A 72,089-nucleotide genomic window follows, 5' to 3' on the forward strand; every position below is an offset into this window, starting at 1 on the left:
ACCGACTCCACACTCAGGGCAGCAGGGGGGACAGATGCAGGTGCAGTGGTGCCTGGCATGAAGGAGACACAAGTGTGTCTACGGACCTTTGCCCTGTGACTAGCTGGTAGGGTGGAGGTGGTGGTGGAGACAGACGCAAATGTAGTGGGACTAACATATCCGCAGCAAAAACCACAAGGGAGTCGTCGTCGGTGCTTGACAGTTCATTGGCAGATGTGGTGTCTGACATTCTTTCGGCGTGGCTCCCCTCACCCTACGTACCACTGGGTCCCTCCTCTTCCTCCACAGTGGATCCAGTCTGGCTACCCACTGCCTCAAGGTCTGTGGATTTGTCTCCTCCACTTGACATAGGTGATGCTGTGAACAAGGAAGATGAACAGAATCATATCAGTCATCTGCATAGACTTGTCACATGAGTACAAGCACAACACATTGCAGAGCAAACCCTTGCCTAATGTAATTGGCACCTTTATAATTCCTTCCCCATATGTGAACATGGCACTTGTTGCCAGTAAACCTTTGTTTACAAACACATACTGGCAATGGAACTATTTGTCTGATGTGTAACATGGCCCACAAAATACATTACACATAATGCACTTTTTTTGCAGTTTGCATGATCTGTAATGCACGAGTGTCATTACACATATCTCCCTTCTCATTTAGGGGATAGTGGAAGTGACACAGCAAATTGGATGGACTGATATTAAAGCTGTAATGTTAAATATATTACCATCACCAGACATCAAGGTGGACACATGTCCCGAACGTTAATGCTATGATGGTCTGAATGCAGGAATACCGAAAACTTTGGTTTGGGCATCTTTACATTCTTTCAATGTAGCATTCTGTATCACTTGCATGTCTGCATAAACAGTCTGTAGTGACAATTGTTCCCAGGCCAGTCAATCCCAAGGTATGTCTGCACTGTGGCACAAACATGAAATCCCCTTCCATGCAACATCTGCATTGCTCAAGTCTCTCTGTGCCAGACCCGAGTTAAAGACTCTGGCAAGGCCACGTTGGGCTACTTTGGCATTGGACCATATGAATTAACACATCAGTCAACAGGACCTATTACGTAGTAATCAGGAATGAATTCAATCTGCATGAGCATGAATGTCTTAGACAACTTCATGCAGAGTCAAGGAATGACATATGCATGTCCTGTCCTGTGTATTTTAGCCAGTTCACATTAATTGGCTGTCTGTCCAGATTAAATGTATAAACTACCTATCTTAGGGCCAGATGTATCAAAGGGTTTTGCCCATTCTGTGTCTATGGTGAAATATGTTGATACATATGGCCCTAAGTGTACAAAGTCCAGCTTGTTCACACTGTCACAGAGTCAGACACATGAGAATCAAATTTGCAATGCAGGACGTGTTGCCTGACACAGTAAAAAGCGATGTGACCTTGTCTCTTTTGGGCTGATTTGGCATACCCGTCCTTTGGCCGTGTGAAATGTGGGATGACACAGAGCAACACGCAGGTGACTACACTGTTTTGTAAACGTATCCATTGCAATTGTCTGAGGCTTCAACATTGGTCTCCCATGCTGCACATGTGTTTAGCATTATTTCCAAACAGCAGTATTTAACCAGATCTGCCTCTTCAAAGATATATGTATGTTACACACAGAGCACATATTACAATTAATGTGCGGACATATGTCAGACAATTACAGCACTCATGATGCTAAACAAAATACACCTGTTGGAAAATGGTGAGGATCACATTAACATTGGACTACTGCACATACACATATCCCAAGTGAAACATGTCACATACCGGGAGTGACACACCTGTCCGTCATCCGTAATGGTGTTTACTCAGAAATTGCCCATGATGTGTTGTCTAACAAGACATACAAGCCGTGAGAGGCTGAGCAGGCTGAGGGAGGGAAACAATCATTACATACCTACTACAAAGGCCTAGTATATACTCACCCCCTTCTTGCTGCTGTCTGTCCTTCAACTGAGCATCAATGTCAGGGAAGATCACCAGCAGTATCCTCAGCATGTGGGGGGTCAGTGTCCGTTGGTCACCCCTCTGGGGAGGAGGTGACAGTTTTAGCTGGACCCCTGCGATCTTCCTGGTCGAGCCACGGAGGTCCTGAAACCTCTTCTGGCAGTGGCGGCGAGGGTGATGGTAGGCCCCCACTGATCACAAGGCACGGGTGATGGTCAGCCAAATCTCTGCCTTCTGATGGAAGTTGACCTGAAAGTATGACATAGTGATAACTCATTACTCCATCTGCAACATCTTATGCTTCACACTCATGGGCATATGACTCATGGTCAGAGTGGCATTTCCTGTCTAAAGGGAAGACACGTATCTTAATGGACAGTTGTCCTGTGTGAAAACGTCCCTGAGGAACATGAGAACAGGGCAGGGAAGACTGACCCACAAAACACAATACCACACGGGTGTCACGATCGTGCTGCGCTAAGAACTACAGTTCCCGGCATGATGCGGTGGGGAAACTACCACTCCCATGCTCCTTTGCTGTTCTCGCGAGACTTGATCGCGGAAGCATAAGGAGGAAGATTTGCAACGCTCAGCATCGGGAATTCCTCCGGTCCGAGCTGTCCTTGAAGAAGCGGTTTGTCATTGGGTGCGGTAAGGGTGCTTGCACCTGGATATTTTCACAGTCGCCTTTCTGGAAACATTCATGGTTCGTTGTTGGTGGCTGCGCTAGTTCCGCTTGTGTCTGGTTGTTTTCGGGGTCTGAGCCCCTTCCATGTCATGCGGATTTGTCCCGGTCGGTATTGTCGGCCGACGGAGGTAGTGGATGCTGATTAATCCACGGAACCCTTTAAAATACTTTTACATTGTATCTGTTTTGTTCTTCCAATAACATTGAGGGGATCAGAGAGTTCTTGGCTCTCGTACTTGATTCCTGAACAGTGAGCATTACCGTAACGGAGAACATCCTTGTGTGAGGTTAACATAGGGACTACGTCAATTTGTTTCTTTCCACTGTAGATGGATGGGGTATGATATGTATGGTGTTTAATCCCTCTGTCTTTTGACTCCTTTATTAACAGGGATTGATCAGTAGTGGTATGCTAAACTCTCGATCCCTGTGAAGTGTTCAAGGAGTGAGCTAGGGGTATGTTATGACTTCATTAGACAATTGGTGTTAACTATTGTGTATGCTTGCATAACAGGAGGTTACAAGTCACTGTTGATTTTGTATTATTACAGCAAGACCTCTATCCCATCATCTACCATCACTTACCTCTCCCCTGAAGGATTCTTTTTCTTTACAGGTATATAGTAAAGGTTAGGTGGCACTTGGTATTACTGTATGTAGAAATGTCAGAGAAGGAAAGTTATTCATGAGTTTTTGTTCTCTTTTTGTCTTTTCCAGATCTCCCTCCCTGCTGTCCCCTTCCTTTCCTTCCTGGTTCCTAAACATCCCCCCAAAATATCCCTCGCTTAATCAGTTCAATGTGCTGTGCCATAACGGCAATTCCGGTCATTGGATAGATTGAGAGGTGGAACAAAATCTTCAAACCGATCCCGAGGACGTCCAGCATAACAGAATTCCCGATCCACGAATATTGTCCTCCCGGTCGGGTTGAACCTTATGGCTACCATGAAGGAAGTGATAGTTGCTTTAGCTAATCTACAGTTAGAAGTAGCAGCATCAAGACAAGAGACAGCAGACCTGCGGGCCAGGTTTGACGGTCTACCACGAAACCCTTTTGATGCGGGCGCCCCTGCACTTTCCACTGCTGTGGTGGTGGAGATGCCAGTCTCCATCCCTCTGGCCTCTCCTGAACGCTTTCAGGGGGATTCAGAGAAGGTGCAGGTGTTTCTCACACAGGTAGCGCTTCATTTTTCATGTAAGCCTAAATCATTCCCAACCAACCAGGCTAAGGTGGCCTTCGCAATCTCTTACTTGGTAGGGAATGCCGCGCAGTGGGCTGTGCCACTAGTCAATCGAAATGATCCGCTGTTACATGATTGGGAATCCTTCAGACAGGAATTTATGAGAGTATTCGATAGAAGGGCAGACTCATACACGGCGGATCGTGAGTTGCTAGAGCTGAAACAGGGTAACAAAGATTTGGTGGGTTATCTTAACGCTTACCGATGGTTAGTGGCGGAGACCAGTTGGCCCGATAACAAACAGGCCTCTTTGTTCCATCATGGATTAAGCGAAGAGTTAAAAGATGTCATAGCTCAGATTGACCCTCAACCTGCTACTGTTGAGGATCTGATCAATCTCACGTTGAGGCTTGACCACAGGCTAAGCGAACGGAGAGGGGATACTCGTAAAAAACCTCTTGGAGAGAGGAGCAAACCGGCTGAAACACCTTCGGCCTCTGCCCCTGAACCGATGGATATAGGAGCTGTCAGATCGGCTTTAACTCCAGCTGAAAGAGAGTCCCGTTGCAAGCAGGGTCTTTATCTCTATTGTGGGAAACGTGGGCATTTCGTACGGGAGTGTCCCGTAAAGCCCAAGGGTAATCGTTTTCGTTCTACCAGAGCAGCCTCAACCACAGTTGAAACGGGGGTGGAAAACTGATGGACTCTAGGTCACAAGAAGGGGTGTCTTGGAGTCCTTTATATGTCCCTTCATTATATGATGTAAATGTGGGTTCAAAAGGTCATCTTTTTATTCCTATAAGGATGGTGGTTGAGGGTAAATAAGTGGTCATGTCTGCTATGGTTGACTCTGGGGCTACGGGTATGTTTATGGACATTCAGGAAGCTCAGAGCAAGGGTATCGAATTGATACAGAACGAGTCCCCTGAGGTAATCTATGCGGTGGATGGGAGGAGGCTGAGTACGGGCCCAGTGGAGTATAGAACTGAAGAATTGGAGGTATTGTATGGGGAAGCACATGTGGAAAGGATTTCATTTAGCGTGATCAGGGCCCCTCAGTATGGAGTGATATTTGGTATACCATGGTTGGAGAAACATAATCCGAGCATAGACTGGGGCAGTAGAACTTTGATCATGGAGTCTGACTACTGTTTGGAGCACTGTCATGCTGCATCTTTGATACCTGCTAGAGTGTTGTCTAGAGGCTCAAGTATTGCTACTGCTGCAGAAAAATGTGTGTTACTCCCTGCAGCATACTCTAAGTTTGCAAAGGTATTCAGTGAAACCCATGCAGAAGAACTTCCCCACACAGGCAGTACGATTGCCAGATCGATCTATTACCTGGGGCAGTGGTGCCTAGTGGGCGTATTTATGCGTTGACAGAACCGGAGACAATGCATTTGAGGGCCTATCTTGACAAGTTGTTAGGATTAGGTTTCATCCGCCCGTCCAAATCACCAGCAGCCTCGCCCCTTTTTTTATTCCTAAGGCCAATGGAGAATTGAGGGTGTGTGTGGATTTTCACGCATTAAACGCCATTACAATTAAAAACAAATACCCTCTACCACTCATCAGTGTTTTACTGGAACAAGTCAAGGGGGCTACTGTGTTCACCAAGTTGGACTTAAAAGGGGCTTACCACTTGGTCCGCATGAGACAGGGGGACGAGTGGAAGACTGCCTTTAAAACCAGGTATGGTCTTTTCGAGTACCTAGTGATGCCATTCGGGCTCTGCAATGCCCCTGCGGCATTTCAATTCTTTCTTAATGATGTTCTTCGTGAGATTTTGGATCATTATGTCATCGTGTATATCGATGATATACTGGTGTACTCTGAGTCCGAGGAACTCCATCATCGCCATGTAGAAACAGTGTTGAGTATACTTCAAGCGCACAACTTGTATTGTAAATTGAGTAAGTGCGATTTTCATGTCCGTTCTGTGGAGTTTTTGGGGGTGATCCTGAGTCCGGATGGCCAGGAGATGGCGGAACGCAAGGTTTCGGTGGTGATGAACTGGCCTGTTCCATGCAATGTCCGTGATGTTCAGTGCTTCATTGGCTTTGCTAATTTTTACAGGCGCTTCATAAGTCACTTTTCAAAGTTGGTGGCCCCTATAACTCATCTGTTAAAGAAAGCTACAATGTTCAAATGGGCCAAGGAGGCACAGACTGCATTCTCTGCTCTCAAAAATGCTTTTGTGTCGGCTCCGGTCTTGGCCCATCCTGATCCTGACAAGGCCTATGTGGTGGAGGCTGATGCGTCGGAGGTGGCAATAGGAGCAGTATTGTCACAGAGAAACACTGATACGGGTCAAATCCATCCGGTGGCATTTATGTCTCGGAAATAAACACTGCCGAAAAGAACTATCATATTTCCATAAAAGAACTATTGGCGGTCCGTGACTCCTTCCTGGAGTGGCGGCATTTTCTAATGGGTGCCAGACATGTAGTCGCTGTTTACACGGACCACCGCAATCTGCAATTTATGACGGTGGCACGTCATCTCTCCCATAGACAACTCAGATGGATGATGTTCTTTTCTGGGTTTCATTTCGTCATCACATATCGGCCGGGAGCAGAGAACCGCAAGGCGGATGCTCTTACCCATCAGTCATCTGTGGTTCTTCCTGAGGGGGCTCCTGTGGCCAGCATCATCGACCCTGGTAAGGTCCTGTGTGCTTTGCAGCCAGATTCCTTTCTGAAAGATGTCGCGAGTGGCATTGCTTTGTTTTCCTGGAAAACTTGGCTGCAGAGACACCCTGAATGGACAATGCATGGGGGCCTTCCGTTGTATAACAAACAGTTACTGGTACCTACCGTGCAGTTACGGAAGCAAGTTTTTGTATGGTGCCATGACTCCCCGTGTGCTGGTCATTTAGGAGAAGCCAAGACTATTGAACACGTTCTCCGTCATTTCTGGTGGCCCTCCTTGAGACTTGATGTCAGGAAGTGGGTTTCTGCTTGCGAACAATGTGCTAGGATGAAGTCTGTTCATGGTCGTCCACAAGGCCTGTTGCAACCTCTTCCTACTCCTTCTGTTCCGTGGGATAGGATATCTTTGGATTTTGTGGTGGGCCTGCCCAAAGATCAAGGATGTACGGCGATTCTGGTAGTGGTCGATTTTTTGACCAAGATGGGGCACTTTATTGCTTGTGCGCAGGTGCCCTCTGCGGGGCAACTAGCGGGGATGCGTATGTCACAAGTGGTACGTCTCCATGGCTTGCCCAGCGTTATCGTGTCCGATAGGGGTGCGCAGTTTACGGCCCAATTTTGTAAGAAATGGTGTTCGATGCTCCACATTCAGACCGCCCTCTCTACCAGTTTTCACTCGCAGACTGACGGGCAGACTGAACGTCTGAATCAGACACTCAAACAATATCTGAGGTGTTATGTGGATCAGGGTAAGGAGAACTGGGTGAACCATTTATGGTTGGTAGAGGTGGCATACAACAACACCACACATGGTTCCACCAAGGAGACGCCTTTCTACTGTAACTATGGCATGCATCCCAGATTCCTTCCTTACGTTCATCCGCGAGCTGATCCTGCGTTGCCTGAGGTGGCAAAAAGGGTGGTGCACATTCGTGACACTTTGTCTAAAGCTCAGTCACATCTGAAAAAAGTCAAGGTTAAGTACAAGGCTGCTGCTGATAAACACCGGAGACAGGGTCCGTTGTATAGCAGAGGGGATGTGGTGTGGTTGTCCACTCGGAATCTACGGTCAAGAAACACAGCATGTTCAATCCTAAGTACATAGGGCCCTACACCATTGTCAAAAGGGTGAATCCGGTTGCTGTGAAACTGAGGCTACCTTCTCATCTGCGGATCCACCCGGTCTTTCATGTGTCCCTGTTGAAACCAGCTCGAGGACGGGGTTGCTCTCGGCCTCCTCCGGTGGTGGTGGATGGTGAACTTGAGTACGAGTCCGGAGTCTGTTGGATTCTAAGTACCGGAGTCGTAAACTATGGTATTTGGTTTCCTGGAAAGATTACGGCCCTGAGGAGAATTCGTGGGAGCCGGCTGCGGGGATCCATTCTCCTGCGCGGGTGGCGGCTTTTCATAGGAGACATCCTGCTAAACCGGGGCCTTGACGTCGCCTTCCATGTGAGGGGGATGTACTGTCACGATCGCGCTGCGCTAAGAACTACAGTTCCCGGCATGATGCAGTGGGGAAACTACCACTCCCATGCTCCTTTGCTGTTCTCGCGAGACTTGATCGCGGAAGCATAAAGAGGAAGATTTGCAACGCTCAGCATCGGGAATTCCTCCGGTCCGAGCTGTCCTTGAAGAAGCGGTTCGTATATTGGGTGCTGTAAGGACGCTTGCACCTGGATATTTTCACAGTCGCCTTTCTGGAAACGTTCATGGTTCGTTTTTGGTGGCTTCGCTAGTTCCGCTTGTGCCTGGTTGTTTTCGGGGTCTGAGCCCCTTCCATGTCATGCGGATTTGTCCCAGTCGGTATTGTCGGCCGACGGAGGTAGTGGATGCTGATTAATCCACGGAACCCTTTAAAATACTTTTACATTGTATCTGTTTTGTTCTTCCAATAACATTGAGGGGATCAGAGAGTTCTTGGCTCCCGTACTTGATTCCTGAACAGTGAGCAATACCGTAACAGAGAACGTCCTTGTGTGAGGTTAACATAGGGACTACGTCAATTTGTTTCTTTCCACTGTAGATGGATGGGGTATGATATGTATGGTGTTTAATCCCTCTGTCTTTTGACTCCTTTATTAACAGGGATTGATCAGGAGTGGTATGCTAAACTCTCGATCCCTGTGAAGTGTTCAAGGAGTGAGCTAGGGGTATGTTATGACTTCATTAGACAATTGGTGTTAACTATTGTGTATGCTTGCATAACAGGAGGTTACAAGTCACTGTTGATTTTGTATTATTACAACAACACCTCTATCCCATCATCTACCATCGCTTACCTCTCCCCTGAAGGATTCTTTTTCTTTACAGGTATATAGTAAAGGTTAGGTGGCACTTGGTATTACTGTATGTAGAAATGTCAGAGAAGGAAAGTTATTCATGAGTTTTTGTTCACTTTTTGTCTTTTCCAGATCTCCCTCCCTGCTGTCCCCTTCCTTTCCTTCCTGGTTCCTAAACATCCCCCCATAATATCCCTCGCTTAATCAGTTCAATTTGCTGTGCCATAACGGCAATTCCGGTCATTGGATAGATTGAGAGGTGGAACATAATCTTCAAACCGATCCCGAGGACGTCCAGCATAACAACGGGTACTCATAGTACGGCCCATGGGCCACTAGCGGCCCGGCAAGCCTTCCTTGGTGGCCCGCGGACCTTGCAGACCTTGTACCTGTGTTTTAAGCAAAAAAAAATGAAGAGTGTCAGCAAACACTGCCGCAGCAGCGCGGACTCTGAGACACTCTGCTCAATGGTGGTCGGGTGATTCACAACAAAGCCTCATTAACAAGTAAATGGTTTTTTAAAGACCTGTGAAGTACTCGGGTGGGGCTGTGTGTGTGTCCGGGAAGCTGGAGTGAGGTGACAGATGGCAACAGACAGAGGGAGATGGAGATAGGAAGACAGAGGGAGGGAGACAGAGAGAGGGAGAGTGTGACAGAAAGAGGAGACAGGGACAGACAGAGACAGCGACAGTCAGATAGATAGAGACAGGGAAAGGGACAGACAGATAGAGGCAGAGACTGAGACAGACAGAGACAGAGAAGCAGAGAGGGAGGCGGAGAGAGACAGAGAGAGGAAGATAGAGGGAGAGAGAGAGAGAGAGAGAGAGAGAAAGATGTGTGTATGCAGAATCTGGTGACTCAGTGGACGAAGGCATCTGCTACATGGGCCTGTCGAATCACTGACAGATTATCGATTTCTAAAAAATCGACCTACTATAACATCGAGTCTCTAATATCGATAGCACTAATATCGACACCCTATACTTAACATGAAAACTACAATAATATCGAGCAATCTATATCGATGCACAAAAATATCGTCTACAGAAATATCGTTAGCATTATTTTCGAATACCATAATATCGACACTCAATACTACATATACCACACTACAATAATATCGAATACAAAAATTTTGATAGCACTATTTTCGTCAATATCAAAAAATCGATAGCTAAATTATACTCTTTTTTTTATATATAACACCAATAAATCTATTGTCTAAGTAATACACACATTTCTAATTACTTCACTAATGTTTTTAGAAATTATTAAGTCACATTTAGTGTACAATATTGTGTTTTCGCAAACTAACGAAATTTGTATATAAACTCTTTGTAAACATACTTATTTAATACTTAGTACTCATTTTACATAATCTTTATTTATTACAAGACTTTTATTTTACATAAATATATCATTTCAATTCCTCAACATAAACTATTTAAGAAGATATATCTTCAATGTTTTACTTAAAAAAAATTCAAACTAACCAATTGTAACTCGTCTTTACATATCTGACCAATCAGATGGCAAACTTAATTACACATAGACTATATAAACCAATCACAAACAGCCATACAAGTTGCAGGAAATATTCTTCGTGACCACATACTGCCAATTTTGGGAGCACCATCTATATTCTTCTCTTCAAGAAAATTCGTCCTAAAACTACAAGTAAGTAATCATATAGCCCTGTTAATAAACTCTAATTTTTTTGTCTATTAATTATAGACGAAGATTTGTAGCCTAATTTGTTGTTTCTTTATGTACTTTACCTTTAAACAGACTCTACAAACAAATCAAGTTATACTTCAACTTCAAGATACAGGACACTTTAAATTTAAAAAAGGTATCTACATATGTTTAACATTTACTTAACGTTCTTTGCCAATTATTGGCCTAATTTAAAACTCTATACTTTCTTTCTTAGCCTGTAAATCTTAATACATAGTGTGAAGCCTAAATTTTTTTAAGGAATAAACGTTACAATGCTGTGTAAAAAATATATTCTTCCTGTTCTTAAATATGTTTTAATGTGCTTTTACTCATAATACATGTGTCATCCTCGGTTCTTTTTAGCAATTAAGTAACAATGCTTTATAAGAAATGTATTTTTTTATATAACATATAAACGCATTAGTAATTTTCATCAACTTTCTCTCTAAACAGAACTCAAAGGTACAGAAAAGACATAATTCACATCAAAGAACAAACATTCTGCTACTACTATAATTCTCTTGGTAAGATCATAAATAAAACATAACTAGCCTTTATAACCTCTATGAAAAGTAATAAAAATAAAATGCCTCTTGTTATGCATCTGTTACTATAATCTTCCTGTTCTTAAATATGTTTTTTAGTGCTTTTACTCATAATACATGTATCATCCCCGGTTCTTTTTAGCAATTAAGTAACAATGCTTTATAACAAATGTGTATTATTGACATTACATATAAACGCATTAGTAATTTTCATCAACTTTCTCTCTACACAGAACTCAAAGGTACAGAAAGCAGATAATTCACATCAAAGAACACACATTATGCTACTACTATAATACTCTTGGTAAGATCATAAATAAAACATAACTAGTCTTTATAAACTCTATAGAATGTACTAGAAATGAAAATGACTCTTTTTATGCATCTGTTAGTATAATATTGGAAATGTCTCTTTTTAAATTCAAATAAACAAAACAATTTTTAGAGACGTTATAACGTAAAACAAAAGTTACCAAGAAAAAAATTGTAACTTTTCCTATAACATACTTAATTATTTCTCAACAGACCGTGGCAATAGAAGAACAACATCTAACTGAACAAGCATCTACTTTCGATAAATAGAACATTAGTGGTGGTAAGTAAATTACTAGAAGAATACTAGCTTTATTTAAAATCTTTTATACATGTCAGATTATATTAATATTTGTATATTAACTTTTCTAGATACCAGAAATCAAGAATGACTGATAATGCAAGATGTATTACATCTCAGAAAGGCAAATTTTTGTTATGCTATATGGGCTACATTTATACTCAGGAGAAACAAAAAGACCTTAAAGTGAATTGGAAGTGTACAAAATATTACTCCAATAAATGCTATGGCCGTGCTACAACAAGGGAAACTAGTGTTATAAATACCACTGAACATAATCACCCACCAAACATCTCGGAAATAGAAGTGAGATCCACTCTTGAAAATATCAAGGAATTAAGTACCAGATCAGAACTACCTACCAACGTAATTCTGAAAGAATTACTACCTAAAGTTCCCAAAGAAGCAAGAGGTCAGCTACCATCTATTGCTACCATTAAAAGAACAATAGCAAGAACAAAAAAAGCAAGTAGACCCAATATACCAACGCCTAAAACTTTTGAAGAAGTCATAATACCGCCAGAGCTTGTAATTACTCATAATGACGAGCCATTTATATTTTATGATAATCATAGCAAGGACAAAAGAATAATAATGTTTGCAACTAATAACAATATTAAAAAATTAACAGAAAGTACTACTTGGATGATGGATGGTACTTTTTCTATATGCCCAAAACCTTTCTACCAGTTATACACAATTCATGGGCAATATCATAATACCTGTATCCCCTTCATATATTGTTTATTACCAAACAAACAAGCCACTACTTACTCAGAAATCTTACAAAAAATAAAGGAACAAAGTTCTGACTACTTCCCAATGAAAATCATCATAGACTTCGAGCAAGCTATGATTAATTCTATTTTGAAAACTTACCCACACACATCCATTCAAGGATGTTATTTTCATTTCGATCAATGTCTCTGGAGACATTTACAAAAATCTGCCCTTAGTGTTGAGTATGCAACAAATATAACTTTTGCATACCAAATTAAACATCTCATTGCTCTGGCATATGTACCAGTAACTGATGTGGCCGAACATTACAATTTGTTAATTGAAAGTCCTTTCTACACCCAAAATGAGCAAAGACTCGCCCCACTTTTAGATTACTTTGAGGACAACTGGGTAGGAAGACTACATAGGTCAGGCCACAGACGCCAGCCAAAATTTGCAATTCCCTGGTGGAATGTCTATCTACCAACACTCAACCAAGAAGCAAAAACGAACAATGCTGTTGAAGGTTGGCACAATGCCTTCCTCTCTTCTACTGGACGTACAACACCCACATTACACAAGCTAGTCTCAGCTATACAAAAAGAGCAAAGCTTTCAGGAACTACGTATGCAGCAATCAGTCATACAACTGAAACCAAAACTCTCTAGACAAACTGCTCAAATGTATATATATCTTCAACAGCAAGTCCAACTATATCCTACAACAAGAGGACTGGAATATTTAAAAATGATAGCCAAAACATTGAACTAATTGCTATAACTAAATTAATTGATAGAGATCAAACAATATCCTTAATGTAAAAAAACACATATTTTAATATAATAAAAAAATATTTATTTAGTCTAATTTATTTTTTAACACTATTCTAAAAAGACTAAATAAATATATTATTATATCACAATATTTGTTTTTAAAAACTGCTTCCATCCAAATTAAATAAAAAAAATTCTAACTTACCTTTAAATAGAACATCATAAAAATAATCCTTTACCGACAATACAATGTGTAAATATCAAAGACTTAATCCAACAAATCATTAATTATGTTTTCTTTAACTCTGCAAACACTATCCATCATCCAAAGTAAACGACTATGTAAATGCCATTTAAAATAACGACTGTTATCTTAAAGTGTGATAAATATTTCACAGAACTCAAAATATAAAGGAAGAATGTAAATCATCTCCGTTCTAACAACTGAAACACACTTCGTTTCCCTTAAAAAAAAAATATCGGAAACGGAAATAGCTGTTTCAAAATACGAGAAAAAAAAACAGCTAAACAATCCCACCGACATAACACTAACGAGTATTCCAGAATATATAAACATAACATTCCTATTTATTTATAATTTAATTACATTATATCACATACTCATTAACTCCAATGATTTTAAATGGCTCAAAAATTCGTGACCGAAAATACGTATTAATTCTACTCCATTATATGTAAATAGTCATACTTTAATTTCCAACCCCAAAATAACAAAATATAACCTTTAATTACAATTTACAATACTTTAACAATATAAAAGTAGATTGCTACCTACTCAAAAGTGAATCTGCTTCCAACCGCGACTTTCCCTTTACCAAAATAACGGAAAAAGACAAAGAGTGGTTACAAAATTAACGATCCAAATTATATGTAACTGTGAAAAGTACTACTATAAATGTCGATTATTGTTATATATATGGCTCGAAATTATGTGTAATGTTACAAAAATTGTATATTATATTGTGAATAGAAATTGTTTTTGCCTGTATATTAATTATATATTACATACTTTTATTATTTATTACATTAAGTATGAAAATATAAAAATATTTAATGTAATATTTATTAAAATTATTATATAACAAAATGTGTAATATTGTATTTGTTTATCAGATTTAATTGTTTACAATATGACTAATATGTGTAAATTGTTATTATTAAAACATATTTATTAATAATAATCATCATACATAACAATATTGTAATGTTAAAAGAATCATTGATGATGATGTACATGTTCTAATTAGGATATTTATATTATATTATAATTTTAAAAGTGTTCATATGTTAATATCATCATCAGTATATCACTATATGTATTAAAAATTTGTGAATTATGTTTTTCATTACACATTTTGATGTTTTATTAAGAAACAATAATAGTATAATGTATGTATAATATCATACATTGCATTATGTGAACTAACCATTTTTTCTCTACAAATTAAAAGTACTTGTCACGAAATTTCTTGTAAAATGTGATTATAAAAAGGACATTATCCTCCATTTGTGTTTATATGTATACCAAAGATTGCGTAATAAAAAGTATATCTGTTCGTATATTTCAAGTGTTGAATAAAAAAATTAACATGAAATAAAACTGGTGTGATTATTTTGTATTACCTATAACAAAATCATGTTTATGTATTTTTGCAAATGTATTATAACTGTAATGTTCTATCTATTTCTATATACCACATGTAAATAAATCACAAACTATACACTGAAGTTATAAAAATTATTATTCATACACCCATATACATATAATATCAATATTTGAAAAAGACATAATGAATTTTTTAAATATTCCCACTCCAACAACCATTTACTTTAGGTAATTGCTTCTCAAAAACCGTGATTAATTTACAATTCGAAATGCAATCACCATTTAATTAGAGTAAGTACAGTACACAGAACATATTAAATTTACTCTTCCAACTCCAATTAACAATTAATTTAAATAACTGCAGGACATAAAATAATAATAAATTACTATAAAAAATCAAATGTCAAAAAATGAATAATGTAATATCATTAAATTTAATTTATTATAATAATTGTAATGTAAATAGAATCTTAATTTATGTTTTCCCTGTACCCCTATAATAAAAAACTAACCCTGAAACCTAAAAATACCCCTTAACCCACAAACTGAAAACTGACTCTGAAACCTCACAAAACTCCTTTACCCACAAACTAAAAACTGACCCTGAAACCTGACAAAACCCCTTCACCATCAAACTAAAAACTGACCCAGAAACCTAAAAATACCCCTTTACCCACAAACTAAAAACTGACCCTGAAACCTTACAAAACACCTTTACCCACAAACTAAAAACTGTCCCTGAAACCTAAAAATACCCCTTTACCGACAAACTAAAAACTGACCCTGAAACCTAACAAAACACCTTTACCGACAAACTAAAAACTGACCCAGAAACCTGACAAAACCCCTTCACCAACAAACTAAAAACTGACCCTGAAACCTGACAAAACCCCTTCACCAACAAACTAAAAACTGACCCAGAAACCTAAAAATACCCCTTTACTCACAAACTGAAAACTGACTCTGAAACCTCACAAAACTCCTTTACCCACAAACTAAAAACTGACCCAGAAACCTACAAATACCCCTTTACCCACAAACTGAAAACTGACTCTGAAACCTCACAAAACTCCTTTACCCACAAACTAAAAACTGACCCTGAAACCTGACAAAACCCCTTCACCAACAAACTAAAAACTGACCCAGAAACCTAAAAATACCCCTTTACCCACAAACTAAAAACTGACCCTGAAACCTTACAAAACACCTTTACCCACAAACTAAAAACTGACCCTGAAACCTAAAAATACCCCTTTACCGACAAACTAAAAACTGACCCTGAAACCTAACAAAACACCTTTACCGACAAACTAAAAACTGACCCAGAAACCTGACAAAACCCCTTCACCAACAAACTAAAAACTGACCCTGAAACCTGACAAAACCCCTTCACCAACAAAGTAAAAACTGACCCAGAAACCTAAAAATACCCCTTTACTCACAAACTGAAAACTGACTCTGAAACCTCACAAAACTCCTTTACCCACAAACTAAAAACTGACCCAGAAACCTACAAATACCCCTTTACCCACAAACTGAAAACTGACTCTGAAACCTCACAAAACTCCTTTACCCACAAACTAAAAACTGACCCTGAAACCTGACAAAACCCCTTCACCAACAAACTAAAAACTGACCCAGAAACCTAAAAATACCCCTTTTCCCACAAACTAAAAACTGACCCTGAAACCTTACAAAACACCTTTACCCACAAACTAAAAACTGACCCTGAAACCTAAAAATACCCCTTTACCGACAAACTAAAAACTGACCCTGAAACCTAACAAAACACCTTTACCCACAAACTAAAAACTGACCCTGAAACCTAAAAATACCCCTTTACCCACAAACTAAAAACTGACCCTGAAACCTGACAAAACCCCTTCACCAACAAACTAAAAACTGACCCAGAAACCTAAAAATACCCCTTTACTCACAAACTGAAAACTGACTCTGAAACCTCACAAAACTCCTTTACCCACAAACTAAAAACTGACCCAGAAACCTACAAATACCCCTTTACCCACAAACTGAAAACTGACTCTAAAAAATCACAAAACACCTTTACCCACAAACGAAAAACAGACCCTGAACGCACAAAATGTACCTTTGATAAAACTACCCACTCTGATCTACTATAAACTCTACATCCCACTCCAAAAAATATGATACATTATTTTATTTAATATCTACTACATTATATATTTGTGAATCATTTTACTACATACACAAAATACCTCAATGTATAACAACAACCTAATATTGTTCATAATTTCGTATTTTAATAATATTTATCTAAAATTTGGGTTTAAAAATAAAATGAAATAAAAGGCGAAATTTGTACTTGTATGATTAGAGTATACTTTGTTTATACACTACCCACCCTTATCCCCTTGAAAATATACATCCCACTCATATCATAAATAGTCAAAGATGTTTTGAAATTATATGAAAATAGTATAATTACAAATATATTTTAGTACATTAACAACTGCAAACTTAAAAAATAAGTACTATATTCGAATAAATCGATATAATTTCGCTAAAATCGAAATAATAATTTTAATTTTATAAATTTCGCAAATTTTTATTAAATTGCGAAAATTTAATTTTTATAATTACCCTATAAAATTTTGAAACACTACCCACCCTTATCCCCTATAAACTCTACATCCCGCTCCTAAATTTATAGTACAAATATTATAAAAATTTAATTTAATATTTTAAAATTTATAATATGTTTTTGTACATACAAAAAATGTAATCTTAATGTTTAATGTACTCCCTAAATTTCCATCTAATTTCGACTACTCCCTAAAAAAAATTTTAAATTTCGAAATTTTGAAATCTGAAGGAAATGCGAAATTTAAAATTTTAGAATTTCAATATACTTTTTTAAAACACTACCCACCCTTATCCCCTATAAACTCTACATCCCGCTCCTAACATTAATATACAATAATTTATTTAAAATATTATTATTTTGATATATTGACACAATTTAATAATAATTATCCAAAATCAAACAACTAATCATTTAACAATAATCAATAATTTTATATAAAATTTCGCATTTATAAATTTTTGGATTAAAATTTCGCTAATTTATAAATTTACTTCAAATGCGAAATTTATTATTCCATATTTGCACTATACTTTTTTAATACACTACCCACCCTTATCCCCTATAAACTCTACATCCCGCTCCTAGACTTCTAACTAAAAATAATAAAATTTAATATAAAAATTATCTTATATATAAACAACATTTAAATAAATAATTACTTAACATACTTTAAAACATCACTTTTACATATCGATATTTTTGACAATCGATATTTTCAGCATCGATATTACTGATTTCGAAATTCATGTCTTCGATATTTTTGACACACACATAAATCGATATTTTCAACGACGATATTTTTGTTTTTGAAATTTCTTACCATCGATATTTTGGACTCGATATTATGTCACATCGACATTAACAACTCGATATTTTGACTGTCTACCGGGCCTGTCCTGTGTTCACCCTCTTGTTCACAGTTTACCTTAGCTATAGCCCCTCCACACTCCCCTACTGCCCCTGCCCCCACCAGTGCAGCCCTCGGCCACAAACCACACTGTAGATTTGCCCCTGCGAGAAAGTTTGTGAGTACCCATTCACTACCACATCACTTTACCTCTCCTGTGCATATCTACCTACACACTGTAAAACTTACTACAAATATGTCTGCCTGCATGTCCTTGGGTTCACAGTGCTTGAGGGCCAGTTTCTACACATTTAATTTTTTACATGCAGTGTAACAACACTCACCTGCTCCGCTGATGTGCCATACAGCTTGCTGTAGTTCTGGAGTAGGCTGTCCAGCAGGAACTGTTTCTCCTCTTCTGTAAATGTAGGAGCACTCTCCACAGTACGGGCCATGGTGACCGCAATAGGAGGCAGAAAATGCAGCAGAGAGTTGTAGATCTGCAGTCAGTAGCAGCTAGTGCAGTCAAGTGATAAATGTCATCACACTGACTTATATCGGGGCAGCAGAGGCAGACTCAGTTCTATCCCTCAAAAGCAATAGGTCCGAGTTGTTTGCATCGTAGGAATTTGTCCAATTCATCACATTGCACGCCTAAGACACGCCTACGCTGTTCTTCATCGCAACCTAAACTTTGACACATGTGTTGCAAAAGTAAACCGAATTTGTCCACCAAAGATTCATACATGATGCAAAATGTGCATCTGTCGTCATGATGATCAACAGCTAAGGAATGCTACCGGCTCCGCCTGGGTGTTCCTCTCGCGTCCATGCTATACTCACCCGCATCAAACACCATAGTATTGGGCATGCAATCTGTCTGCCCGGCTCGGTCTGGATGGGGTAGACACGTCCATGCAATAGTCACCCGTGTCGTTCAACACTGTTCTGGGCATGCAATCTGTCTGCCCGGCTCAGTCAGGATGTGGCAGACATGTCCATACAATAGACACCCACATCAAATACCATAGTATTGAGCAAGCAATCTGTCTGCCCGGCTCGGTCAGGATGTAGCAGACGCCTCCATGCAATAGTCACCCGAGTCACACAACACTGTTCTGGGCATGCAATCTATCTGCCCGGCTCGGTCAGGATGTGGCAGACACATCTATGCAATAGTCACCCGCGCGCACAACACTGTTCTGGGCATGTAATCTGTCTGCCCGGCTCAGTCAGGATGTGGCAGACACGTCAATGCAATAGACACCCAAGTCGAATACCATAGTATTGAGCATGCAATCTGTCTGCCCGGCTCGGTCAGGATGTGGCAGACACTTCAATGCAATAGACACCCACGTCGAATACCATAGTATTGAGTATGCAATCTGTCTGCCCGGCTCGGTCAGGATGTCGCAGACTCGTCCATGGAATAGTCACCCGCGTCGGACACCATAGTATTGAACATGCAATCTGTCTGCCAGGCTCGGACAGGATGTAGCAGACGCCTCCATGCAATAGTCACCCGAGTCGCACAACACTGTTCTAGGCATGCAATCTATCTGCCCGGCTCGGTCAGGATGTGGCAGACACATCTATGCAATAGTCACCCGCGCGCACAACACTGTTCTGGGCATGCAATCTGTCTGCGCGGCTCAGTCAGGATGTGGCAGACACGTCAATGCAATAGACACCCAAGTCGAATACCATAGTATTGAGCATGCAATCTGTCTGCCCGGCTCAGTCAGGATGTGGCAGACGCGTCCATGAAATAGTCATCCGCGTCGCACAACACTGTTCTGGGCATGCAATCTGTCGGCCCGGCTCGGTCAGGATGTGGCAGACACATCTATGCAATAGTCACCCGCGCGCACAACACTGTTCTGGGCATGCAATCTATCTGCGCGGCTCAGTCAGGATGTGGCAGACACGTCAATGCAATAGACACCCGCGTCGGACACCATAGTATTGATCATGCAATCTGTCTGCCCGGCTCGGTCAGGATGTGGCAGTCGCATCCATGCAATAGTCATCCGCGTCGCACAACACTGTTCTGGGCATGCAATCTGTCGGCCCGGCTCGGTCAGGATGTGGCAGATGCGTCAATTCAATGACAACTCATCATGTCAGACAGTACATGCAAGATCAATGGCATTCCGTATGCCCTGTGGGGATGGAGTTAAGCACATGTAAAATGGGACACAGACAAAAGACATGTCTACTCACATTATGATAATAGCTTACAGTGCATCTTTTGCATTGTTTGTGGGGAACATGACAAGTCTGAGTGACTAATTCACAGATCATCCTCCTATGCTTGGCCACTGTCCCAGGGGCTCATTGTGTTAACACAGGATATATCGACACATAGGCACACCATCATCTGATCATGGTTAAAAGTACAATGTGTTCATTCTTTTGGACTGTGTACACAGTATGTGATACTTGTATTACGCAAAACTTACTTGTGAGAGTTGTCACAGTCATTTAGATTTTTCATATCTTGTAATTGTCATGTGAGATTTTTTAGTGTCTCTGTGTCACTGAATTGCATGTATGCATAGTAAAATAGCTATGTGCTACACATCATCATTCTTCTGTGTCTGTGATAGGACAGGTAGGTCATACATCACATCATGACAATGTCCACACCATGACAGTGTTGTGCATGGTCACAATCTGTCTGTATGTAGTGTTCTTACTAGGTTGCCATACCTTTTCTATTTCTGTGTACCTTAATTACATGTGCTAGTTGAGCTATGATACTTTAATGTGTGTGTGTTGTGTCTGTCACGATTGAGCACATGCAGAGTGTCTGACAACTGTGATTGGTCACAGTACAACACTGGATTATTAGTTGTACATGACATAAATGAGTGTATGTCCAGATTCACAAGGCTGTCAATTAATTATTAGCTCAACATCACACATCTGACTTCACTGTTTCTTCATTCCAATTGTAAGGCAATATGTTAATTCATTGTTACATGAAACTATTTTTAGATAGTAATATGTGTACATACTTTGTCACATGTTCCGCAGGGGCCCAAATGTCCACAGACCCTTCCCTGATCTTGCAACAATGGTGGAACGTGAGTGCATGAGGAAATACAGGTTCACGAGGGGATTAATTACTGAATTGACAGACCAGTTGTCACTCTTGCAACCTGAACACACATATCCCTTCGCCCTGATCCCCAAGGTGAAGGTGATGGTGGCACTACATTGTTTTGCCAGAGGATCGCTCCAGTTTACTGTGGCTGATGCTGGTGGCATGTCCCAGACAATATTTAGTCAAGTCCTCCTAGATGTGTGTGAGGCCATGTTGAGGTCCCTCGACCTGTACATAGAGTTTGCTACACCGCCACAGTTCCGTGCCATGAAAGAGGATTTCTATGCCCTGGGCCACGTGGCACATGTGATTGGATCAATTGATGGGACACATGTGGGTTTGGTTGCACCGCAAGTCCAGGAGCAGGTTTACAGGAATCGTAAACACTTTCATTCTATCAATGCCCTTGTGGTATTTCTTGCGGTCCAGATAATCTCCCATGTATGTGTGCATTTTCCGGGATCTGCACACAACACATACATTATGAGGAAGATTTGGATATCACAAATAATGTTACAGATCAGGAATGAGCGTGCCTAGCTAGTAGGTGAGCCATGTTGTCAGATTCAGTGGTGTGTTCATTGTCTGTCATGTTGTACCCTGGTATGGCTCAGATTATCATCTACATTTGATGAATGTAGGTGAGTCTGGATACCCCAACTTGCCCTGGTTGCTGACACCACTCAGGAACCCAGTCACACCAGCTGATGTACATTACAACGGGGCACATGGGCATACCAGTCTAGTGATTGAACGCACATTTGGGCTGCTGAAGCCCAGGTTTTGCTCAATATTCTCCAGAGAAGATGTGCAAGATAATATTAGTGTGCTCCATGCTTCACAACAAGGCTGTGAGGAATAAACTCCCGCTTATCCAGGATGACAGGGACCAATGGCCTCCATCATGGGGGGAACCGGACCTGGGGCACCTTGCCAGTGATGAGGAGGAGGAGAAGGTTGATGTCAGGAGACAGCTCATTAACAACGTTTTCACATGAGTGTAAGTATGCCAAGATGTTTGGTTATGTCAATCCACAGCTTGATGTGCGTATGTCTAACAAAATGTTGTAAAACGTGTGTGTGCGTGTATGCTAATTTACAGGATCATTGTTGTTGTACAGTGCATGTTAAGTTCTGATAGGCACCACTATATTGTTGTCATAACTCCTAGCTTGTGTTAAGTTGTTACAATGGCCAATTGTGAGCCAATAATTGGATATGTCATTAGGGCAAGTTGGATTTCAAATTGTACTATGTCTCTCCTTCACAGGCTCCTTTGGCTGTTGTGTGGATACACACAAAGCTGTCCCATCATGGAATTGGTATTTGGAACAGTACTCTCTGACAGACAATGTTTTTGGTCAGTGATAGAATTTAGTTAGTTCATATGAATACTTGGAACTGTAATCATTTATGGTTTGTGTTGAGCATTGCGTATGCCTGTGTAATACATCTGTTACGCATCTTGATTTTTTGCATTGTCATTTTTCACACATGCTACAATGGTTTTTAATCATGTTTTCTGGAATGTAAAAATTCCATGTGGCAATGTTAATTGTCTGTGTGGTTCATTGTTTAGATTTGACAACAGTGTGTGCAATGTTTGAATAGTTCCATGTGCTATGTGTTTTGTGAGGAACTTGCGTGTCTATCCCTGTTATGTGACATTTCTTCACAAGATGGCAGATGATTCCTTGACTGGTACTTATGTTCATGCTTGATTATGTGAAGTTACCCTGAGCCAAGCTGACATTTCATGTTTCTGTCTAAGATTTTAGCACACATTCTTTCCATGCTTGTTATGCAAGATGCATTTGAGTCCACATGATATCGGTGGTATAATAACGATTGTAGGCGAGCTAGAATTACCCTCGGTAATGCTATCAGGGGTGGGGAATTGGATGCCGTCCGCTTAGCAAGACAGGAATATAAAAGAGCTATCCATAAAGCCAAGTGCCTTTGGGATGAGCTTTGATGGCAGGACCTCAAAGAAGCTAGCGAGCAGAATAATATTAGACTATTCTGGAATATTGTCAAGTGGGGCAGAGGGGGTCAACTGGATCAGCCCCAAAATCATGTCACCCAAGAAGGATGGGTTAACTATATCAGGCCAAATTATGCACGTAACGCTTCAGAGAATCCAACAGAAGATCTTAGATATGTTTTTTATATAGATGAGGCTTTTAATGATAATGATGTTTTATTATCTCTTAATGCAGTGGCTGGAGGTAGAGCACCGGGCCCAGTTGGTGTCCCTGCGGATGTCTTTCTCTACGATAAGGCACTATGGGGCAGATACATTCTGTTGATGGCAAATGCAACGGCTCAGGGTACCCCGATCCCGGTTTCCTGGAAAGGGGCATTGATAATTCCAGTATACAAAAAAGGCGAAAAAACTCAACCAGGGAAGTATAGACCTATCAGTCTGATACATACGATTCAAAAGGTAGTTGGGAGAATAAACCTGAATACAATTTTAGACTGGATTGAGGAGAGTAGTATATGGTCCCCCTTCCAAGCGGGTTTTCGCAAATACATTAGTACCATCGATCAAGTCTTCCGTTTTATTCTTCTTTATTGGAAGACTTTGACATTGGGAAAAGGCAGCCTTTATGCTGCATTTGTTGACCTACGTGCAGCTTTTGACCTTGTTCCCAGTTCCCATTTATGGGTGACATTGAGGGAACTAGGTCTTTCTCATGAGATTTTAACTTTGGTAATGAGGCTGCACGAAGCAAATTATGCTAAAATCCAATGGGGTGGGCCGGGTCACCACCCAATTCCCGGTTGAACACGGGGTGCGGCAAAGCTGTGCCATGGCCCCAACGCTATTTTCTTTGTATATTAATGGAATAGTGGACCATTTTCTGCCAGTAAACACAGACGCTCCTTCCCTAGCTGGTGTAAAAATTCGGATTTTAATGTTTGCGGATGACACATTTTTAGACCTGACATCATTGGCGGATTGCCTCCTCTGGAGGATTTCAGTGCTGCCTACCTAGATGACATTGCAGTGTTCAGCGCCAGTTGGGAAGAACACTTGCAGCACCTCTGAGAAGTTTTGATGGCCCTGCGCAAGGCAGTTCTCATGATCAAAGTAAGTAAGTGCCAGATCGGGCATGGTTCCGTTGTGTACTTGGGTCACCAAGTAGGAAGCGGCCAGGTGGCGCCCCTACAACTCAAGATTGATACCATCCTGGCATGGGAACCCCCAAAGACTCAGACACAGGTGAGAACCTTTTTAGGACTCACGGGGTACTACAGGAGGTTTGTCAAGGGGTATGGCAACATTGTTGCACCCTTGTCTGAGCTGACTTCCAGGATGCAGCCCAAGAAAGTGAACTGGACTGACAGCTGTCAGAAGGCTTTTGACACCCTGAAGACTGCCATGTGCACAGCACCCATGCTTCAGGCCCCCAACTTCTCAAAAGAATTCATTGTACAGATGCTTTAGAGCATGGTGTGGGGGATGTTCTATCACAGATTAATGAAGAGGGCCTAGACCAACCTATAGCCTTCATCAGTAGGAGGTTACTTCCACGGGAACAGAGGTGGAGTGCAATTGAGAGTGAGGCATTCGCTGTGGTCTGGGCACTGAAGAAGTTGAGACCATACTTGTTTGGGACGCACTTCCGGGTTCAGACAGACCACAGGCCCCTCAGATGGCTGATGCAGATGAGGGGTGAGAACCCAAAGTTGTTGAGGTGGTTCATTTCCCTACAGGGTATGGACTTTACAGTGGAACACCGCCCTGGTATAGAACACGGGAAACAACACTTACAATGCAACTTTTACAACCCACTACCTTTACAACAAAACTTTTACACCGCAACATCTATTACAACGCATGCCATTACAACGCAACCATTACAAGGCATGTCACTACAACGCATACCTTTACAACGCAGTCATTACAACTCATACCTACACTATCCAACACTTACCCTACTGTTGCACCCCCTGGAGTTAGAATAGTAATTTGTACCCTTACACTATCCAACACTTACCCTACTGTTGCAACCCCTGGAGTTAGAATAGTAATTTTAACCCCTACACTATCCAACACTTACCCTACTGTTGCACTCCCTGGAGTTAGAATAGTAATTTTTACCCCTACACTATCCAATACTTACTATACATGCAATGTAATGGTATGCGTTGTAATGGTATACGTTGTAAATGTAGTATGCATTCTAGTGGAATGCGTTGTAAAGGTAGTTTCAAAGATTTTGTTGTAATGGCATGCATTGTAATGGAATGCGTTGTAATGGAAGTTGCGGTGTAAAAAATGCGTTGTAAAGTTATGCGTTGGTAAAGTATGCGTTGTAACAACATACATCCATAGAACACGCCAACGCTGATGGTCTTTCCAGATTTTTCCGCCTTAGTGAAGAGAACTCCCAAGGGGAAGGGTAGTTCTCCCCACATTTCAGATGCAGGGGACACGTGTTAGACCTGATATTGTTGGTGTGAGTCTACCTTCTATTTTTGATGGATTGCCTCCTCTGTTTTGATATGTTTTTGCTGGATTTATGCTTTGGGCACTGTGCCACTGCTAATCAGTGCCACAGTGCAAGTGCTCCCTATGTTAAATTGATATGCTATTTGGATTCCATGATTGGGTTATTTGATTCATCTGTCAGCCCCTAGTACAGAGTCCCATGTGTGCCCAGGGCTTGTAAATCAAATGCTGCTGGTGGGCTTGTAGCACTGGTTGTGCCACCCACAGAAGCAGCTAGTAAAATATGTCTCAGGCCTGCCATTGCAAGGCCTGTTTGCAGTCTAACACTGCCATGTCGACTTTGCCAAGTGCACCCGCATGCCAGTCCCTAAACCTTCCCTTTGCTTCATATTAGACACCCCTATGGTGGGCCCGAGGGCAGGGTGCATTGTAAGTATAAGGTAGGATGTGCTCTGATATGTGTAGCATGTTCCAATAGTGAATTTCAGCCATTTTCGTTTTTCACTATTGAAGGCTATCTGTTCTCATAGGCCAGAATGATTATTACATTCTTATAATCCTAACTGACTCAGGGAACATGGTAGAAATTCGAATTTAGTATGCCTGAACTCAGAATAATAAAATACATCTTTTAGTAAAGTTTATTTTAATGTTCTGTGTTTGCAAATACCACTTTTTGAAAGCAGGTATTTGCTTGCCTAACCATTTGAGCTTGCATCTGCTGGGTTGTGTATTCCTTCTCAGGGTTTGTGTGTGACAGGGCTGGGGAATTCCAGGAGACAGGCTGGGGCAGCCCAGTGGTTAATAGAGAGATCTGCATCTAGATGGGAGGGAGGAGTTACACATGGGACCTGAATAGGGCTGGGACTTCTCTCTACAATGCTGGCTCCACCCCCTGTGGCTTGTCTGATGTCTCTGCCCCGCACTGTGAAAGGAGAGGAGGAATCATGTCAACAGAGTGCTCCAGAGCTTTATCTTCCCTCTCCTGTGTATGAGTGAACTCAATAGAGTCTAACTCAGTGACAAATTTCATTTTTTCATGGTCCCTGAATGTCGGTTTAACTGGGTTATATATCCTTAAGTATTGCTATTCCACAGATGCTTTAATTATTGCTATTTCTTCAGTGGTTGGCGAAACAATTTCTGACCTAAAATACAAATCCCATAATGCATTGCCTCGAATGTCAGGCGAGCTCCGCCTCGCACCCGCGTTCACGTGGTGTGTACACTCGGTAAAGCAGGTAGGAGAATGCAGACAAGCTCTCGCTCTTACCGGGTACGAGTGAATTACTTAAACGAACATGAAGCTTCTCTAAAAGATGAGCGTGTTTCCTGGCTTTTACAGAAACGCACCTGTGCACGCAATCTTCTAAAAGATGTAAGTTTCCCGCACATGGCGTTAACGCATTGAATCTGTCTGCCCTTTTCAGATTCCAAATTGGAACAGATTTGAATATACAAAAGTCGTGGCTCCCTGCCCGAATTGAGACCGCCTCACGAGTAAGTACACTGAACACGACCGCTTTCAGTGCACTTTCAGCAACAAGGTCAGAATTGATTGATTAATACTTTGAACCCCTTCTGCCCTTTTAGATTTTGAGAACCCCAGCAACACGACCTGACACACTGAATGTGAAGTTAATAGATTATTACGCCAGACAAGAGCACTTTCAAGGTACTTAATTCATCTTGAGAAGTTAACACAAGGTGAGACAAGTTGCTTTACAAGACCACTCAGTTTCCGATATTTTGTTGCAGAGTGGCGTGCACTGCACGGATTCACAACACGAGCCTACAAACCACGCTGGGCAATTGCCAGGTATGTTGTCCACCGTATAGTTAATGATGAAAAAAACATTTTAGATCTATTGGGAAGCACACTACAATTCATTTTTGTAATTTTGTCTTCTATCATAAACAGTTGGTTTTTATGAAAAGACTCATCCAGCCCTGATGAGAGTCCGGCAATTCAAAAAAACAGGACTCGAAACGCGTCGGCTACCACAAAAAGTGTAGTTAGATCCTTGGACACTAAGAGTTTTGCATAAAATTCACCCTCTCAATTGGGGAACATTATGTGTCGTTTAAATGCGTAAATGTGATTTTAAGTCACATACCACAACTGGTTTTTCTTGTTGTTTTTTCTGATTTATTGTCATTATATTTGGGTATTTGTTATTAATGTGAATGTATGTTTTGATAATTTTTTGTTTAATCATTGTATGTATTGTTTATGAGATTGTACATAATAAGACTGTCTGTCTAGTAGATTATGTGTTCTTTTTTTAATTCAATGTAGCATGAAGAATAATTAAATTCAACCAGGCAAAATTGATGGCCAGGATAAACGCATTCATTTTCGTTTATTTCTCTATATTAGTTACACTTTCAAATAAATTGGAGGTTAAGGTAAATATTCAGTTCTTTTGTTAATAGGCCCTACCTGCCCTCCCTTACTCTTCTGGGCCAAACCCCTTCTTTGCGCATCATTTTGGCAAGCATAGGGGGCTATTATGTATGACCCGCTATGCAGGATCAAGACTTGGCAATGTAGGGCCAAAGTTTGAACAGTAGGGCAAAGACTGTGTGCAGGATGCCGTATGTGTGTGTCCAGTTAGGGTAACTGTACATATCGAAGCAGAGCCATTGTGTGTGTGACCTATGTGAAGGACAGAACACAGTGTGACAAACTCAGAGCTCCAGGAGAAGCAGAACTGTACCAACATTGCCCCTGTACAAGTTTCATGTGCAGTAATGTCCTTGTCAGGTCAAGAGACACTACAGAAATGTGACTGCTCCAGAATGTCATACATCCTAAAGAACTGCGCAACTGCCTCTCACAAACTGCAGAGATGCAATCATACGCAGAACAATTTAGACATGATGCCTGTGTAGAAATGGTGCCTTGAAATTGCGTGACACAACACTTATGTGCATGTCTTACAGCACTGACGTTTTGTGTGGCCCACCCCTGCATTCACAGGCTATGCATGCATGGCAGTCAAAGTGAACACAGTCATGTGGACAACATGTCATTCACCTCCACAGTGAAGTTGTTTTTCCTGTAACTGTTAATGTTTTTACGCATGTTTATGTCACGTTCATTAATGCCTGGTAACAACACATATTTACTTTTGTTCACTCACAGATGGTCGTCAACCCATCACACAGGGTGACGCTGATAGATTCCGGACCCACACGCCACTGGTGAGTATTGGCATTGGAAATTGCCATGTTGTGGTGTCATGAATGTCAGTACCGAATGGTACACGTGGTTGTTTGGCATTATGGGTGTGCATCGCATGTCACTCTGCCACAAGGTGCAGATGTATTTTGGGAATCGTATTTGTCTGAGAATTGGTAGTTGAATGTGGGGCAAAGCACATCATTCTCAGTTGTGACTTTGCCCATTTAATTCCTGTGCATGATATATAGCACCGATTCAAGCAAACTAGTCATTGTTCCAAAAATGATGCAGGCAATACACTTCTTGATTTTAGCACATGTTGAGTAGCACTGCATAGTCAATAAGGCACACTTCCCTGCTGTGTGTATTATCCAATGTGTGTGCAGAGGCTGTTGCGTTGTGCACCAGGATGCAGTGCGGTTCACGCAATGTAAGCATAGACATGTTGCAACAGTGAAATCAGAAGATATGCTGCATTGCAACTTCACAGAAGTAGCAGTGTGTAGCTCATAGGGAAAAGTAGTAACGTACTGTTACACACACATTAAATGGATGTGTATATCAATTGCAGTTGCATATTAGTGCACTGCAGTGGTGTGCTCAGGTTCTGTCTGTGGTGACATACCATGCTTGTCTCTGGATCATGTGTACAAACTTCTCTGTCACAATTGCTGACATCACACAACAAGCATTTTGTGAGCATGCTTTCACTCTGCATCATCTGATCTCACATTGATTTGGCTATGCTGGGCTCTCAAACACTCTGTGAGTAGGACTTTGGCATTAGCAATACCATAACCTTATAACCCCAGGGTGCCATTGCTATGTGTAATCCATTTTAACTGTTTGTGTTGTGAACGCACATGTGTTGTCATCTACTAGACAGTGTGATTAGGGGTTACAAGACACCCATGAGTGGGATAATGGGTTACATGATGTCTGCCCCTCGCAGGGTCAAAAAGGTAGACATTGTATTCTGATGGTTGAGTGAGTAACTGCACTTAGTGGTAAAGTCAGCGTTCACAGAACAAACATGTTTCATGTGTGATGGTTGATGCAGACAAAATCTATTTGTTAGTAGGGGTGTCCCAGTCTTGTTCCTGTGCATGTAGGCTGAGCTTACAATAGGTTGACATTCACATCTGTACACAGCCACACTAGCACTCATGTGCAAGAGTGCCAGTCTTGGAACTGACTAAATGAACTGTACGCAGTTGCTGGTAGACGCACATGGCTGCACATATGCATTGTACAGAAGTGGCAGCTGTGTGTCACAGGATCAGATGAGGGGGGTGCTGGCCACGGAGAGCTAATGCCTCCCTACTCAAGTGAATTGTACATGTTGCACACACTCAGGATGCACAATGGTGCCATAACATGGCCATGTCATTAGCCTTTAGATTTATCTTTACATGTCCCCTGCCATGCACTGTCATGTCACATGCCTTGACATTTCTGTGGACAGGTCACTTTGTGACTTTGCAGAGTTAGGCTTGTGTGTTGTCTTCCATGTTGTATTGAAGTTGGAACATTAATTTCATGTTGGAACGTGACATAGTGTGATTGGCTTAAATTGACATTTACCATATTTTACAGACAACATGACTCCTGCGCAGGTGCATGCCTTCTAGGTGGCAAAGGAAAGGTGGCACCATGTCCGGCGTGTGAAGAAGGGCTACCAGGATATGGCGAGGAAGCAGCAGCTGTCGGAGAAGAAGGCAGGTAGATGGAGCTCTATGCCAGAGATTTCTGAGATCGCCACAAAGCACATCCCCTCCACCGCTGATGCCAGTGTGGGCCAACTATCGTTTGTGCGAGCACTGGCAACACCCGCCCAGATGCCAGTTCTCCCCCCCAACCAGCCAGGGGACAGTCCCCCCACAACCAGCCAGGTGTCTGTTCACCCTACAACCAGCCAGGGTACAGTTCCCCCCACAACCAGCCAAGGGACAGTTCCCCCCACAACCAGCCAGGTGCATGTTCCCCCCACAACCAGCCAGGGGACAGTTCCACCCACAGCCAGCCATGGGACAGTTCCCCCCACAACCAGCCAGGGGACAGTTCCCCATACAACCTGCCAGGTGCCTGTCCCCCCCACAACTCTGCCTCAGATGGAGGCAATTATGGGGATGTGGGAGGAGATGAGACGGAACAACAAGTTGGTGTGGGATGTTCATACCGAGATGCTATACCTCAACAGGCAGATACTCGAAATCCGCCAACACCTTGGACTTCCATTAACCTCCCCATGTTATCCCCCATCCCCCTCTTCTCCATTCCCAAAATGTTATAATGTTTTTAGAAGTGTAGTTAGTGTTGTTTATACTTAGATATAGAGAGTAGTTTTAGCTTAGGTATAGTTAGTTTTTTAGTGTGATATATTTATAGGATAGCTTAATATATTGTTGGGGCTCAGTTTCTTTTATCTTTGGGTGGGGGTGGATATCCTTTTTTATTATGTGTATTAGTGAATAGTTAGTGTAACATGTGTAGTTTAGTATAATATATGTTTAGCTCTTTTAGATATAGTGATAGTGGTAGGGATTAGTGTTAGTGTAGGTTGTTATAAGTTTAATTTGATATAATAAATACTGTTGAATTTGATTACTGCTTGCACTGATGTCAGGGAGGATGCAGAGTGTGGAGCTTGCTACATTGTATGCTACTCATGCCATCTGTGGAATAATCCCTGTATGTGTGACTATGGATAAGACCTGTTACTCAGCAGCATGTATAGTGTCCAGTAAACCTTAGATGTGGGCACAGTTAACTTGCGTGGCTGACAGATTACGAAGGATTGGTCACGGCCTAGTCTAGTGACATCTAATTAGTGACACACAACATCTGAAATGTGATGCACAGAGTTGAACAGCACAATGTTGCATATTTGAAATTCTACATAGGCACATTGCATTGTGAGTCTGTCAGAGTTGCTACAGTTATCCATCATGGAGATGTATGTATTCCCCAGATGGCACATATGGCGTGGGAGAACTGCACATCTGATGCTCGAGGCTCGGAGTCCATCTTCATTGCACATACCTTGGCACACTTGATGCGTGGAGCCAGTGCATCAGCTTGGTCAGCCTCCCATGTTCCTGTGCATGGATGACCAATCTCATCTACATGCTTGATGTGGGTCAGATGTGTGTCTATTGTTCACGTCACAAGTCACAACAGTGTTTGTGAATCACATGAGTAATGTGGTAGGGACTCATGATTTTGGAATTGGGGTCTTTCACAGATGCCCTTTTTGATTAGCTCTGGTAGGTAGAATGACAAAACTTGTACAATCTTCCTTTACATAGCCATGTCTGAACTGGGGTGGCAGAGTGGGCTAAAGAACGGTGATGGATTAAACCCAGATCTTTTGACTGGGTGTGAGTGTTTGATTCATTCAGATGCTCCGTCGATCACCACCCCCTTTTGTACCACTTTTGGCCGCCATAAGTGTGGCAGGGTATGCTCAGACGTGAGTCCCTTGCTCACTTTGCAACTTGATTCAAGCAAGCCGGGCTGAAGACGGCTGGACGCCAGAAACCGGTCCTCGGAAGCTTGTTTCCGGTCCAGGGAAGACATGGCTTGGCAATTCGGGCTGGACTGTTCCCATGAGGCACAGGGTCAGACTGATTTGCATATAGCCATGTCTGAACTGGGGTGGCAGAGTGGGCTAAAGAACGGTGATGCATTAAACCCCGATCTTTTGATTGGGTGTGAGTGTTTGATTGATTCAGATCCTCTGTCCATCACCACCCCCTTTTGTACCAATCTTCCTTTTGTGACACCCTTAATCAGTTAAGTGATGCCTTAGTCAGTGATGATGTGTTTTTGCAGGCACCCTGTTCTGCATCACCAAGGTGGTGACATGTTGCATTGCTCCCTGTACCAACAGTGTCATTGCCACTCATCCAGGCTGTTTTTTGCCATTTGCTCACAGTGATGACACACTTGAATTATTGCAAAAGATACACACTAGATGTTAAATGCATTACTACAGACATCCATGGTCACATTGACAACTGTGGCAGACAACTGTGGTGGGCAGGCTACGGGCGTGTTCCAGCGCCGCTGATACTTTTACTTTTAACTAGCAACCCAGCTGACTACGAGCTGTGTTGTGCACTTTGTGTATTTTTTAAATTTGTAATGTGAATATTACTAATGCGCCCGCATTTTGAACTTGGCTAACTGATTAGCCAGCTTACCTCCTCAATCCCGCTCTCGACCCTGGTCCGCCCCGGCAGTGTGCCGTTTGTGCGGAGGGTCCTCCTTACGAGCGACACTTCCTGCTTGGCTCTGCACCACTTCCGCCCTGCCTCTCCACCGTGCAGGTGAGGGGTCTAGTGGCTCGCGGCAGACGGCATAAATGGCGACCTGGAGTAAGTGCAGCGGACGAGCGCAGCGGAAGCGCCGACTTCGCGCCGAAGTCGCGCATAAGTCAAGCCCGTCTGCGCCCGTCCGCGGCCGACCGGGGCTAGGGGCACGTCACTCTGCCCAATTTATCACCTACACTTCCTCTCAACTCCGCAATCTCCATGGCACCTGGTCTTTGTCTGCCCTTACTTGCTCCCACATAACTTCTCTTGATCTGTCTCCTGCCTCCTCATCTCCCCGCCCTCTCCCTCCCCCCATTCCCCTTCTTCTCCCCAGAGGAGACGCCAGCCCAGTATCACTCAGGACCCTCTCAGCCTATTACCTTAACACCCGGTCAGCAGTGGCCCATTCACACGAACTGTCGGTGCTACTGGACCTTCACGCACCGGACCTTCTCTTTCTAACAGAGACTTGGTTTAGTGATGATTCTCTCCCTGTCTTATTGGCCACTCTCCCCGCTCCATACTACGCTCTACTAGCAGACCGTTCTGCTGGTAGGGCGGGGGTGGTGTAGCGTCATCACTCGGGCTGACTTTCCCTTCCAACTCCTATCTTTGCCAGATATTGCCACAACAGAGTACCTTGCCATTCGTACTACATCTACCACTCCCCCTCTTACTTGTGTTCTCACCTATCGTCCCCCACAATCACCCTTACTGTTTCTCTCCGATTTTCAGGAGGTACTGGCCACACTTACGGTCAATAACTCTTCTATCTTATTATTGGGAGACTTTCATTTTTGGCCTTCAGACCCAGCGGAATGTCCGTCCTCAAGAGAGTTCTCAGATACCCTTCAATCCCTCAACTTTGTGTCACATGTCCATTCTCCCACTCATGTCAAAGGACATATCTTAGATCAGATTTGGTCCTTGAACTGTCCGGTAGACTCCCTATCCATCTCACCCTGCACCTGGTCTGACCATCGTTTGATTTCGTTTACCCTTCCCATCAACTCCACTGTTAGGCCCCCGCTCCCAAAGAATGTTTGGGTCCGCTCATGGAGCCGAGTGGATCCGGAGAATCTATCCGCACTATTAACCTCTTCCTATCCCACCCTACAATGCCTATCCACTCTTTCTCAGGCCGTTGCCATTGAACGTTGGCTCTCCTCAGGCTGTGATTCCATTGCCCCGCTGAAGCGGGTAACTTCAAAGCGGGAGAAGGATGCCAACTTGTGGTTTAACGAGGATCTCAAGACCATCAAACTAGCGGTACGCCGAGCGTGCCTGGAGGAGGAATTACTGTCCCTCACTTAGATCTGAGTTTATCGTTATCCTGGCTCAATACAAGAAGGCCATCTTGGCTGCAAAAACGGCCTACTTTTCCTCAAAGATTCTTGCAGCTGAGAATCACCCAAGGGAAATTTTCTCAATTGTCCACAATTTGGCATTTTCCGATAGGACATCTCTTAAGCCCACTCCTTCCCAGGACCTTTGTCACTCCTTAAATAATTTATTTATTGAGAAGATTGCTATTATTAAAGCTAACATTCCCTCACCCCCCCTACTTTTGTTGACCCTCAGTGTCCTCCACCTAAGGGACAACTCGATGCCCTTCCTCCCTTGACCAAGGAATCCCTGACCTCGATAATTCCCCTTGTTAAATCTGGCTCCCCATTAGACACTTGCCCTGCGCACATCCTTCGCCATATTTATACAACTTGTCCAGATCCCCCTCTCCACTTCCTCAACTGTTCTCTTTCTCAGGGGGTTGTAGCCAACTCACTGAAAACAGAAGTTATTGTTCCCATCCTAAAGAAGCCCGGCGCAGACCCTTCGGTCCCCACCAATTATCGCCCCATCTCCCTCCTACCATTTCTGGCTAAGGTGCTCGAACGTCATGTCACCAGTTCTTTGAGCACTTTTGTGGAGGAGTATGGGGTCTTGGCTCCTCGCCAGGCTGGTTTCCGCCCCGCACACTCTACGGAGTCCGTAGTACTCTCGGTCCTTGACAACCTCAGGGAGGGAATGTATACCAACCAGGCCCAGGCTTTGGTCCTCCTCGATCTCTCAGCCGCCTTTGACACAGTTGACCATACCATCTTGCTTTCCCGTGTCAGGGCGGCGGGGATCGAGGGTACCGCCCTGGTGTGGTTATCCTCCTTCCCGAAGGACCGCACCCAGGCTGTTCGCCTGGGTGATTTTTCTGCGGACTTCCAGAAAGTTCAGTGCGGGGTCCCCCAAGGTTCCTCCCTTTCACCTCTTTTGTTTAACCTCTATATTGCCCCCCTTATTTTTTCTTTGCAGCAAATGGAGGTCAGCGTATACAATTATGCGGATGACCTCCAACTTGTTTTCAATCTGTCTTCTTCCCCTGCTTCCATCTTAAATTTCCAGTCTATTATGATTTTTATCCGGGACTGGATGAACCACAACCACTTGAAACTCAACCCGGACAAGACCGAGCTGGTGTTGACGGGTGGTTCATCCAGTCCCTGGTCTTCACTCTTTTGGCCCCCCTCCCTTGGTTCTCCCCCGGTTCCTTCTACCTCAGTTAAAACATTAGGCATTAAACTTTATTCCCAGCTCACTCTTCACTCCCAGGTTAGCTCTGTGGTGTCCTCTTCTTTTCTGTCACTACGCACCATACGCAAGGTATCCCGCTTTTTTTCTTTTGATGCCTTGAAATTGATCATCCTGGTGATGGTTATCTCCCGCCTGGATTATGGCAACGCCCTATATGCAGGTATACCTGCATATAGTTTAAGGCATTTGCAGTTGATCCAGAACCAGGCGGCACGGTTGGTGTTCAATCTTCCAAAATCCCATCACGTAACACCCCTTCTCAAATCCCTACACTGGCTCCCTGTTCGTGAACGCGTCCAGTTTAAGCTTGCTTCTATCACCTTTCAAGCACGACTGGGCGCGGCTCCGGCCTTCATTACATCCGAAATCGTTCCCTATGTTCCAACTAGGGAACTACGCTCATCTATGCAATCCCTCTTATCAGTCTCCCGTTTCCGGATGAAGAAATGGGGAGGATCGAAGTTTGAGACCCTTGCCCCAGTCCTATGGAACTCCCTGCCTTTAGAGCTTAGATCTTTAACTCTCTACCCTCAATTCCGGAAAAAACTCAAAGCCCATATATTTGCTAAATCTTTTAACTAGATCACTTGCAGTTTTTTGTTTTCCTCCTTATTATTTTCTGTCACTCTCACCCTGGGGGTCTGTCTGTTGCAGCGCCATGAAACCGCTGGTGAAAGTGCGCTATATAAATATTTTTAAACTCAAATATTTTTTTTAAACTCAAACTCAATTGGCCAATATGCAGTCATTGTGCACAGCATGAGAGGGCTCTGTATTTATTTGGCATTGTTTGTGCACAGGTATGGACAGTGTGACAGTTAGCAAATGTGCTACAGTCACTTTTGTGGAGTCAAATGTAGTGTTGCAGACTTTGTAGTAACATATATGTATGTTACACATGTGACCTTAGCTCACCTCACCAATGTGAATCTGCTGTGCAACATCTAGGGATGTGATATGCAAGGCACGTCACAAATAGCTTCATCCACCACATCCAGTGTAAGGAGGTATGTTAGTCAAATATGGTTTCCAATCCTTCTGGGGTACACTACTTGTGTACTGCGACTGACTTGTACATGCTGTCAAACATGCATTTATCAACAATGGGCGTGGGTCAGAGTTGGTACATAGCTAGATTGGTATATCAGATAAATGTGGGCACAGCATCTTAGCCCGTATACTGTTGCTTTCACCCCTGTGTACCTTCTCCACTGTCTGCCTTCTGAAGTTTCTTTGGCACATTTTTGCAGATGTATATTCATTTCGAGCACTGTGCCCCAGTCACCTTGAAATGGTAGTGTACCTCATGTTCTATATTTAGCCATGTGTTGTTTATATCTTTCTTCTGCTCATCTCCAGCCTCACTTCCCCCTGCAGCATCCCCTGTGTCCACGCCTCCACGCAAGGCAAATTGACCTGCTACCCCTTCAAAGATGGTCCTCCCTCCAATGTCCTCTTCCAATGGCAGACACTGTGTATCCACATTGCAGGGACACCAATGGCGCTCATGATGCTGGCCCGTATGTGCCCGTCTCCACCTGGACAGCACACAGTGCAAGCAAGCCTGCCACACACAGATTCCACATAAAACAATGCCACTACGATGGCAGCACCCTCCAAGAACTCAACAGGGAAAATCACACACCTGCTTCCGAGCGTCCCCTGAACACACACAAGGACCCTCCTCACATTTGATCTGGAGCTCATTCTGCTTACGATCCACTGATCCACCAACCGTGATGTGAACCCACCTTCCTCAGATGCATTCGTCTCAACATACTCTCTGCTCACATACGCCCTTGTACTCTGGGACCAAATTTTCACTACATCACCAGATTTTGCCTTCCTGATGGAGACCTGCCTGTACCCCTCCAAAGCACACAACATCATCATTGACATCCTGGGTGGCTACAAGTGCATATGCAGGGACCACACCAACGGAGTAGGAGTACGAAATGCCATCCTCCACATGAGCACTCTCAGAGTCTCAAAGATCAGCAACAACATCCTCAGCAATGCAGTACACATGTACTAAATGATCCAGACCTATCACAACACACCCCTCAGAGTGACAATCATGTACAGACCCCCCGACACCGATTACAGTTCAGCTACTACATTGCCTACTTCATCAGTACACATGCCCTTGCATGCACAGACTACATCCTTCTCTGGGACCTGGAGTTCTACCTCGGTAAGGACACCACCACCACCACAGCTGCCCAGATCGACAGCCTCGCAATACTCCGACTCAGGATACTACTCACAACACCCACCCACTCTGTCGGCAAAATGCTTGAGCACATCTTATTCGCTTCGTCACAGGTCTCCTTCAAAAACGCCACCCAACTCCACTGGACTGCCCATGTATGCATCCACTTCACCACCCGGCACACCACCACACACCAACACACAAAACAGATCCCCCACCAGTGCTGGGGCACAGTCACCATAAAAAATCTAACCACCACACTTGGCCGTAGCCCAAACAGCTACCACACCAAACCACACCCCACCGCCCACGACCTCAGACAATGGCTCAATGACTGTGCCAACCAACTGTCCACAAACACAAAAGCTTCACACAGACACCAGCAAGTGAGCCATCATGTTCATTGAGTAATTCCAGGACAAACGTGTCAATTACCAAAGGTGCAATGTCACCGTGTACAGACAATGTACCGCTACGCTGCACCCAAGAACAACACCGGCAGACACCATCACCTCATTTGATCCTCAAGAGGGTCTCATTCGCAGAACACCCAGGCAACTACAGCAAAAAATATACCATCATCGCCAACAACAATGACATCAGGGCCCTGCAGGTCAACATAGAAAACTCATACCTGATCCTCCTGGACCTGTCATCTGGCTTCGACACGATCTGCCACCGGACACAACGCACAAGCCTCCACAACGCAGAGTTGTGAAACAGAACTCTGGAGCAGAACACCTCCTTTCACTCTGGCATGACCCAGTGCTTCCACCTCCCCCTTTCAGCTCTGGATCCACCACAATCATGTGTGGCATACACATGGCTCATCCCTCACCACAACATTGTTCAACATCTACATGTCACTGCTTGCCCACGTTGGCTGACAACACAACCTTTACATCATCTCCTACAACACGAAAGCCAGCTGATCCTCTCCCTCACCAAGGACCCCCTCACCGCCACAGCAAACCTCCATGTAGAAATGGGAAGCGTCACTGAGTGGATGTAGTACAGGAAACTGGAGCAGAACTTTGACAAGACTGAAGTCCTCATCCTGTGCTCCACATCCTCAGCTAGTGACAACTCCTGGTGAACCACTGCACTGGTAACAGCTCCAACAACACCTATCCACTCATATTACCTGTAAGCATGGGCGAATTCGTGCGAATTTGCAGATTTTTTTTCTTTGCGTGTTCGCGGGTGTTCGCGGGACTCTTTGTGTGTTTGCGGGTGTTCGCGGGGCGCTTTGCGTGTTCGCAGGTTTTTTTTGCCTGGTCAATCACTGCCACCCTCTCGTTTTTTATGCCCTTCTGCCCTATGTACCACTCGTTTCTGTGCCCTTCTGCCCCACTCATTTTTTGTCCCATTCTGCCCCACTTAGAATGGCGCCGGCAAGCTGCCAGCGCCATTCTAAAATAGCTACAAAGAGCTTCAACAGGAAGCACTAATAGATAAAGTAAAGCAGGTGCTCGAGTTGAAGGTCAAATTAAGTTACACAATCATTAATCACCCCAAGTTTGGGGTGATTAATGATTGTGTAACTGAATTTGAGCTTCAACTCGAGCACCTGCTTTACTTTATCTATTAGAACTTCCTGTTGAAGCTGACTTTTGTAACTATTTTATAATGGCTCTGGCAGCTAGCCGGCGCCATTCTAAAAGAGTTACAAAAGTCAGCCTGAACTTTTGACCCAATCCGTTCCGCTCGCGGATTTTGCGGGAAATTCGCGAATCTCGCGGATTGCGAATTTACCAAAAATCCGCAAAATCCGCGAGCGGCTGATGAAGGCTGATAGCCAGAAACCGGTCCTAGGATGCTTGATTCCGGTCCAGGGAAGACATGGCTTGTCATTTCAGGCTGGACTTTTCCCATGAGGCACAGGGTCAAGTCTGATTTGCATATGGCCATGTCTGAACTGAGGTGGTGTGGTGAGCAAAATAATGATGGATTAAACCCAGATCTGTGACTGGAAGTGAATGTTTTGCCATTGTGCAACATTCCGTCCATCAACTGTTGCTTTGCTATTTTATTTAACAGAAGGTCACCTGATCATCCAGTCCTGCTGCTGTCAAGAGACTTTTCGGGGCCAAAAATGAACATAGGCTAGCTGGGTCCTCATTGGCCTTCATTGCTGTGGCATTGTAATTATTCTATATTCCAAATGTATGCATGCAGTTAAAAATTGAATATGTCAGAAGTAGATGCATGTACTAATCTTTAATTTCAAATTGCTGACCTGCAATGCAAAGGCAAAAACAGTCTGAAACAGTGGTAGGCTAATTGTTTTAAGATGGGGCAGTCAGAATGTTTGTGGGACTCAAGGCAAACACTAGTGATGAGGCCCTGACTCAAAGAAACAGATTTCAGTCCCACTTTCACAGCTTGGCCAAAATGTGTGACCCTGGGCAATTAATTTTCTTCACTATGCTTCCTCTTCCATAAACATTACATTTGAGAGCACCTTGAAATAATTCGGTTCAGGAGGCACACTGGGCCCGATTCACAGAACTAACTTAAGACAAAATCCTAAACTTACTACTTTTGGTATTCACAGAAGTTAGGATTTTGTCTTAAGTTTGTCTTAAGACAGACTTAAGACAGACTTAAGACAAAATCCTAACTTAAGTCTGTCTTAAGTCTGTCTTAAGACAAACCTAAGACAAAATCCTAACTTCTGTGAATACCAAAAGTAGTAACTTTAGGATTTTGTCCTAAGTCAGTTCTGTGAATCGGGCCCATTGTAATGAAACTACTTGTGCATGGTTTAAAAGACTAGAATGTTGCGCCATCTTTAAAACCAATAAAAGCTGTGTTTATCAGGAACAACAAACCTGACTTTTGGGTTTCCATTCCAAAAAGCTTTATTCGACGTATAAGGTCATAAAAGCACAAGCTTACATTTAAGTCTGTTCGCTTGATGTCTGTATACAAAATATATATATACTCTAGTCGTATTCAATACATGGCCTCCTAATTGGAGGAAATATAAAAACCTAAAATCTATGTACAAGGCTAAAAATGTAGTAAAACGTTAATATACTAAAACTTTATGAATATACTACAATACATACTACCATTAATACCAATTATGTGTAAGGGAGCAGATGGTTATACAACAATGCATCAAAGCCTAATAAAAATGCTAATAGACTGATACCTTGCTCTTATCGCCCACACCCACCCCAAATATTTAGCCATGGCTATAGCAATTGCTTCAGTAGTGTCACTTCTTAATATTCTTTCCGCCTCATGTGCCCTTCTTGTTCCTAAGAGCTTGACAATTGGAGTCAGCCAGGCACGACGAGGAGCTTTATATCCAGTGCATTCGAACAATACATGGGCCAATGACTCTTTTGCAAACCAGCACACCGGACACAGGTAATTTCCAAATACAGACCATTTGCTAGTAAACACTCTTAGCGGCAGGGTCCCCACCCTGAACTGGAAGTATAATTTCCGCTTGAAGGGTTTTGTGAGGAAGTCCCAAAATTGCTCTAGCTCAGGTATAGGTTTACAATACAGAAAAAGCCCTGTAAGGGAAGACGACTCACAACTTCTCACTATATTGGACTGGGCCATTTCCCAATATTTGGCCTTTAAGACCTTTTTTGCTGGAAAAATTTTATTTTTGGGATCATCCCACAGGGAACTTATGCCCATATTTGTTAGGGTTGCTCTAAGTTGTCAAAGTTGTATTTGGTGCAGTGAATCCACCCTTATTACATCTAGGAAGACAGCTGCGTACTCTGCAAGTTCTGGAGTAGACCAGAGTCTACGCCAGTTCAAGAGAGGACGTAGTTTGGTAATTTCTGTGATTGGCTTCCTCCCAAGGTCGTTGAATAATGGTGCTGTCTGGGTACTCTGGGGCAAGCTGGTTTTGTTTCTAAGGAACTTATTTTCTGAGATAGTAAGTTTAGCTAAGTTCCCATGACCCCAGAGTTCTGCACCACATAAGGCAGAGTTGATGACTTTCAAATTGTAAATCTCCATAGCGGGGCTAATTATCTTAGTAAAGGAAGAATTGCATTATTTTTGTAGCACCCCAGCCAGTTGGCGATGTTTTAGGGAAGCTATATCGACCTGATGTGACCAATTTAACTCCTCCTGAAAGTTGACCCCTAGATATGTAAACTCCTTTACCTAATCCAGCACGGCGTTATTTAATGTAATGCCCCCCTTAAAGGCCCTATGTGGATTAAAAGCCATCAGTTTTGTTTTGGACACATTGAACGCCATTCCTCGACTAGCACAAAACTTTTCAAAGATTGTTAGTGCCCTCTGGAGACCACTCAGTGTTGTGGAAAGGATCAAGGTGTCATCCGCAAACATTAATATATGGACTTTTTTGCCTCCTAATATCTGTGGGTCTGTGGGGGTTAACCTCATACAGTTCACTATCCCATTGATGTACAAGGAGAATAGAGTCGGGCCAATACACATACTTGCCAGACTCCCTTCTCTATGGGAAAAAATTCTGTGACTTCACCCTGCTTACCTCATCGGATCTTAGCATTATTATCCTCATGTTGCCTGATGATGAACGTCAGCAAGTCAAGTGGTAGCCCCATTTCATGTAATGACTGCCAAAGTTTTTCTTGCAGTACAAGGTCAAATGCTGACCTAAGGTCAACAAATGAGGCAAACAAACTACCCTTCCCCAGGTTAACTGTTTTCCAGCACAACAAAATAAACCTAAACACTTGGTCAATTGTGCTGGTAAGAGGACGGAACCCTGCTTGAAAGGGCGATAACTTTCTAATAAAACTATCATCAGAAGGGCAAAAGAATGTGATATCCATCGAGTGCCTGAATTGCACAATGTGTAAGCAGGAAAGCAGGATATAATGCAGGCTGAATTAAGAGTTGCCACCCTCAGCTGATGTGATGCTGCTCTTCTAGACAGGATTCAAAACTGGTAGGACCTTGGAGAATTATGGGACCAGGCCTCACTACCACTACCCTATTGGTGGTGGTAGTGAGGCAAGAGATCCTTGGGTTTTGGGCGAGCAGTATCTATGCCTATGAGTGCCTTCCATCCTCACCCAAACAGCACTGAATGTGGTTTGTAAGCATAGGCATAGCCTGTCTCCTATGGTCAGCCATGTTTAGAGTGACCAGCACTGTAAAACGTGTTGCTGGTGCCAACAACATTGCACATATTGTGCAGCATGTGAACTTTTCACTGTGGAGTCTGGAAGCAGTATTTTACCTGCTCTCTCTTCTGAAAATGCAGTTTTCAGTGAAGCGTGAAAATCTTGTTTGGCTCTATAGAAAGAAATGTACACCCCCATCTAAAGTTTTGTTGCTGGTTAACTGGAGTGTAAACCCTGGTCAAGCAGCAACCAACAATCTGAGTCAGGGAAACAAGCAAACTGCAAATTACCCTGTGGTTATGCTCTAGTAGCTTGGTACAGAACATTCAGGTTAAACTTAGAGGCAATGTGCAAAATATTTGTGAACACTTCAAACAGTAAAAAAGGTGAAAACACCACACAAAAATATCCCACACCAGATTTACAACAATAGAGTATACCTGAATAGGTAAACCAAGACCAAAATGACAAAATTCCAATAAGGGAAACCAAAGATATTGAATTTTAAAGTTTTAGAGTAAAATAGGGCCATAAAGCGCAAGGCACCAACAAAGGAACATTGGTAGTGCTGGACCGGGACAAAGTCACAAGTTCAGTCCAACTGTGATGGAGCACAGGTCGGCTACAGGGACTATGTTAGGCCCGCTGAACAAAGTACCTTAAATCCTACTTGCGGATCATTGCATGGATCTGAGGCAAAGAAGTGACATGCAATTGAAGCAATGATTGGTTATGAGATGTGGTGATTCTGAGGTGCAATGTGGCTTGTGATGTTAAGTCTGTGCATCAAGGATACAATGCACAGTCAAGGTAATGTGTTTCTTCTGCCGTCGCTGTCAAGCTGCCGTCGACAAGAGATGTGAAGACCCGAGTTAGTGATGCACCCCGTCATTGGCTATGCGTCAGCTCTGAAGATGCGAGGTTGTTGCGGACCTTCTGCTCCGGACCAAATCCATGCCACAGCAGTGATGCATTAGTACCACCCGAGAATGTGCAGTGCAGCTGAGGAGATACAGCGATTCAGCTAGAGGATGCAACACAGAGAAGATGTATCACTTCTGCTGGTAAGCATCTTAGGCTCACTTAAAAGGGTCCAGGGCTGGGGTAGAACTACTTAGCAGGGCAGACTCAAAGATGGCAGAGTCCAAGTGCAGATACAAGGTTGTTGAAAGCCATGGATGTCACTGAGGCTACAAATGAGAAAGCCAGTCAACTAGCCCTTGGTTTCACTCTGAGTTCTTGGTTACAGTGACATAGGTCCAGTCCTTCTTCCTGGCAGAGTATCTACAGGTCCAGAAGTGTGCTGATGTTGTGGTGTCTGAGGTCCTGCACTTATACCCAGCAGTGTCTTTGAAGTAGGGGAGACTTCAAATGCACACCTTTGAAGTGCACAGATAACCTGTCCTGCCAACCCTGGGTCCAGACTGACTACACGGGGTAGACAGTCCTTTGTACGGGTAAAGGACACAGCCTATTCAGGTGTAAGTGTGTCTGGATCCAGTTACTCCCCCATTCTGTCAAGATAACCCACTCAGTCACATCTAATCTCCCATTGTGTGCGTCTGTCCAGGAGGAATACACAAATCCTAACTGCCAATTACACCCAGTCATGTAACCAGAGACAAGCTACAGGCTACAGGAACCATATGACTAAGGCTAGAAAATGCCAACTTTCTCCAAGTTTCATTTTCTGAATTTTAATTTAAAATCTGACCAACATTATTAAGGATTCTAAGGGCCAGATGTAGGTAAGTATATTTTGCCGATTCATAAATACTGAATTTTACCGATTCGGTATTTATGAATCGGTAAAATAGAAGGGGGGAGATGTAGAAAGAATCGGTAATTGAATTACCGATTCTGTAAGAATCGGTATTTACCGAATCGGTAAATACCGATTTGGTAATGCCCATTGATTCCTATGGGCATTGAAGCCCATAGGAATCAATGGGCATTACCGAATCGGTATTTACCGATTCCGTAAATACCGAATGTTGCAAGGGTGCAGGGGGTGTCACTTTGACACCCTCTAGCACCCCGATTCCAGGCATGTGTGACATGTGGCACGCAGACATGCCCTAAGGGCATGTGTGTCTGTCACATGCCATAGGTGTGCATGCACACATGTGCATGCACACCTGGAATCGGTATTTTATCACCCAATTGGATTGGGTGGTAAAATACCGATTCGGTAAGGCCTGTGGGACTCAGAAGAGTCCCACCTACATCTCAGAATTACCGAATTGGTAAAAATACCGATTCGGTATTTTACCGATTCGGTAAATTTACCGATATGTCAATTATGGGTTTTCCCAAAAAGAAAAACAGGTTTAGAGGACTGAAAACAAGCACTTTAGCACTGGTTCGTTGGTTAGCAGTGGTAAAGTGCACAGAGTCCTAAGGCCAACAGAAACAAATATTTAGCAAATGTTGGAGGCAAGCAGGCAACTGGTTTGGGGTAAGACCACCCTTAGGCTGTCAGGTCTAACATATCTGTCTCGTACCTGTGAACATCTGTGAATAGTTACTAAATCGAGAAGGCACTAATCCCACTTAAAATGAGGGCAGGTGCATATAAATAACTAGTGCAACCATTGGTGTAAAAATAAAGTGGGACGGCAAACCTTACCTTCACTGCAGCACATACAAATCTATGGGCTGCAAATTGTAAGAATCAGATGAATTGGAATCTCCCATCAACATTGTTCTCCTCACTATAATTTGCTTTTATGGCAAAATGGGGGTTGCTACTAACCTGGTATTTTCGGTCTTGCATGATGAAAATATGATGTGCAAGTGAGGCTAAATCTCATAGCGTGAAATTTCGAGATATGCTGTGAAGTTTGTGTATTATCTCTCTTGTGAATTTACTGGAAGACTCCTCAGTGGCCACTTCCTGATGGAAATAACCCAACTGCAAAAATAGTCCACCCAAGCAAGTCCATCCCTCTAATTTCTCTCAGGGAGCCTGAGAGGACAGCACTACTGGCCCTAGGAATCAATCATAATCCCTGGGTGCTATCTGGAGTTCAAAAGGTGGCTCTATCTTCCAGGTAGGTAGTCTTCTAACGTCATTGATCCTAAGTCAAGAAAGCTCTCGAATTTCTCTCCCTTATTCAGGGGTTTCAAAATGGGGGTGATAGTTTATATGGGTATGCAAAATGTTACTAAAGTTAATTAAACATGTATGTACCTTGACAATATATTCATGTCATCAAGGTACATAGATGTGGAGTTAAGAATAGTAAATCCATACTTACCTATTTGCACTTACCTTCTCAATATGTTTTTCCTCAATATTTTGACGCAATATTCTGTCCACAGAATATTTTTGAACCTCAATACTTTTTCAGTGATTCAACATATAATCACTCCACCCCTGCCATAGCCATTAAACCTCTGCACAGCAATCTGTCAAAATAGTGACTTGTAGTGGTCTGCTGAAAGACCTTTTCAGATAGTCTTATCCTAGGCATCGACTGCCACATCTGTCTTTTCTCTTACCTCCAAACCTTTAAAGTGGACACCCTCATGTAGTTGGCTCCAGAGGTCAGCCTGTCTTCTTATGTTTCTGTGTGAGTGAACCTTCTCAAGTCATGTGCTGTGTGAAAGATAACATGCAGATTCTGTCCTCTTTAATAGTAAAATTGGGTTTAAAGTAATTATTGTGAAAATGCCACTTTTATAAAGTTGCTATTTACTTTTTTGAACCAATTGTAACCTGCAGCTTGTTTCCTGGGTCAATAACTAAATGTAGCGGGCAGTCTTTGTGTACTCCTCCCAGGCAGTAAGACAAAGGAGAGTAGGTGTTGGCAGGATGGGCCATGTCTGACTTGATGAGGGGAAGGAGCTGTCACCTACCACACATGCACATCACAAAGGCTCTGCCTCAGCACCTTTACAAAGGGTCTTGCACTAGTCTTTTGTGAGCCCCAACAAGCTGGGGTCACCACAGAGGTGGAAACCTCCAGAACAATCTTCAACTTCATAGTGGGCGTCAGATATAAATATTGGACCCTTAGACCCAGCTCTGTAGTACATCTCTGGACCTTAGATGCTGCTGTGAAAGAAGGACTACTACTCTGTTACCCTGCTGTGCTGCTGCCTGAGTGAAAGGACTGAACTAGCATCTTGAGCCTAGGACCACCAGAGTGACTTGAAGTGGTAGTTGGCTGGCTCCTGATCAGAGTCTCATAGACAGAAAGGCTACAACCACCCAGTCGCAGCCTATACAGGTAAGAGTGGTGGGGCTGGTTTAGGGGGGACTCGACAGATGACCAGAAGGGAAAATTATACAAATAATTAATTTTCCTTCGTCGTCATCTGTTGAAATTCCCACCGTTCTTACCTGCATGGGCCGTGGCTGCAACCACCTTGAGCCTAGCATTTGGACTCTGTCTGCTGTGAGTATTATCCCCCAAGTGGTGCCACTCCTGTCCTTGACCCTTGTGGGTGGGCCTGAAAGTGCTCTTCTAGTCCATTTCTGGCCCTGTGGGCAGAACTGATGCAGCACAACGCATATCCTCACCTCTTCATTTCGAACTGCCACAGTGCAATGCAACCCTGATGCCGGACCTTGCATCACAGCTTGCAGTCTCCTCAAAACCACCTCTGTGCGATGCATTCTCCATGCAAGTCTATGCATCGCAAGCCCCTTGTTGACAACATCCTCAAGCATGACGCAGGACTCCGCATTGTAGCCCTTCAGGTGCGTGAAGAATCTGTGACACAAGGACTTCACATTGCAAGCCTCTCATCTACGGCATCCTCTGCGACAATGCATGACTCTGCATTGCAGAACCAGAGCTTCCTCAGAACCTCTGTTGTCCGAGGCATCCTTCACACAGGATCCTGCAATACTATGCATTCCAGGATTTAGAGTACTTTGTTCGGGGTTTAAATTGGTATGTGTATCAGGCCCATGGTTAATCGTGGTTTGCCTGAACTTGGGATTTTTCCCTGGTCTAGCGATACCAGATAACCACAGTTGGCGCTTTGTGTTTTTAAGCACTATTTTTGTTACTCAAACTTTGAAATTACATATCTCAAGTTCTACTAAGTGAATGTTTGTTGTTTTGGTCTCAAATAATGTATTACATTTAATTCTGATTATCTAAATTGATATGAGATATATTTTTTGTGTTGTGTTTTCCCTTTATAACTGTTTGAAGTGCTGCATAAATACTTACATATTGCGTCTAAGTTAGCCTGACTGTTTTGTGTCAGGCTACCAGAGGGTTAAGCACCAGTTAATTTGTGGTTTGCTTGTGACAGACATTATGCTTGCTACTTGAGTAGGGTTTCCTCCCTCAAACAGTAACCAAATTACCAGTACTCCTTTTCTAAAATCAAATATTGGACTGGACAAACATTTATTGCTGCTGCTGCTAAATGTACTTTGAGTTTTGAGTTTGTGTTCACACCTTGCATCTTCCTTCCCCTGAAAAGCCATAACTTACTTGACCCATGCTACTACTGAAATTTAAGTGCTGAAAAGGTACTTCCCCCAAAGGCTTAGGACCCATAGTAGGTGGAGCATCTGGACATCAAGGGTAAAATGTTGTTACCCTTACAGTTGGTTCCAGTGTCTCCTGTTTGCTCCATGGCCCTTTGAAAGGGGTTCAAACAAACTAGTAAGGGGGAGAAAGGTTTGGAATCTAAGTATAAGCTGATCAAGAGAGTTATCACACACCTAATGAGTAAATATATCGCTAATGTTACTTTGGATCTTTACTTGCGGCACAGATCTGTATCTCTGGGCCTTATTATAATGAAACTGTACTTTGGCACACTTTCATCCATAATGTATAACTCATTTAAGCGCAGAGACTACTAATAAATGATCACTACACTATGAATGCTCCCTCGCAATATAAGGCCTACATCAAGTAAAAAGACAAACTGTTAAGTGAGAGAAGGAGGATGGAAGAACGTCTGACATGATATTTTGGGTTTTCAAACCATAAACTTGATATTTCATACAAATCACAAGTGCCATAGCAGTTAATTGTAGATTTATCTAAGAAATTCAACCTTAATTCATTTATGTGTGCACAGGAATCTGAACTTTTGAAACATTTAAAGAAAATTCACCAGTGAGAAATATTCGTTACTTGCCTTTGGATAGTCCGGACAAGGCCTACAAAGTGTACAGAAGGCCAAAATGCGTTGAAACACCCCAAAGGTCTATCCACCACCCAGGAAGGGCAAAACAACCAAGAATTCTTTTTCAGTCAGTCAGTCAAAAGATACTTTATTTTGGCTATACAGCCATGTAAATGTAAATGTATAGGCATTTATATAGCGCACTACTTACCCGGAGGGTCCCAAGGCGCTTCGACCGCTGCGAAACCCTTCCTGGCTTCCCTGAGAGATGGTCCCTTAATGGGTATCTCCAGGGTGAGACCAGGCATCCCCAGCGGTCTGGTGGGGCCGTTAGTGAAGATGAGGCAATGCCCAGAGTTGCCGAGTGTGATCGCTGATCAGAGTGGGCACCGAGGCGAGAGAATTATCGAGTCCGCTGACCCTGGTCCAGAAACCTGCCGCGCCGGGAATCGAACCCTGGTCCCGGGCCGTTCTCTGCTCTCGGGTCTGCCGCCTCTAACCGGTGAGCCACACTACTTCACCGCCATAAAAGCACACTACACATTACAATCAATACAATAGAATGGAATATTACACTGAAAAGGGCAATTAGGGGTAAATATTCAAAATAGCCATTACTTGATAAACAAAGCTAAATTACATCTTTACCACAGCTTTAGCGGTCATTAAATAACTATCCGACCCCGAGATAATGGCGTGCAAATTGGTATTTATCCCGGGTCTCTTAATTAGGAAATATAAAACTATTAAAAACCAGTATCAATACATTTTCGGATTTAATTGGACTATTTGTTAAAAAAATAAATTAAAAGGAAAAACATTAAAAATTACAATACCTACACAAGAAAAATAAACAACAATTATTGTCATCACAATTCTGTAGATGAAACTATATAGCAGCAAAGGGGTAGCAGAGATACCATTTGGAGGACAGCATCAACTGTTGCCCATCTCTTTCCCCTTTAAGATTCCTCTACGTATGCACCACATTGCAAAACGGAATTTCCAGGTAGTGACCACAAATAGTGGTAATGTTTCTTATTTAAGTAGCCTGAAAACCTCGATATGGTTTCTGAGCCCCAAATTTCTGCATAATTGGAGAACCCACTTCGATATAGACCTATGGTGAGCAGGACAGAAGAGCATAACATGGAGTTTTGTTTCTTCTGAAGCGGAGCAGCCAGGACAATCTTATTTGGCTGCACCCTTCCATTTGTTCGTGAATGCACGTAAAGGAAGTATACCGTGCCTAAATTGTAGAAACAATTTTTTTGCCATGAATGGTTGGATACTGTCCAAGGTCAGTTCCAGTTTATACAGCTGCTTGGCATCCAGAAACTTTGATGTCAAAGAGCAGGAGATCGTACTTTGAATCAATTGGGCAAGTTTAAATTCCTTCAGAGCTAGAACTAGGGTCTTTTTGGAAGTACTGGAACAGTCTCCTCTGGATTTGACCACAAGTTACCACACCCCAATGAAAAACAAACGCTCCTAATGTAGGACAGCCATGGTAGGTTAATAGCCCCCAGTTTGCACATAACATCCCTAAATTCCTCCCTTTAATGAATTAACTCTGGGGTGCTCCAAATATGATGCCAGAAAAGGAGAGTACGAGAGGCAATTAGATCTGAAATGGGGCCAATACCCAAATCCATCCTAAGTGAAGTTAAGGGCTTACTTTTTGGAAGAACCAACAACTGCCTAATGAATGTGTTCTCAGTCACCATTAAGGTGTGAGATGGGCAGTGACCCCAAAGGTCGGCACCATATAGGGATGCTCCCCTTGCTTGGATTTTGTAGATTTCAGCAGGGGGACCAATCACTTTTTAGAAACAGTTTTTGTGGAATTTAAGAATGCCTCCTATTGACTGCGTTAATTGCAAATTGGCCTTCATTATTTGTGTCCTCCAGTCCATTTTATCATTCAATGTAATGCCCAAATAGTCGAAGATGGGAACTCTCTCTAGGGGCCTACCATCCATTTGGGGATGTGGGCAGTTGATAGTTTGAAGACAACAGGGAAAAAGGGGGTCCTAGGGGATGTTTAACGACCATGCATTGCTACCACCCCTACCATACCAGTTACACCAACAAAGAGGAGCAATGGGTCAAAGGAAAAAATGACTAAGTATCTGCAAAGGAGAAGACAGAATAATAACAACTAATAAAGTGTACCAGTGAAAACACGCATAGGGTATTCCTTCTTTGTGAAAAAAAATCCCATCAGTTATCAACCGAAACCACCCTATTCATCATCTGGGATCCTTCACTCCTGAAGGTAAGATAGTATACCCACAGCAGACAAACAGATGTATTCGCCTAATCTGACCTGGGAGACCCAGTGAATTCTATGGTGTATGAAAGTGTAGGGTGACAACTGTAGAGCAGTGCAAAACTGTGGAAAACTTAAGAAGTGAAAGTGTGTGTGTATCAATAGATAAAATTGGATAGTGAAGGGGTAAGGAACCTTTAATATGCACCTCTTCACTCCCAAATCAATAAAAGAGTGCGATGATAGTAGTATAAACAAATAACTTCTATGAGGTGTGTTAGGTCAACATGTTTCTGCAGACTAAGTGGAGCCAAAAGGTATCCTGCTGCTTAATCAGGACCATTACCGCTACTGCTCAAATATAAAGTGTAAAAATAATTTTCATCACCTGAGTGTTAATTAGATCATCTTTCTCCTGACTAGGTGGCAGGAGAGAAAAGCCCCCCCTCACCTGGCCACAGCTCAGGTAATTTGCAGCACCGCTCTTCCCGTCGGTACTCCAGACATCCTTCTGGGCTGTCTTGGGGAGGTCATTGATAGTTGGAAAGATTTCTTATAGGAAAGATTTCTTACGAATAATATTCCTAGTTGTTTGATGTATGCTTTTAGACTATCAAATTGTATGTCATTTTCTTCAGTTGATATGTTATTGTATTGGTTTTTTGTTTTTGTTTGTTTTTTGTAAAAACCTTCATTAACAAACATGGTTATACAGTAGCAAGCATGGAGGCACTCCGAGTCGGCTGTCACCATTGTCAGTAAGTATATCGGATGAGTCAGTTACACAGCACTTCAGCCGACAACCCGGGGGTCCGGCGGCAATTAATTAAACAAACATGTCGTAGCCATATATTTCGCAGGAGAAATAGGGTCTTTTTTTTTCAATGTTTTTTAGAAAACCAAACAAACCAATAAACAGGAAAAAATAAATAACTGTTGAGGCAAGACAAGAAGCTTATATACAAGTGATCCTTCGGGAGAGGGAGTACCGCATCCAAGGATATTATACGGCAACAATTGAAGCTAAAAAGCTATAGGGAAAGCAAGGAGGGAGGGGGAAAGGGGGAAGAGAGCAAGCAAGCAGTATATGAACGAAAATCAAGACCAGAAGGAACATCTAGCTAAGGGGAGTGCAACACCTCCGGTGGAGTCACAAAGGGGGGAGTACAGATCTCTCCACGATACTGGTTCCACTGACTCCATACCCTCCCCCACTTCTTGTGCCTGCCCCGGGCGACATAGACCGTTTTTTCGCGAAACATGCACCAGTCCATGTTTCTTGACCAGGCTGACAGACTAGGTGCCCTCGATGATCCCCACAGTTGTGCAATATCACGCTTGGCGACCATATTCCCTAAGGTGGCCCACTGTGTCTGAGCCACGTTGTAGTTGTTGGGCTCCCACACATTCAGAAGACACCTCCAGGCCTCAGACAAGATTGAAACACCAGTCACTTCTTCTTTTTTTTTTTTTTTTTAAAACATTTTTTATTGAACATAGCAATGGATAATCAATGGTACAATGCATCTTTACAGTTTTAAATAAATAAATAAAGAAGAAAGACATCTATATACATATATATATCAGACATGAGAATTAGGAAAAGGGGAAAAGATTCATCGAGGACAGCAAAAAGGGAATACAAATAACGATTTAATCTAGAAGGAACTGTGCAAAATCCGCAATTTATAAAGTGTTGTTGTAAAAAAGTGCAAAAGCCTACAATAAAGTGCTACTGCATGTGCAAAGAACTATGATACAGCGATATCCAAAAGAAGTGCTAGTGCTTTTAATTGTATTAACCCTTTCTTTATCTTTATCCTTCTTTTGCTGCTCATCCCTCCTTCAGTTGTTCCAAATCCCCAAAATATTTCCAATTCCTTTCAAATCTCTTAATAGAACCTACTCTGCCCGCATATGCTTTTTCAAAAAGACAGGTTCTCCTCATCTTATTAAACCATTTTATAAGTGATGGAATTTCCCTTGATTTCCAGTTTTGTAATATTAAAGAGCGAGCAATCGCACATGATATAAATATAAATACCTCCTCCGATGTATTGATATTGCTTCTATCCTTGCTTATGCCAAACAAGGCTACTTCTACCATTGGCGAAAATGGTTTTCCAATGGCCAATTCAATTTGCGCAAATATCTCTTTCCAGAATGACTCCAACATCAGGCAGGCAAAAAAAATATGATACCATCCCCCCTGGCCATGTGCTAAGCATCTAAAACACTTATTTTCTGTTCCAGGAAACATTTTTTCTATAGCCTCTGGCGTATAGTAGGCTAGCCAACGAGACAGAAAGGCCATCCTCTTATAGTTGGCAGCATGCAAGGATTTGTTTCCCAGTAGACAGAGAGCCTCCCAATCTTTGAAGGAAAAAAAACACTGGGTCGAGAGACTTACTTTATTCAGATGTTTAACAATGAGTGGGGATTGGCCAGAGCAATGGAGCAATTTATACCACTGCCCTATCCCGCTGCTCTTCCTACCATAAAGGATGGAGGCTGCAGAGAACCACGCCTCTGCGTAGTCTCCCGTGACCCAAAGGCTGGACTCCATCCCCTCAATGGCGATAGTGAGACGCTAGCTGATCGTATCCGGAGCTCCCCTGCTCGAAAATCCGCTCGTAATCCAGGCAGTGGCAGAGGCATTTTGCTACACAAGATAGCGGACATGGGCGAATAAATGAATACAACGCTGCTATATTAAGAGAAAACGCTGTGAAAAAAAAACGCCGATCCAGCCTCCAGTCATCTGTCATCACGCGTTCTCAACCGGAGCTCCCAGTTTAAGGTCAGACAGAGTAATTGTTCTGCAAAACGCTTTGGGGACTTGGAGGAGGACTTGGAGGAGGTTAAAAAAAAAATAAAGTTGCTGTTGCAGCTTTTTCTTTTCTTTTTACCCCGTGTATTGGATGGACTGTGGTCTATGGAGCAGCATTTTTTTTTTTGTGTTTTTTTTTAAGCTATCAGCTTAAACTTGAGTACATTCTTCTGTTTTCTGTCTTTGAAAATGAGTAGCTGTCTGATGCGGTGTCTGAGGTAGTAGTTATTCGGACTGTGATTTTGTGGATCTGTTATGGTCAGCGGCTACTCCCGGACCGGCTAGGCCACTTGATCTCTGGATCAGGACCAGAGTGCATCACCCGGATTCCGCCAAAACCCGGTGGGGACTTTTTTCTTTTTTTTTTTACAACCAGAAACAGAAATAACCTTGCAATCCTGCAGTGAAGGTAGAAGAGGGTGTAAGGAAGGTGTAAAGGCAGAGAAGAGGAGAGACCACAATGGGCAAACCCATGAAAGAGGGAGAGGGAGAGGAGGTGGTTAAACTAAGCAAAGTCGAAATGGCCGCCCGCTCAAAGGCAAGGACACGACTAGCCAAAGCCAAAAAAGCCGCACGTAAGGCAGCCAAAGCTGAAGAAGAGAAAGGGAAAGATAAGATTAGAGAGGATAACTCTGCTGAAGATACTACGCCGGAGTCCTCGGAGGATGAACTTACTCTCTCCTCCCCCTCCCTCCCTCCCTCCCTTCCTCCCTCTCTCCCTCTCTCCCTCTCTCCATGATGAAGATCACTTGGGCTCTCTGGTTCAACCTCAGGCAGGGGCTCAAGAACAGAACCCCACTCCTACCCCTTCCCAGGTCTTAGTCTCAGTCTTAACACCATCGCAGCTAACGGAGGAAATAAGGAAGTCTGATAATGGAGCAAATGGAGCAAATGGAGCAAAGGAACTGAGACACTTCCCTCTATTTGCCAAGAAAGTGTCCCCAAAGTCTCTAGTGCCACCACCTCCTCCACAATCTTCTATTGTTTCTATTGACATTGCTGATCCTAGAGACTCTGTTCTAATGGAGGGGGGGCAAAGCTCTGAGGTTCTTTTGACATCTGGACCCCAAACCCCCCACTTGGCAAGGGAGGAGTCAGCCATGGAAGGGGAGACCCCACAGAATGAAACATCAGGAGCAGAAGAGGCAGAAATTGCTAGTATACCCACGGAAGTAAGATATCAGCTAGATATCCGTGAAATGTTAAATCTGATCCTAGATGAAATTCGGGAAATAAAGAACAACCAGCAAACTAAAATAGCCGCTCTCCATGCTAGGATGGATAAATTTGAAGAGCTATACATGGTGCTCCCGAGCAGGATTCAAGAGGCAGAGGGGAGGATTTCTGTCCTCGAGGATCGTATGAATCTAGCCTCGGAGGGTGCCAAGGAAGCAGTAAAGAAGAGGATCATCATGGAGAATAAGCTCGAGGAGCTTGAAAATCACTCTCGAAGATCAAATCTAAGAATTGTGGGGGTTCTGGAAGGAACAGAAGGCTCTGATACTGTCCAGTGGGTCAACTCATTCATCCAGAGATCAGTTCTACCCGATTTTGAAGGAGACCTGACCATAACTAGGGCCCATCGAGTTCCAGCACAGAGGTTTGCAAACTCACCATTCCCAAGAACTATTCTACTGAACTTTGCAGATTACAGGATCAAGGAAAGGATTCTTTCGAAGGCCTATCAGCAACGCCAATTTGCAGTGACTGAGACTACAAAATGTAGGATCTTTTCCGATATGACAGCGGCAGCTGCAAAAAGAAGGAAAGAATTTGTAAAACTTCTACAGCTATTCAAAGCAAATGGTGCTCAAGCCTCGATTGCTCAGCAATCAAAGCTGAAAGTTTTGGTCAGGGGGAAGTTTTTCATATTTTCAGATTTAGATGAGGCACAGTCTCTCTTGAAAGAGATATCAGGGGGTCGGGAGTGAAATGGATCGAGAGGAATTTTCTTTCTTCTTTCTTTGGCGTTCTTTTTCTTCTTTTCCCCTTCCCCTCCTACCTCAATGGTTTTTCTCTCTCTTCGTCCTCTCTTGGAATCCTGTGGGCTCCGTGTAGGGAAGGAGGAGGCAAAAGGGTGAGCTAGCGTTCTATAAAAGGGGAAAACACATTTCTTGGGTAAAAAACAGGGTGGATCCAGTCAGTCGGGTCACCCAGGGTGTAGGAAGAAGACACCCAGTTGAAAAGGAAGGGAGGGAGGAATGTGGTCAGCGTGGAAGTGCAGGGTGTTGCCACATTCCTGGGGTGGGGGGGAGCAGGGGGTGAGAAACGCAGTAAAAAGATACATAAGCAATGGATGTAATAGTTATTTTCTCAGTATTTGGTACTTAACAAGGATAAGACACTTCAGTTTAAATGAATCATGATATATGTAAGATACTGTCAGTCAATGCTAATGGTATGTTGAATAAACAAATGTATGGGGCTCTCTTAAAGTGGGTAATCTCACTAAATCCTTAAGTAGTATACTTTCAAGAGACACATCTGAAAACGAACAACCCTAACTTATTTATTCCGAGATACTTTAGTCAAGCTGTTTTTTCATCTGCGGGAGTTGCCCAGAGAGGGGTAGCAATTTATTTCTCTAGGAATCTACCCTGGGAGTTTATTCAGACCAGAAGGGACTCCAAAGGAAGGTGGCTTTGGGTTACAGTTAAACTTCACGGGAAGCCCCTAAACTTCGTGAACTACTACGGCCCAATTCTTGACGATGTTTCTTCTTTGAAAGAAATTCATGAGGTGTTAAGAGGTGTCCCAGGACAAATTATTTGTGGAGGGGATTTTAACTTTATCCAAGATCTGAAAAGGGATACTTCAAATAAAAATAAAAAACAGTTGAAGCCCAGAACTAAAGGCTTTCTCGAAACTTTCGTAGATGAATACCAACTTCGGGATCCCTGGCGCTCCAAGAATGTAGAGAGGGAGTTGTTCACATGCTATTCTCATCGTTTCCGGACTGCATCCAGAATAGATTTTTTCTTGATATCAAGATCTTTGCAGATCTCAAATAATCTGATTGGATGCAATCCTTTCTCCGACCATGGCAGAATTGAATTGGATCTTGTTTTGGGAGGGACCGATAGGGTGCGCCCAAGATGGCAGTTAGATCGCACTTTGCTTCAGGACCAAACCTGGGTATCTGGATTTAGATCATGGATTGTGGAATATTTTGAAATAAATCAAGACTCAGCTGAACCCTTCTCAGTCTGGGGTGGGTTTAAAGCAGCAGCACGGTGTAAGATAATCGCGTTCACAAGCGCTCAGGCGAAGGAAAGGAAACTAAAAATAGCAAATTACAATCTACTGTCGAGGAGCAGTATTTATTACAGCTCCAGTCTCAACCAAACCACTTGGAGCAAGCTAAAGCATGTTTAAGGGATTTTTTTATTCTCGAAGAAATAAATAACTCAAAAACTTTCCAGCAAAGAATCTATGAAGATAGTCAGATGGTTGGGAAATTATTAGCCAACTCTGCAAAAAAAAAACAGGAATCTTCTCATATACTCAAAATCCAGGATCCTCTGAGTGGGATCGAAGTGGTGGAAAATGAGAAGATCTCTGGGATTTTCCTAGATCACTTTGAGAGAATCTATTCCACAAATTATCAGGTAGAGGAAGAAAAGATTCACGAGTATTTTGCGAATTTAGAGATTCCTAAAATCTCGGAATCTCGGAAGATACAAATAGACAGGGAATTAACTGTTTTAGAAATTCGTACAAGTATCAAGGCGACCTCTGGGGGAAAGGCTTGTGGTCAGGATGGGTACCCTATAGAGTTTTACAAAGTATTTCTTGCTGAATTAGAACAACCTTTATTAAAATTATTTAACCATATAAAATTAGGAGGTTCCGTTCCTGGGGCTTTCAAAGAATCGACAATTATATGCTTTTTAAAAAAAGATTAAAAAAAGGATGATGTAAATTCATACAGGCCAATTAGCCTTTTGAACTCCGATTATAAAATATTTATGAAAATATGGGCAGAAAGATTTGTCCTGGCAGCTCAGGAAGTAATCCATCATGACCAGACCGGGTTTATTGCAGGACGTTATATGGCCACAAATACGGAATACCTAATTCAGGCTTTGGACTATCTGAACACCAATTCGCTGCCAGCTTGTATTTTAATGGTTGATGCCAAAAAGGCATTCGACTTGGTAAATTGGGACGCCCTATTTTATTCCCTTGGACAATTTGGATTCCCGGTTCAGATATTTAAGATGTTACATAATATATATTCTGGAGCCTCTGCTCAGGTAATAATTAATGCACAACAGGCCGGCAGGATCAATGTAACCAGGGGCACTAGGCAGGGCTGCCCTTTATCTCCCCTGATTTTTACTTTTTTTATTGAGCCCTTGGTGGCAAGGATTAGGGATAATGCAGCTATCACGCCCCCCATCCTCGGCATGTCTAAACTTAAACTTTTTGCTGACGACATTATTCTTTATCTTGCTCCTGAAAAGGAGGTGGTTGAGAACTTATTGAAAGAGTTTAAAGCTTATGAAAAGATTGGGGGATATAAGATAAATGCTAAAAAAACTGAAGTTCTTGCTTTAAATACAGATACAGGTTTTCTCCCTAATTTCTTGCAAGCCCAAGCCGCAAAAAGAGACCCAATAAGATATCTGGGTATTTTTGTAACTGCAGAGTATGATATGCTTTTAGAACTAAATTACATGAGAATGAAAAACAAAATCAAGCATATGTTAGATAAATGGCTCTTGCTACCTCTGACAGTGATTGGTAGGGTGTCAATGGTTAAAATGTCAGTTCTGCCTCTACTTATATTTTTGTTTACTAATGTACCGTTAAAAATTAATTTGTCTTTCTTTAAAGAATTAGAAACAATGTTAAGAGGATTTATTTGGGGTAATAAAACTCCTAGAGTTAAACTCCTGGTGGTGCAACTAACAATAGATCAAGGAGGGTTAGCGCTACCCCACTTAAAAACATACTACGAAGCTGCATTCTTTGATATAGTGGCAGGTCTTTTAAGAGTGTATCAGACAAGAGACAATTTCTTTTTGGAGAAGATGGTCCAAGAAGCAGGCTCTCAAATCCCTATTTTTTTAAAGACCGCAAAACTCCCCAAAAAATCAAGGTATAAGACGCTGAAAGAATATACTACGCGTTTATTGCTGCTTTTTAAAAAACATGGTTCTGATGGTTCCCAATATCTAAGTTTGTTTGAATGTAGTAAAATAGGACTTCCGTTAAGTTTCTCGAAGATTAAAAAATGGGAATTGTGTGGGTTTCGGGAATTGAGAGACTTGCTAGTCCAAAATAGGGTTATTAGTTGGCAAGAGGTGATAACTAGATCCAACATTTTAAGGCGACTGTCCTTTTTTGAATATCTTCAGATCACTCATTTTATTAAAAAGGAAGGAAGTGGCTTGTTGAATACCCCTAATAATTCACACCCGTCACTTCTTCCATGACGCCATGCACACGGTTCCAAAAGGACACCACAGCTGGAAATTCCCACAAAGTATGTAGTAAGGTACCCACCATTCCACACCCACGCTTACACAATCCATCCAAGTAGTATCCCATACGTAACAATCGAGGGCCCGTCACATACACTCGGTGCAGGATTTTCAATTGCACCAGTCGCAGACGGGCCGGGATCGCCACCTCCTTCGGGGAGGATATCGCTGCCTGCCAATCCTCATCGTTCAGTTCCAATCCATTGCTGGTCCAGGCCTCACGGAGCTGTAAAAGAAGGTCTGCCCGGTCATTTATCAGTTCCTTATATATAAGAGAGATCGTACTGTCCGGGACATGGCCGTCGAGCACTCTGTCCTTCAGGGGTGAGGATTCCTGGAACAAGAGTGCCGGTCGGGAAGACCGAGCAGATGGCATGTCGGACCTGCAGGTACCGGAAGTATTCTCGATTGCTAAGTTTATATTTGAGTTGCAGCTCATCAAAAGTCTTTAGCCTGTCTTTCCGCCAAAGATCCCCCACCTTGCTGATACCAATGAGGTCCCATTTCTCAAAGCCCTTGGTGGTCCACAAATTGCCTAACCTCTCGGAGACATAGAGTGGAGTCGCTCGAGTGATAGTGTCTGACCAGCCCATAGCCTCATTAGCGTTATACCGGATCCGCACCGCTACCTTGGTGGGCCCCGTTAACATCGTATCTGACCGTTTAGAGTAAAGTGCCCTGTAGTAATCACCGGACGGAAGCAGCCATTTATCCATAGCAAAGGCCGGGTTAGAAACTGGGCCATACATTGCATGATTAACCGAGCTCAATTGAGAGGCCCAGTAGTAGCGCCTGATATCAGGCAACGCTATACCGCCATCGTACCAAGGCAGCGTGAGCTTAGCCAAGGCAATCCGGGGACGTCCGGTCCACAACAACTTTCTTTGGAGGCTCTCAATCTCGTGGAAGTAGCTGGTAGGCACAAGGTCAAGAGTGTTTTGAAGTGCATATAAAAATCTAGGGAGGGACATCATTTTGAAGAGAGCTGCCCTGCCCACCAGGGACAGCGGTAGCCTACACCAGGCTTTCACATCAGCCTTCAAACGAAGAAGCGGGGGGAGCAAGTTGCGCTGAAACCTGACTGCAGGATCACGCGAGACATATATACCTAAATACTTGAATCCAGAAGGCGAGATTTGTATCGGGCAGTTGCGCGGCACGAGTGGCGTATCGTCCGTGAGCGAGTAAACACAGGACTTACTCCAGTTGATCACTAGACCAGAGTTTCTACCAAAGGAACTAAGGACATCGAATAGTACCCCCAGAGATTTCCGAGGGGAAGTGAGATAAAGGAGAATGTCGTCCACATACAATGAGATGCGGTCTTCAAAATCAGGGGTCCATCTGATACCCCTGAGTGACGGTTCCCACCGCAACCAAGCGGCCAGGGGCTCCAAAGCCAAGGCAAAGAGCAGCGGGGACAGAGGGCTCCCTTGTCGCGTACCCCTCCCTAGGACAAAAGAAGCTGTGACCCTACCATTAACAACCACCTGGGCCAGGGGCTCCTCATATAGTAGCCAGACCCAGCCAATGAATACCGGTCCAAAGCCGAACTTTGTCAAAGCCGCCCATAGGTACGGCCATTCCACTGTATCAAATGCCATGGTGGCATTCAGAGAAACCAAAATGGCCGGCTCACGTAACGTCTCCGCCCTCGCCAGAACGCCGTGCAGACGACGTAAATTCAACACAGTGTTGCGGGTCGGAATAAAGCCAGACTGATCTGGGTGCACCAAGTCCCCAAACACTTTAATCAATCGATTCGCTAACAATTTTGCCAGGATCTTGGGTTCAGTATTAAGAAGTGAAATGGGTCTATAGGAAGTACACAACTCATGGGGTTTTCCTTCTTTATGTATTACTGCAATAGATGCCAATCTCTGATCTCGGGGAAGTAAACCCTTCTCCCTGGACTCTAAGAACATCGAGCGAAGGTACGGTGCCATTTTGTTCGGACACAACTTGTACAGCTCGATAGGTATGCCGCTCGGGCCTGTAGCTTTTCCAGAGCGAATGGAGCGAATAGCGAGCGCCACTTCATCGGTGGAAAAATCCGCATCCATAAGCTCTCTGTCAGATTCGGACAAGCTAGGCAAAGCGATATCCCTGAGCTAAAGATGTGATTCCTCCTCCGGCCGGTCAGACACCGGCGCGTACACCGCTCGGAAGTGACAAGCAAGCTCTTCCACGATCGCCAGTGGATCCGTCACACGTACACCATCCACTCGTTCAACAACCGGCACCACTCAATTCAGTCTCTCTTTCTTGTCCAGCCAAGCAATCAACTTCCCCGCCTTGTCGCCCACATCATACAAACGGCCCTGTTGCTCTCGACTCATGGCTTTCGCGGCATTCGTAACCAAGGCTTTATAGTCAGACTGTTTCAGTTGCAAAACATATACCTTATCTCGCGTGACCTCAGACTCATGATCTGCCTCCAAAGCAACAATATCAGACTCCAACTGCTGAACCTCTTCATTGTGGCGTTTCTTAGAACCGGCAATCAGCGATAGCGTCTGACCCTGTATAACAGTTTTAAAAGCTTCCCACAGGTACACAGACGAAGACACTGATCCCACATTTTCGGCAAAGTAATGGTCAATAGCCTTAACCACCCCAGCCCTGGTCTCCGGAAGACGGAGATGCCAGGGATTGATCGGGGCGACCCGGCCCACGGTGCCCAGATGGAGATCTATGAGTATCAGTAGCAGGGAGTGATCGGAGATGCCTCTGGGCAAATGTCAGACCTCTCTTACCGATGCTGCTTGGGCTGCAGGCATGAGGATATAATCAAGTCTAGCCAAGCTCCCATGTGCCCCTGAGTGGAAGGTATACTGAGCCTGCCCGGGGTGAAGCATCCGCCAACAGTCAACCATACCAAACGTTTCCAAGAAGCCACCCAGGCAGGACTGCGACTGTGTGAGAGCTCTGGGAGGATGACGATCCTCCAAGCCGCTAACAACAGAGTTGAAGTCTCCTCCAACCACCAAGATCCCCTCCGGAAGCCCCAACACCAGTTTCCCCAGGTCGGCAAACGTGGGGGTCTGTAAACCTGGGGGAACGTATATTGTAAGGATGGAGATCGCCTTCCCCTACCACCTACCAACAACGGCCACATACCGTCCCCTATCGTCCAGTACCGTATCATCAATCTCCAAGGGGAGGGAACTTTGGACCATAACACCGGTCCCTCTGAATCCCGAGGTGAACTGCGAGTGTGCAACCAACCTGTAGCCCCTCCGGTTCATAGCGTGGAACGTGGTCCCCACCAAGTGCGTTTCTTGCAATAATACAATATCGGGGGAATGGGGTTTTAAATATTGAAGTACAATCCCCCGTTTTATCTTGTCCCCCAAGCCATTGACATTCCAACTCAAAACTCTCAACCCCCTACCCCCCATCCCATAAGCAGTGGCAGGGTCCCCCAAACCCTGTGAAGGAAACACAGATCACACTATGCAACAATACTTAGCCTCGGAAACAATTCAAACGGAAAGAAAGAACCCCCCCTCCCCCAAAATGCCCCATACACACATCCCTGCACCCCTGCGATAATACAAAAAAACACCCCAAGTTGCAGTGTGCCTGTCGCCCTACCCAAGAAAACTAATCTACAGGAAGAAAAGGAAACACCCCAGGAGGAGGAAAAGTCCCAAACTCCCCGCCGCCCCAGGGTTTGTCTCGTGAAAGTGTCATTGACCCAAAAAGATAACGATCCACCGCAACACGGTATGGTGGTTACACACGCCGGTGTCCTTACTCCTCCTGGTCCCGTTGGCCTCCCTCTGCGCCTTTGGAGTGCTCTGCATTGTCCCGTTGCATCGATAATGTGTCCAACCAGTCACTAACCACCTCTGGCATATCAAAAAATAGCACACGCTCATTATGTTCGATACGCAGTCGGGCAGGGAAGAGCAAAGCATACTTCATGCCCAGGTCTCTCAGTCTACGCTTCACCCCGGTAAATCCCAGTCACTGTTTCTGCACCGATTGAGTAAAGTCGGGGTGGAAGCTGATGGACGCATTCGCAAATTTGGTGGGGCAGTTAGTCCTCGAGGCCTGTAAAATGGCGTCCCTGTCCCTGAAATTGAAGATCCTCGCAATGATGGGTCGTGGTGTAGCCCCCTGTTTGCGTCTTCCGCCCGGAACTCTATGGGCACACTCCACCGCAAAAAAGTTACTGAGGCCCTTAGGGGCGAGATGGTTTAGGATCAGGTCTTTCACGAGGAGGTCCGTTGATTGATCAGCTGAGGACTCCGGAACTCCGACGATGCGAACATTATTGCGCCTAGCGCGACTTATGTTATTGTATTGTTATTGTGTTTTTAGTAACATGTTTTTCTATTCATGTATTAGCATTTCCCTTTAGTGTTGACCTGTTTTTTTCTTGCCATTTTTGTGTTTAGCTGTTTTTCTAACCTTGTACTTAAATTCACAGTGCGTTATATTTATGTTGTGATTGTGTATACTTAGTCTGTCCATGTTTTAACTTGTTTCAGCCCTGAAGAAGTTCCTATTGGGAACGAAACGCATCGACTGAGGCCTTTTAAGAATTTTGAAATATAATAAAAAGGACTATTCTTGAATATTAGAGTTCTCTGGACTGATTTTTGAGTGCACCGTCTCAAATTCGAAGAAATTCCTGGATCTGTCCTCACAGTGGAGCTTTGGTGTGGCAAGCACGAGACGTGGGTGTGCACTAAAACCTTGAACTTTGGATTTACTTTGAAACCGAGGTGCTGGACCTTTGTTCCTTTTCTTTGAAAGGATTTCAGAATATCTTTATTGGTGCTGACACCAGAATATCTTGATAATTCATGGTGTGTTCTTCAATTGTTTCAAATCTGCTTTGTGTGATGACCTGTTGGCAGATTGATTTGCTCTGTGGACTGACCAGTTGGCAGATTGATTTGCTTTGTGGACTGGCCAGTTGGCAGATGATTTCGCTTCTTATGTACAATGCATTATTTCTGAGATTTCATTGAGTCCATTTTCAACAGTGCCCAATTTCAAAATATATTTGGCTTCAAAATTGGCCAAAATAGTGTCTATGAGTGGCCCTTTATATGTTTAAGTACTGTCTATTTTAGATCTTGAGGAGTATGATTTTTTTCAAGGCAGTGTTTGACCATTGGTGCAGTGATACTTTACATTTGATTCGGGACTTGTGTTGTTTCCAGCTCGTTTTTATTGGTTGCGTTGTTTTTTCCAAGTATGCTAGATGACAGGGACAAATTACAAAGCATACCACGTTGGTGGTGTGGCAGTTTGTAAATTCATCATATTTGATGCTTTTATTTCCATAATTGAATGTGCATCCTTCAATGGTATTGCCATATGCATTACAATTGCCGCAACAATGATGTCCTTTAACGGGTTTGTAAGGTGGTTTCTGGTCTTTTTTCTTAGTATTAGCCCTAACCAAATGTCTTTAATATTCTTGCTCCTCTTGAGTGCAAAAATTGGTGGTTCTTTGAGAATGTTACGTAAGGTTCTTCCTCTCCTCCCATTCGAAGAACGCAGGATCATGATCCAGGCGCTGATCTTATCTCGGCTGGATTATGGGAATTCCCTGTACCTAGTAGCCCCACTGTCTACAATAAATAAACTTCAAGTGGTACAGAATAGCGCTGCAAGATTACTCCTGCAGGTCCCGAGGAGACAATCTGCTACGCCCGCCCTTCGTCAACTACACTGGCTTTCTATGGGTGCCAGGGTTCAGTTTAAAGCGCTATGTATAGCCCACAAAGCTATCTGGAAAACAGGTCCCATCATTCTTCATTCAATGCTACCACTTTACCAACCATCTAGATCCCTCCGCTCCAGTAACTAAGTTTTAGTAACTACCAGGAAGGTCAAAAAAGCTAGGTGGGGAGGCCGCTCCTATTCGTATTCAGTGGCCAAGCTATGGAACAATCTCCCTCAGCTAATAAGAGAGACCCGTAGTCTAACTGCTTTTCGTAAACTTTTGAAAGCGCATCTATTCGACCGATAATCTTGCTAGAAACTCTGTGGCTGCTGCTTCTTGGTTCTGAAGTGCTACGAGGCCTCCGGGTAGTGTAGGCACTATATAAATATTCTTTCATTCATTCATTCATTCATTCATTTCTAATCTTTTTACACTTTGCCAGTTTTTTCTTACAATTTTCTTGATTTTGTTGCTGCAGCTTGAGAACGTCATTACACATACCGGAGGCATCTCTTTTCCTTTTCTCTTGGTGTGTACCAAGCCCGCTTCATTGCTCTGTTTGTCAATTTTCTGGGGTAATTACGATCTACAAGCTTTTTAAAAGTACCTTTGCATTCCTAAAGTAGACCTCCTTTTTTGTGCAATTTCTTCGTATCCTAAGAAATTGGCTAAATGTAAGATTCTCTTTCAGATTTCTTTGATGAAAACTTGTTGAATGCAACAATGTGTTCCTGTCAGTATCCTTGGTATATAAATAGGTATACAGTTTGCATTCATCATGTTTTACCATGAGGTCTAGGAAGTTAATTTCCACATTACTCGCATTCATTGTAAACTGGATGTTTAGGTTTCTTTAGTTTAGCCATATTCCAAATTGTTCCAGTTGTTGGGACGTCCCTCTCCAAAGCATAATGACATCATCAATATACCGTAGATTACATATAATGTATGTTCATAAAATGATAAAAGTGTATGTTTGCTCACTGATCCATGTGATAAGAAAAGTACAAAGAGACTAGTTCATTAGCCACAGGTAGGGAACATTAAGGCCCTGCTCTTGAAAGAATATTATGAATAAATGGTACTAGAGGTAGTCTACTATTACAGGCCCTAACAGAATAAGTAAGTGTAAGTGAGGTCATCTGAAGAACAAGGGGGGACCACCCCCTTGTTCGATAAATATTACAATCAGAGATTGACCAGACATAGATTCTTCGCTTGTAATATTGGAAATTATTCCATTGAGAGGTTCGAAGTGGCAATTGAAGTCCCCCCCTACAACTAGGTGGACAGACTCAAGTAGAGTAAGTAGAAAAGAAACCAGAAAGTCTAGGGTCTGTGAGGTTTGCCCCAACTTCACTGGATAGGAGTATACATTTATGACAACCAATTTAAATTGGTCGTCAAGTGAGAAGAGAATACACAGTATATCCAAGGATCCAGTATCCTTTACTTTAATTGTGCACCCAAGATGAGTAGCAACCCAAACACATAGGCCCCCTCAGCGTCTCTCCCCAAGGCCCTGCAAGGCTGGGATTCAGTAAGCTACATATCCTAACCTATATAGTTGAGCAGCAGACCATGTCTCTTGAAAAGACATAGCTCTTGCGTTTCAATGTAGGCTCCCCAGTCAGGATGGTCCAGCTTGGAAGCAAGACCTGCTTTGTTCCATGATGGAGCCTTTGTGTTGTGTAGGTCTTTTGTTTTTTTCAGTCAGAAGGTCGAGGGTTTCCACTTCCTGCTTAAGTGTTTGGAAAAGATTCCCCTTCCAATTTTGTGAGTTTCCCGAAGGGTTTCCCAATGTATTCAGCGGGGCTACTATAGCCTCAAGTGTTTCCCCGAGAGGGCATACCCAGAACTCAAATCTATCACAGTTTGTTAGCAGTGGTGGCTGGATGGCTATACCTTCGGCTGATTCCTGAGGGATCCAGTCAATCGACTCGGTCTAAGCTGCTAAATCTATTGCTAACTGCAATGTTATAGGGCGGGATTTTTTCAGGGCCCCTGCCCATGTTTGGCAAGTGGCCAGTCTGGGCTCTCTTTTTCCATTTTTTATATACACCTCCCATTCTTTCTATCAACTTTTACTAGGAAGATTACATTCCACTTGCGGGCCCAAGGTTGTTAACATTGTCAGAGGGCCTTGGCCATCAACCCCCTCCTTTGGTGCCCCAGGTTGTGACTCAAACGGGCCTGCGGATTGATTAGCTAGGGAGAGGGACCCCATTACAGCATTAGACTCTATGAGGGCAGTATGGGCAGATATGGTCGCTCGGTTGCTATGATGGGTGGGAGCTTGATCTAAAATTTTGTAATTGACCAAAGTATTATAAAAGAGTGTCCATTTTGCTCCCCCATGAATCAACCAACAACGTGAGCTTCTCTAAGTGTTTCTTAATAGCTTCTATCTCACTACGAATCAAGGTTTCCATGTGCGTTTTAAATTCTCTTGCCATATTTGTGGCCCATATTGGGGGCTCCAATACTAGTGGGCTACTTCCACCAGCTATATTGCCCTCAGTCTGAGCCTTTGGTGCTGATCTCAAGGAAGAGTACACTTGCTTCCCCCCCTTGTGGGCTTTTTGTTTCCTTTGACCTTCTTTCCTAAGTGTCCCCCAGTGTCAGATTTATGAACAATTACAGGAGTTGCCCTTTCCGAAGCTGACATTAGATCAGGAGTATTCGACAAATTTACTATCTGGGACAAATCAGAAACTCCTGTTTCCAAAACCATGGGAGAGCATGGAATTATTGGTGTCAAGGAAAGCCAAAATCTTTGCTCTTGCTAGACCCCTCAACAGGCTATAATGAACAGTTTAACAAAGCTCAAACAGTCACATAAGGACTCACTTTACACAACTTGTCAGAAGGGTGGCCCAGTCCAGTCTCGGACGGGCTCAGACGGTCCCGCCCTTGGCCGGGGCTTCGCCCGGCACTCGCCCGTGCGCATCCCGCGCTGCGGGTGCCCTACTTCGCTTATAAAGTGCCTCCTGGCGCTTGCTGATGGCGTCGTTGTCAGGCACCACTGGAGGTATGTCGCGACTTGGGGTCCTTAGACCCGTGCTGGTGGCGGCAAGGCAGCGGGAGCTACAGGGAACCGGTGGTGAGTGTTGCGGTCCCCCAGGACTGTTAGAGCATGTGAGAATGCCAGCGTTCAGGTGTTAGCGGTGCCCTAAGAGCAGAAGCCCCACTCTGCTGATCAACGCCTCCTAGCACTTGCTGATGGCGTGAGTGACAAGTGCCACATGAGGGATGCTGGGACAAGGATTCCTTAGACCCGCGCTGGTGGTGGCAAGGCAGCGGGAGCAACAGGGAACCGGTGGTGAGCGTTGTGGTCCCCCAGGACCGTTAGAGCATGTGAGAATGGCAGCGTCCAGGCGTTAGCGGTGCCCGAAGAGCAGAAGCCCCACTCCGCTTATCAAACGCCTCCTGGCGCTTGCTGATGGCATGGTTGACAGGCGCCACAGAAGGGATGCCGGGACTTAGAGTCCTTAGATCCGCGCTGGTTGTGGCAAGGCAGCGGGAGCAACAGGGAACTGGTGGTGAGCGTTGCGGTCTCCCAGGACCGTTAGAGCGTGTGAGAATGGCAGCGTCCAGGCGTTAGCATTCTTTTTATGATTTTCTAGACACTTGAGCTAACAAGGAGTCCACTTATGGTTTTCCAAAGGCCTTTTAAGGCACCACCCATAAATGACGGTCAGAACATGAGTTGTTCACAACTGAGCTCAAAGAATTGTTTGAATTAACTCTGATGCAACAGTATTTATCTGTTTATACAGACATGTAACCTGATTAAATCATTTTTATAATAGTAAATAAAAGCTTATTTTAATGTGACAAACACAACGCTGCTCAATTTTTGCTTCACCTATAATGCTAGATTGAAAAATAAGTATTAATTTAATTTACAAATCAACTTGATTAATGGCTAGAAGTAATTATTAGTTGCTACTAATGACAGGCTAAGAGGTGCATACTTATACCCAGTTTAAAACTATAGTATTTTAATAATATTAACCCCATCTCTCAGGGGCTATAGTGCTAGCATATGCTTCAAGTTTATTAACATGAGACATTTGGACTACATTCAAGAAGAAAAGTGCAACAGTTTTGCAGAGTTAAATGACTCCGCCTAAATATGATTTTACACCTCATTTCAGTTCAGAAGAAGGTATCATAGTATGAAGACTGGAGAGCTAAGCCATGTGCAGATTTTAACGAATACTTTTTACGTTTCTGTCACGTTTTTTACTTGAAAGTATGTATTTTTGCCTCTATTAAGCACGATGTCACAGACGGGGTATATTCTAATATCAGATGCAAACACGGGGGTTAGGGTAAACACTCTAGGCCCGATTCACATAGGTAAACTGAGTAGAAAAACTATCTTTATGCCTTTTTGTATTCACAGCGGGCATTTCGTAAATGCCCTTTGTGAATACCGAAAGTTGAACTTTACGATTTTCGGTATTCACAAAGGGCGAAAACCAAAAGTAGAACTTTACGACTTCCGGTATTCACAAAGGGCATTTACGAAAGTAGTAATGCCTATTGTGAATACCAAAAGTCATAAAGTTAGACTTTCATTTCATTTTACCTTTGTGAATGGGGTCTTCATTTCAAATTGAATATGTCTCTTTACCCCGCAGTCTTTCTTCCCGCATGGAATCACAACGCGGTCGTTACCACGACCGCATTGTGATTCCGCATATCATTACTCCGCAACGACTTGCTGAGGGCGGGGCGCTGGATGTTGGAATAGTTATAATTTACTATTCCAACTCCAGTGAGTGCGGACACTAGGGAAGGTGTTGGATTTTAAATCCAACACCTCCCGCCCCCCTCCCCCCCGCCGCAAGTCGTTGTTCTGACTTGCGGAGTAATGGTATGCGGAGATAGTTTCGGGTTAAACGTTGTCTCTTTAACCCGCAGTCTTTCTTCCCGCAGGGAATCACAATTCTGTCAAATCTGGTTGTGTTTTGTATCACGTAGTTGGTTTAATTTGGGCTCACACCATGACGCTTCATTGTAGAGTGTTATGTTCGGTTTGTTAGGTGGAATATACTCGTGTTGCAATGTTCTGGGTTTTTTGTTTATATTTTCGTGTAATGCATGAGGTACTGGACTTGATATAATTCTGTTACCAAGCATTTATTTCTGCTAGTGGTATGTCATCTACCTTTTGTTCTGTTAGGATCTTTAACTTTTCGCATGTAGTTACCCCGACAAAGGGAGTCTTCACGAAATGCACTGGGTGAACACTGAAATGGATTACATCTGCATCATATATGCTGCATAAACAAGCCAGAAGTGGCTTCTGGCACGAACTTCAAAGACGGTAATCATCATGCTGTGAATAAAATATTGATGATTTGGGGATCAACGTCTCGTTTGGACATTGAAGACAGTAAAAATTTGATCAAACTGACAAAAATGTTTTTAAAAAGGGTGGCAAATTGATTAAAATGACTGTGCTGAAGTAGTTACAATGCCCCAGGGGCCTTTGCAACTTGGGTCTGATGTACCATTCGGGAACCAGGGCTGCACATCAAAATTCTTGCCTGAGGGAGTTTGATAAAATGTTAATTAAAAAAAAATGGTATTGATTTTTATAAGACTGATGTGCATTCTATCATGTATATACAAATACTATTGCACCTGTCACATGACTGTTTTAGGCTGCTTATTGTCTCTGTGCAAAGCTGTACACAGAGTACAACTTCGCACATTGGGATGATTAGCCGGAAGCCCAAAAAGCATGTTTTCTTCAGGAACATAATTTCCCCCATGGGAGAAGCTTTTCCCTACACCCTCATCGAATCTAGGGGTGATCCATTCCCCTTGTCTTCCTGGAAGAGGAGGTATGTGGATTTCTGACAAGCGTTAAAGAAGACATTTCCGGCCATTAACCTACCAAAAACATCCTTGTGACTAGGGCCCTTTGAGTCCGCATAATAACTACCCTCAATCGGTGTCAGTGGAGCTGTGGGAACATCCCAGCATCAGCATCCCAGAACGGTGGGAAGTTCAAGTACAGATCTGGAGAAAAGAAAAGACATACATGTAATTGAGTGCTTGTTGCAGCTTTTTGTATTTATTAGCCACAAGATACTATCACAGTTGCCAAGAAATGTCGTGAGAGTCCTACTTCAAACAACGACCACCTACTGCGTCAAAGAAATGTAACTTTCTATCTGTCAATAGCAAAGCCTTTCGTCTGGCTAATGATTCATCCACGTGGCCTTTCTAGTCTGATCTTATCCTTTACTTTGAATGAGTAAATCATAATTGTAAAATTAAGATGGACGAAGCAAACCTGCCCTGGCGGCCCCCAGCATCTCTCATGCATCTTTATTTGAACACTGTACTTATCTACTCCCTCAGAAAACAGAACCAGGAAGCGGGAAAGAAAAACACGAGTGTGCTAATCATTGACGTTGTAACTTTATACTATTAGGTTTCAAAAAAAGCTGAAAATTGTTCTTTTGTGTAGTTC

This window comes from Lissotriton vulgaris, chromosome 2_1 (genome assembly GCF_964263255.1).
Source record: "Lissotriton vulgaris chromosome 2_1, aLisVul1.2, whole genome shotgun sequence".
NCBI classification, from domain to species: Eukaryota; Metazoa; Chordata; class Amphibia; order Caudata; family Salamandridae; genus Lissotriton; species Lissotriton vulgaris.